The 72,089-nt window shown below is 46.0% G+C and overlaps 1 pseudogene; it reads left to right on the top strand.

The window, feature by feature from the left end:
* The first annotated feature begins 24,279 nt into the window (after positions 1 to 24,279).
* On the top strand, positions 24,280 to 63,247 carry LOC119387816 (calcitonin gene-related peptide type 1 receptor-like; annotated as a pseudogene).
* The last annotated feature ends 8,842 nt before the right edge of the window (positions 63,248 to 72,089 follow it).

The following is a 72,089-nucleotide window of genomic DNA, read 5'->3' as shown; positions in this document are numbered from 1 at the left end:
TGTTTAAATACCACTCAATTTTTCCCACCTCTAAATTTCTCCTTATACCGCATAGGAAAAGGCACTCAGCAACTTATGAGCTATATGGTGAAGCGGAGCATTTTTTAGCCGAGCATGCCAAGCGGACGCCACCTGCTGCGAAACTAGGACATCTCGAGGTTCACGTCGACAGTTGGTAAACACTAACAGTATCAGTTAACAGCGCAAGCGAGAAGTAAAGACAAGACGCAAGGAGGAAGAGAGAACAGTTCCAAGCACCTGAACTGTCTGTATTTCTCAGTAAAGTTGAAAGTTGGGCGACTTGGTGATAGTTCATGTTTACGTGGGAAGCAGCGCACTTAGACAAGGCACGACAAAGAACGAAGAAAGCGGTCGTCCCGTCTTTGTTCGTTCCTTGTCGCGCCTTGTCTAAGTGCGCTGCTTCCCACGTAAACATGTCTGTATTTCTGCATTGAGAGTCTGCAAGTGTGAAACTGTTTTCTTTTCTGAAACAAATGAAATAAATTCAAAAGGAAGTTCGCGTAAACCGGCAACAAATGCAGTACTAGCACTTGCAATTAACAATTGCACTGGTTCCAAAGTGTCAGAAACCACGGAAAGAGTAACAAGTTATTATTGCGACAGCAATGATATGGACAGTCTCGGCTGGTTTTTGACCGTCCCCGTCGTCGCCACCGTCATGCACCGTATATGTTTATGTGTGTGTGTGTGTGTGTGTGTGTGTGTGTGTATATATATATATATATATATATATATATATATATAAGCCCCAGAGAAAAATAATTCAGAGAAATGCTTCCGAAGCACGGAATCGAACCAGGGACCTGTCGCTCGGCAGCGCATGGCGCTAGCCACTACGCCATGAAACACAGATCGTCCGCGTAGCTAACGGCGAGCGTTATATACACACCCTTCACTGCTGGCCGGACTCAGAGACGGCAGGCGCTTATAAGCGTTTCTTCATTACCAGCGAGATGGCGCGAGGAGCGCGCTGGGCTTTAAAGGTCGCCGCCCGGCTCCTGCGAATGCCGATGTTCTTTTGCCCTACAGGGCATGGTCGCCTTCGTGCGCTTATCTCAAGGAAAAAAGGGGGGCGGGCGCTTTCCCCGCGATGTCCGCGCTGCAGTCACAGAGCGTCCCTCTTCGCTCGCTGCAGCGGCCGCGTTTGCGAAAGGAGCGCGCTGTTCAAACAGAAATAAGTAGCAACTGCGACGTTTAGTTCGCGCTCGTCCTGTGTATACCTGTTCGTTCGTTTCGTGCGTCCTGCTTTATGTTTCAGCAGTGCGCTTCAAGTATCGAGCTGTGACGCATGACAGTTCGCGCTCGTCCTGTGTGCGCTCTTTTCGTGCGTCCTTTAAGCTCGAGCGACGCGCTGGCAATTTCGAGCTGCTTTCCGTTCTTCGCGTTACATTCCAATTTGTTGCTATCGGATTCATTGCTTCGCCGTTGCGACAAAACTGTGACTTTTTAGGATCACGGACAAAGTTACAAAGTATGTCATGAATTTCTATAAATAATAATTTAAACGAAAGAGATGGAGAAATAACCAATTCCTTAATGAGACGTATTCCGGGAGTGCGTAAATAGCGTATCCAGGGAGTGCGGAGACAGCTGCAAAGAGACGTGAAAATGAAGGAAAAGTAGGGCGGTGTTGCGACCGGGTATTTGGATCCATCCCACCGCTGCAACCAGTTGTTAGGACCGGTATTTAGATCCGTCCTTCCTCGGCAACCAGGTTGTTGCTACGATAGGGCAGCGTCGTACCCGGACTCCCTTTGGTAGCGTAGTCGAGTCTCCGGGTTGAGGAACTGATGCTAGCAAGATGGGAAAACAATAACAAGTTTACTGGCACTTTTTGTACACTCAATTTATATCGTGACAAGGTCAGAGTTCAGCGATGAGCGAATTGGATGAGCCTGTTACCGAGGGCTCAGAGCCCCATTTCTCACTTAGCACCGTCGTTTTAACCCCTCAGGCTGGCTCCTCCTTCTTGATTACCACCAATCACACACACGACCCCAACCACCATGGCACAGTCCATTTCACTGTCGCTGAGGGGTCGTTGCACTCTTGAAACAGCAAGGGTCAGGTGGTCGACGGCACGCTTGTGGGGGAAGCAAGGCGACAGGTTCCTCAGGCTTGTTCCTAGGACTCTTCCCCGAAGGGCAGAAAAAGGTCTGCGGCGACTCCGGTCAAAACATACAGGTCAGGTCGTTTCGGCAGCACACCAAGCCAAGCCCAGGTGGCCCATTGTCTCCGGCTTTGCCGTCCCCGACTTTGAGGTCGAGACTCTTCCTTTGTCGGTCGCTTCGCGTACAGAGTCCGTTTCTGCGATGGATGCAGGTGTTCTAGCAGTGTGAGAACGCATCGCTCGCCCATTCTCAGGGTCAGCGCGTCGCCACCGACTGCCGGTCATAACAGCGGTCAACCAGAATTGAAACAACCGGTTTGCTACCCTAGGCTAGGGAGATCGGGAAAGGGGAAAAAGATGGAAAGAAAAATATTCACATAGAAAGGCAAAAAAGACAGAATGAACTCCGAAAATGCAGCTGCCCCAAGACATAGTCCTCGCCAATATTAACAATCGTGCACTCATCTTTATGAAACACTTTACCCAAAATGTCGGAGGTGAACTGTTGAGCCCGCAATGGGCCTTTTTCACGGGAGCCTTCTGCGCATGCGCACCGGAAGTGCTACGACGGCGCTACTAGCGGCTAGCGCCCGAAGTATTTTTGGTGACATCCGCCACCGCGAACGGACGTGCGGGCTCTCCGGCTCTCCGTGTTGGCTGTTGCTGATCGTGTCGAGTGCGTAGCTCATTTGTTTTTTTATTTATTTTCTTCGCGATGCCGCAGCGATGTGCTGCCGTAGGCTGCAGCAATAGAAGCGGAAAGCCTGCAAACGTGCGATTTTTTAGATTTCCTGCCGCGACGCGTCAGGTGACGAGACGCAAGAAATGGGTACAAGCAATCCACCGCGTCAACGCCGACGGATCACCTTGGGAACCGACAGATAACTCCCGCGTCTGCAGCAATCACTTCGTAACAGGTAAAGAAACAGTGATTTCATGTTCTTTATTTCTAGACGAACAGGTTGTCTTTTAGACCATAAATGCACGTCTTTCCGAACGGGACAATAACAGAGCGGCAATCTTGCATTTGTTTACGCGCAATGTTGGATGACTTAGCGTCACCTAACCATAACACTAACAGAACTGTTTCAACATCACGTTTCTTCGCAGGAGCCCCATCACGCTTCATCACGCATCCGGATTACGTACCGTCTATTTTCAAGCACACGGTAGCGAGATGCACGGGATCCACCTCACGTTTTGACAGATTGAAGCGACGGCGAGGTATATATATTCTGTTCTTGATGCTCTTTGAGGTTCGACCAGTTCGACACTGTAAACAGCCACAGGCTTGCGTTAATACGTCGTTTTTTGCTTTTGTTTTTTTATCTACCGCGTAGAGCTGAATCAGCCGGCTTTTGTGCGATTGTTTCGTGACGCTTCCTGAACAGTGGCAATTGCTCCCGTTACCGCAAAATAGCTTACGCTTTCGTCTTGGCGACCTTAATTGTTACGATAACGGCGACTAGATACTTCTGTAAACCCCAACCAATTTTAAATGAAATGGTTACGCAGCACTCTAGCATGCGTCATGCTGTTGCCTCAATGGATCAGTTGTTTATTAAAAGTAGAAAGTCCTTTCATATTGCACGTTGCACTCCCTTATTTAGTTTTTCATAAGAATTTATGATACTGAAGTAAAGATATATATTTTTAATTTCATTTATCAGCCTCAAGCCCGACAGGTGCAAGTAGCCAAGCTGGCCGCAGTACAGCTACATCAGCTGTTGCACAGAGGACCACACCGAGCGTAGCAGCAAGCCCGAGTGCAACAACCTCACAACACCAAGGTGGAAAGGGAACGCCTGGACACCCTGTTGGTCAGGGGACGCCACAAAACAGAGGGGAAAGCCAAAGTGACATACAAGATTGCGAACCACTTGTCAGGCCATCTACACCACCTGCGGATCAAGGACCACCATCAAGTGGAGCAGAAAACTCAATGCAGTCGGGTTCTATGATCTGCGAGGATACTACAACACCGTCTAGCATGCCAAGTGATAATGACAAGAGCTGCCAGACTGATGATTTCTCTTTAGAGCGCATTATGCTGCTTCAAAGACAGTTAAACGCAGAGAAGAAAAAAGTTCAGAAGTTGGAAGACCAGCTAAAAGCTGCCGAGGAACAAAAAATTCAGTGGCAGGCACATTACTACGAACTGAAGGCTACAACGCTGTGCCTCGATAACATGAAAGGTGCTGAGGACATGTTATACTACACAGGACTGCCTTCTGTGAAAGTGTTTAATTACATACTTGATTTAGTTATGGAAAGCAACCCTCAGTTCGCGAAAGACGTAAACAGCAGGTCATTCAGTGCTGCCGAGCAGATGTTTGCCGTACTGGTGCGCTTGAGGACAGGTATGGCCACGCGAGAGATTGCTCGTAACTTTTCCATTTCAATGGCATCATTCAGTCGTATATTTTCAAAATGGGTACTGAAATTGCAGGAGGTGCTGACTGAAATAACTAGCTTCCCCACACTTGCTGAAGTACAACAGCAAATGCCACCTCATTTTAGACGGTACCCGAACACACGCATAATACTTGACACGACAGAAATCCGCATACAAAAGCCATCAAGCTTAACTGCCCAGAGAAGAACTTTTTCTCATTACAAGTTTGCAAATACGATGAAATGTCTCGTTGGTGCTACACCAGACTGTTATGTAAGCTTTGTGTCACCATTATATGGGGGAGGAACAAGTGACAGAGCTATTGTCCAACAGTCTGCAGTGCTAGACTTATTTGAATCTGGAGATGGCATTATGGTTGACAAGGGGTTCAAGGTAGACGACCTTCTGCCACTGGGTGTTTCCCTTCATATGCCCCCATTTCGCATTCCTGGGGAAGCACAGATGAGTGCTAAAGATGTTGAAACAACAAAACATGTTGCAAGTTCACGAGTTCACATCGAAAGGGTCATAAGGAGGATAAAGGAGTTTCATATATTGGACAGACCCATGCCTATAAACATGCTAGATATCGCCGTTGCAATTTTCACTACATGCGCTTATCTTTCAAACTTCAGACTACCGCTACTAAATAATGGCAGACAAGTTGACGCAGACACCATGTAAGAGAATGAGAAAGTGGGCAGTATATTTATTCAGTGCACTGGAAAGGAACGTTGGCAATTTTTCTCGTAGTGGCAAAGTAGTCATCCTCGATACCAAAAACACCACGCTGGCTGCGAGACGATGCTTAATAAACGAGAAAACGCGGGTGGCGACGTTGTTTTGAAATTCCCCTACCATTTGCCGTGACATCACATATTTTGACGGCCCACTGGGGCCTACGTAGTTCCTAATCGGTGAAAATGAAGTACAATTTCCTCTGAGGTGGCCATATAGATTTGACAGTCGTTCCCGCGTGTGCTGCACTTTACGCATGATAAAGATGTATCAGGGGCGTAGCCAGAAACTTTTTTTCGGGGGGTGGGGTTCAACCATACTTTATGTACGTTCGTGCGTGCGTTTGTATGTGTGCGTGTATATATACGCAAGCAAAACTGAAAAATTTGGGGAGGGGGGGTGTTGAAACCCCCCAACCCCCCTTGGCTACGCCCCTGAGATGTATCAATTTGCTCAGACTGCCATTTTTATTGTGACATGCATGCATTTATAGCTTTCTGATTTTCATCTTCAAGTTATCCTCATCAAAGACATCAATAACATAAAACCCTTGGGCATGCTTACGGTATGACACATACCCTGCGCCAGTCGTATACAAAAACCCAAGGCGTCTAATACGTCGTGTTAGCAGCTCTGGAATTACTGCTGCCTTGTACACATAAACGAGACCTTTGAGTATGTCTTCCCACACTGCAAGGTCGAAGTATATGCGCTCAACTGATGTGCAGTGTTGGCGCTCACAATGATTAGTCCAAATGACAAAGTCACACCATGGTTTTTTCGTCACACCTAGCTGTCCCTGGATCTGGTAGAAGTAGGCATGATCACGTTTCAATGTCACTTCACCATCTATTAATTCAGAGCAGAATGTTCTGTCACGACAAGCATCGATGATTCTTTCACCGGCTTTTGATGCAGGGCATTTCACTTCGAGGAGCCCTGTCTCGCTTCCTTCAATCACTAGACGGTCAGGTGATGCCGCTATGAAGGAATATAGTTCGTGCACATGGACACCTGTCTCGACAACTTGAATTTCTTTTTCATAAAGCTTCATCAAATGCACGTAAGCATCTACTGCTTTCGCCTCATTCTGTGCCCCATACAACCTTGGGTCGCCCTGGCGCAGTACTTCCTTCCGGGGGTACAGAATTTCTTTCACAAGCCCTTCGGGCTTCTGGCAGTGAAGAGCTCGACGAAAGTTTGACGCAGTCAGCCTGCCCGTTCTTTCAGTTCGCCATGTGGGATTCTGGCTTTGTCCCAGTGTCTTGAGGCGCACTTCCTCCCTCTCAGCGGCTGTTAGGGGCACCAGGTTCCTGAAGTACTCGTGGATAAACTGGAGGCATCTTGGTGAGTGCAGGTCTTCTGTGTCACTGATGGGGCTTGTGTTTCTCAGTGGTGCTGGTTTTCCGGTCGCGTAACGGTTCCAGATGAGTTCAGGTGCATCTGCAGCCATCTTTTCTTGAAATGTTTTAAGACACTGTGGTCCAATCTTCACGACGCTTGATTGAAGTTTGCGTTTGGGCTTCGCCTGCACCGTTTTGTTGACGACGTGCTTCCTGAACGTTATTTCTGCCAGCGGTTTTGGAACCAGCTGGTTTTGACCTGGAAAAAAATATTTTGCAGTACTTGTAAAAAGCTTCACAACTGCTCACATTGCGTGGCTTCTAGCTTAGCTGCTCTGACACATGGTTGAATTATGTTTTTTTTTTAAATAAAGAAGACACACATTGCAAAGCAGTTACATAGGGTCATAAGTGTTTCAGCGGAGCTGCAAAACAACTGCAGAAGGCACACCGATGTTTATTGTTAGTTCATGCATCCGCATTCACCCCATGAGATTTGTGGTGTTTGTTGACCTTTTACTCAATAAACAAAGCTGTACTGTGTTGTTGTAAACAAAGTCAGTGGCTTACCTTGTGTTGGTGCCATCCATCTACATGGAGTGCTTGTGCAGGACGGCGTCTGGATGCTACGGATAGCAAACAGTAGAGCAGCAACATGTTGGCATTTCTGGCTCAGGCTACAGGATATGCAAAGAACAAACAAAAAATATTACTCTGATGCTTGGCGAAACCTATTAAGGTATTTATGTACAGATGGGACCGTTGACAACTTCAAGTTGCCTAAAGCAGCAGCTTTATCTCAGTAAATAAGTTAGTATTTGATGTAACAGTAAGCGCTTTTTACACAGTAAATAGTGCCACACGATGTACTACTGATCGTGACTGAGTCTGCGTAAACGAGCCATTCACGACCAGATCAGACCCAATCACGATTGAAAGTGAACGTGCAAAACCAGCATTAGGTGTTTCCAGCTGCTAGCCGGCGAGATTATCCGTTCGTTACATTATACGACTTGTGCATGACTACAACCCATTTCGTTAAGCAAACTATCCCGCAGAACTACATAAGTTTTTCAAGCGCTTAACGCTGCGAAATCGCACGCAGCTTTTACATCCGCGGCCCACTGGCACTTTCGATCGTTTCTATCTCTTGATTGTGATCGCGCACAAATCATATCTCGATAGCGACCGTAACACGTAGACTGCACTCTGAAGCTCAGCGAGTTCAAACAGCTCAAAAGGGACATGCAACAGCAAAATGTCCGCGCGAAATCGTTCGTAGTGTCGCCATCACCACTGTACGTCTGCTAGCGAAGCTGTAAAAAGGGTCATAAAGGCAAACATACCCAGCAACGCAGTCGCAATGTGCCTGGACAACAGCTGTGGTGCCATCATGATGCAGCGCTGCAACTTGCTTGTAGCACCCCGCTTTCATGGAGCACAAACATGTGCTACGCAGCAAGACGAGGTCGAGGCCGGTAGGTTGGCGTTGTGTCGTACACTCGATGCGGCGGACATACCGTTCCTCTTTAAACATCCAGCCTTTTAGTAGCTGGCGATGCGACTCGCCGAAATGATTGTCTATCACGTCGCTCGTCACCTGCGGCACGGACGACAAATCGCTGATCCACTGACCTCCGGAGTCGCGAAGTTTCTTCATGTGTTCCGCCGAAAACATGATCCGAATGATGCGCGGAAGCACGCGAAATGTTTACGGAAGTCAAGAAGCTCTACGGCTTAGTGGCAAAAGTATTCCAAAAGGCAGACGCGTGAGACACAGCGAGCTAAGCAAAGGCGATACAAGCCGCCGCCGCACCGATCACGAGAGAAAGAACCACTGCCCGATGGGCTCCCTAAGCCACCAGTCGAGCTTTCGCCTCTCGCCGCTAGAGGCGCTCGTCCAACGTGAAAAAGGTCCATTACTCAAGTAGTTCTTAGGCTCCAGTTATTCCCGAGAAAACTCTAGCGAATGCTGTTGCAGCACGTATTATTAGTGAAAAGGCCGACCAATGGCAATAAACACTTATGAACGAACGGAAACCTTCGTGAACATGACTACGGAGTTGTTGCAGTGGGTAACGACGTGACAATGCGGTTTCTGGACGATGAAAGTACACTCCCGTTGTGTCTCTTTTCGTGTACAGGAACACTTTCTTCCAGAATAAAGTAAGGGACGGCGACACGGCAGTTAAGCTGTACTCGCCTTGTTTGAGACCAGGTTGGGTGTTCGCACGATTGCGGTCGTGAGGAAACTTCGTGTTTCTCGAGCATTACAACAGTCTCGGGAAAGAGAAAGTCACTCATTTGTAGAACAAGCACGAGATTCAGACCTGCTCTCCTGTTCTTGTCACGCGGGCGTCTAATCTCTCTAGGCCGCTGCTCCAAGCTTCTTTTCAGTGCGCGTCGCCATCGCACCTCATTGTCGTAACAGCTTTTGTTCCTTCCAGTCTAGCGCCGCAACAAGCTAGGTGGAACAAGCCCGTTGTCTCGTAATCGCCGGCGTACCTGAACCCGGTGTGTAGCTTAGGAGCGCGCCCGTGAAAGACAATCCCTCCGCCGACGCGTCGTTGCGGCTTTGTACTTCGAGACGCCCGAGTCTCGTTAATGACGCCCGCAAGGTGGCGTAAGCGGCGCGCCTGCCTTTGAACGGCCACGAGAGGGCGCAACGATGCGATTTCTCGACGTAAGTGCTTGAAAAGCTGTAGACGAAAAACGCTCATAAAAATGTACATAATGGAATCCGTATATATACGGCAAAGGTAACAAGCAGCTTTCAGGTGATTTTCCTCGGCTTCTGCCTTTGTTCTGGAACGGGCGTTTTGAGAAGTACCGTGTGCCTCTCTTCATGCCGGCGCTTTTAAAGACGTCGGCGTGGCATTCTTCTTGTTCGTGAAATGGTGCAGCTCGACGCATAGTCGTAAGAACGCGAAATCACTTTACTTTTTTTCTATATGCGCGAAGTGTGATACCTTTCTTGGATTTCGCAACACCTCGTTTGTTTCTGCAATGTCGCCGTCCTTGTCTCCTCGGGTACCAAACGACGTCATTCGGAAGGTAGGTAAGCTTTGCGGACACATTCAGCGACGCCGTGTTTCCTTTGCAGTGTAATGATGGTGTGGAAATTTTACTACTGCATGTAAAACAGGAATTACCTCGAGGACTGTAATTGGTGTGGAAAGACAAGGTGAAATTTTGATGAGACCCACCCAGCTGACGACACTGACCTTTACCGTCGAGCGGCGGTTTTTAAGAAGTATTAGTTAGATTTGTTTGTCTTTGAGAACTTGAGAAGATTGCTAATACATGCAAACAGAGCAATATTGTGGGAATGCTGAGCTATACCTTTATGCAATCATCAGATGTAAAGGTGTGCGAACACTGACCTCTTGCTTGTGTATGACTTGGTGCGAGAGTGCTCGTGAACACCTCTACGCGAATCGGCATTTTTAATCTGTCTCGGGTGAGACAACCCCAATTGCTACATGAAACAGTTTGTCACCGAAAGGAATGTACAAAATATCCGTCAAATATAGGATGTTTCTCTTTGTCAAACTCCTCAGTGTCTACCTCTTCGCTCCCATATTTTACCCACGATTTGCTCATTCAGTTGCAATAATGCATGAGGCAATATCTATTTATTATAAATTAACGTTTTCTCATTCATTGCTTCCTTTCTCAGTGCATATGGCAAATATGCCATTTCTTTCCGTCACAGTACAGCAATCACAGTACAGCAATCAGTACAGCTGTACAGCACGACAATGCGCTGCACGTTGATATCCGCTTTCAATCACTGACACTTTTTAATCTACCTGCACAATTATAGCCCAAATGACATAACTTAATATATTGATAAATTCGGTGTATATATTTTCCCGTGAAAGTACTCACACTGGTAACTAAGCAACGAAGGTGTCACGCTATTAGTCTTGACGCAGGCTCGATTCCCGGTCACTGCGACCACGCATTTCAATGAGGGCGAGATGCGAGAACACCCGTGTACTAATATATAGACGCGCGTTAATCAACCTCGGGTGGTCAAAATAAATTCAGAGTTCAACTCTACCGTGCAGCCTCAACTTCTATCGTAGTAGGGGCTTGTAAATCTTCAAGACAGAACAAACGTAAGAGTTGGTGAACTGCGCCATCTATGTACGGGTAACAAAGACCCCCACTCGGGCGCACATTGTTTTCTTTCAATTCATTCTATTCGTTCAAAATACGATAAACTTCAAGCTAAACTTTACACTGATAAACATACGTCATTGGTGATTACAGCAGACAAACCACTAGTTCTGTACCTCTACCTTGTCATCTTGAGCGTTCAGGTTCAAGTTTGCAACTATTCTGTTGTTTCTTTTCCTATAGGTATCCACTGCTATCGTATACATGCTCTGAACGGTTTGTTTGTACAGCCCGCATACTAACACAAGTCTGCTTGATTTGCTTAGAGCTGAACTTTGTTCAAAATGGTTAATCAAAACATGCAGTTATGTCAGCTTATGATTCAACTCGACTGCAATTGACAACCTTCGTGATGCAGCTTCAAACATAGTTACAGAGACATCAACGAAATTGTGATTTAGAGAAAAAAAAATATTCTTATTTTTTATTCCTTCCGCCAAAAGAAATACCTTCTATATTACTTAATGGCGGGAAAAAATTATGGCACCATTACTATTTGTTCTATAAGTGTGCTTGGCATTTTTACTGTTCTAAGCAACGTTTCTCCAAAGAGTCATTCCAGGAATAACGGATGCGAAACCTCTGCGGCACTTCCGCCTCCATTAGTTTTCTGACATAGAGAATGCTTGTCAGCGCTAATTGCCGTGTCACAGACGCCACTTATCAGCGCTGGCTGAAAAGAGTGCAGCAAAACAGGCGGATAATGGCCTTAATTTATAATTCAGACATATTACCCGGGCCACTTAAAGGTTCCCATAAAAAGGAAAAAAAATGTAAATGCAGATCTTTAATGGTAGACTGTACTTTCCCCACTGTCAGTGCCTCCACGTGAGATCAGCACAGTGGTGACTTTGTCGGGCCACATATGTATAAGCTATAATTCACTGAAAGGCTGTGTTCGCCGAATTACGAACACTGCGTGAAATAATAAAAACGCTGTGGAGATGTGTGTTGCTGCTTGGTTTCTTTTAATGGTTTTCACATCCGATTATTCAAGTGCGGCGCAGGAATTTTTTGGCATGCCCTGTTTATTTATTTATTTATTTAGTTCAATACACCACAGGGCTTCCGAAGGAGCATTGAGTGAGGCGAGTACAGGGCAATAAAAAAAAAGAAACTTAGCTGATCCCTCTGTCATAGGAATGGGTATAACACGAAAGTGAAACGTGTCTTCACAGACGTAGTTGAGCGTTTCTTGTGCATTCTTTCACCCCAAGCGTGAAGGAATGAATGCTACAGCAACAAATGGCAATGTGACGCGAAGAATGGCAAGCAGCTCGAAACTTCCAACGCGCTGCTCAAGCAGAAAGGGCTCATGGAAACGAACATACACAGGATGAGCGCGAACTGTCACAGTTGTAACTTATTTTTGTGTGAGCAGCGCGCTCCTTTCGCAAAAGCGGCCGCTGTGGTGAGCGAAGCGACCTTCGGGCTCTCAACGCAAACTTGCGGTGAGAGCGCAAGGCGTACACACCACCGCCATCACAAGATAAGCCCGCAAACGAGCGACCACGCCCCCTGTAGAGACGCGCGCTCATCTGCGTGGGGCGACGACCTTTAAGGCGCGCTCTTCGAGCCCTTCGCGCCATCTCTCCAGTGATAAAAAAAACACGCTGATGTACCACCGATCTCTGAGTACCGCCACCGGCAAATGGTGTATATAAATAGCTCGCCTTTAGCATGGCAAAGAACTTGCCGTCTGTGGTCGAATCGTTTCGCGCTGCGGAGCGAGGGGTCGTAAGTTCGACTCCTGGTGGCGGAACTTTTTCTTCTGGTTTTTTCTTTGCCAACTGTTAGTCTTTATATCTTACATCGGCATATCCGTAAGGGAAATAAGTCAGTAGAGCCGTGGTGGTCCCCGGCATAAAACACTTTCGCGTAAAAAAAACCCGAATAGTGTCAAAAAGTATTACACAGGCCAAAAGAACTAAAGTGGTGTGCAATACAAGAAGGGAAATAGTTATAAAACATTAAAATTCCTGCTTAGTTCTTCACGAAAATGGTTCCCGTAAGTGATTGTGACGAAGGCTCCCCGGGAAAATCATTCTGAAGACACCCATGACCTATTCCAAGCTGAAACTGACAAAGTTCGTCATATATTCCGTGCTATTTAAATATATACTACTAATTTATAGTTACACATATCCCCAGCGGGACATCATTGGAGACAGGTGTTACTGTTACCATAGGAAACGTATATCCTATTCACAGATTACTGCTTTCCTAAGTGAGCCGCCGCGGTGGTATATCAGTTACAGTCCTCAGCTGCTGACCTTTAAGGCGCAGGTTCTGATCCCAGCGGCGGCGGTCGCATTTCGTTGGAGGTGAAATGCTAGAGGCCCATGTACTTAGATTCAGGTGCCCGTTTAAGAACTCCGGGTGGTCGAAATTTCCGAAGCTCTCCACTACGAGGTGCCTCATAATCACGCCGTAGTTCTGGCACATGAAATCCCACAAATTATTATGATTCCTTCGTAATTTCTCTTCGCCACTGGCTGTATTTCTTTGTTAATAATATGTCCGAGATTACGGCTGGCTGGTCTCGGTCAGTCAAACAGTGCTGTCACAAACATTGCCGCTTTTTTGCTAGGTTATAGTCGACCACATGCGCTTCAGACGAAGCACAAAGAAATCTTAATTTGGTGTTCATATATACTTATGACTTTTTCAGCATCTGCGGACTGCAAGCCTGCTGAAACCATGACGGGCCACTGCGGGTGACTTCCAACAGCGGAGGAGGACACAGGCCAACACAACGTGAACCGCGTATCCAGTGAAATATGCCGGCTCTAGATCTTCGGCTCTACTTGTTTGCTTCCTTGGTACGTTATCTATTTTGGGTTTAGAGGGCTCTTATAGGAGTGGCAACATATTTGAGAACCTGCGGTATAACGAAACTGTCCCGCTTGTCGCGGCTGCAACATACGCGTGTACGTAGTCGCATAACCATACAGGCTCCATGCAACCAGCCTTCCGTGTGGAAGGACATCAGGGAATACTTCTGTTGAACGCAGGAGGAGGAGTCATTTTATAATAGTATCTACTTTTACGTTTAGCGCGCATACGCTGCCGCGTGAGCTTTACGTAATTAAAAAGTGAGACAATGATGTGACGCGGCCTTTCGTGTCAAAAGTTGCATGTTTTGTCGCTATTTCAACCTCTAACATAATTTTTTTCGCTAGTCTCTACACATGCAATGTTGATGCTATAGCGCATGCTCGTTCCCATACTCCTTTAAACGTTAGACCGCAGCTCTAAAGGAGTAGCAGCTGCACGAAAAGTATGCGAGCAGTTTTCGCATACACACTCACTCTTGTCGAACGTCACTATATATGGTGGAAATCCGAAGAAGGCAGAAGTTCAGAAGAAGATGAAGGCTTAAAGAGATGAAAGATCCAAGCCAATGTTTCGACAAGTGGTCTTGTCTTCTTGAAGGCAGCAACTGCCTACCTTAACGCGTCTATATATATGTGTGTATGCTTCATACGCTCTCTCTTAAGCAAAGAAAAAGAGGAGGAGAGGGCAAGTGCGTTTTCAGGAAAGTAGAGCACACTCACCATGTTCCGTCGTCTTGCGCCGGTAGAAATGTCTTCTTCAAGGCAGTGGTTACCTTGAAGAAGACAAGGCAACTTGTCGAAACATCGGCTTTAGCGACACCCCGTATTCAAGGATTTCTCGTCACTATACATGGTGACATACAAAATCAACGTTTGTCGATGGCATGATTGAGCAGAAGTAACCGAGCCACTTCCCGCATAACTCACAGCGAATAATTTTGTACATCCTGCTAGAATACCGTTACTGGAGTTAAACGTCGGCTCTTTCGCGTTGCGAGAACGTTCACACGTACAGGAACCTGAGCACAGTCCGTCCCGCGCGTATTGTGGTTCTCCCGAAAACACTTGAATACTTATAGCGCCAAATGTTTCTTATGCAGCATAGGTTGCTACTCAAAGAATACAGCTTGCGTGGACTAAGGCACATCGCCCTTTGCGATCGTCTCGTTGTCCAGCGGACGTGCTTCTCGATACCACTTGTCTCGTCGAGGCCTGCTAAATTTATTTTTTTTTCGCGAAGCTGACTTTGGCTCCTGTATGCAGAGCATTTTTATGCCACTAGTCGAGTGCCCTTAAAATATTTGAATGAGTTCACTGCAAGAGAACACCGTTTCCTTGTGCGTATGTGCCACCAAGATGGCACATACTAACTACGGCAGAACAGTTTTCTTTCACTCTCAAGGCTACCCAAGGAACGCAAAGTTCCCGAAATGCCAGGCCCTAGCGCCGCTAAGTACATTTAAAGGAAACACTATTGTCGTCTAAACCTTTCATTTTCGTCTTTCGACTTTACCTGTGGCTGCGTTCCGTGTCATTTTGTTAATTCGTTCCTCCTCGCGTCCCTTCTTTCTATCTTGATTTCCACTTTCTCTCCTCCCGACTGACACAGTGGGCAAGCGTTGTACCCCTCTCGGGGGCAGTTGTCAGTTCGCTTCCACCCTATATTCTTTTCGCCCAGTGTATATATACTTATGTGTTTATATTGTGCGCATGCACAGTAATAATTCCCAGCTAGAAATTTGATGTCGTTGAAACAATTATTCGCAGCTCGCTGCCAGCAATGTAAAAGTGACGTCGGCACGACAGTCGATGTACGAGAGAGCACCTGGTACTTGCCGCATGGAGAGTCAGCTGTACCTGGAACCGCATCTTTTCAGCCAGCTCACCTGTGCGCGCTGCTACAAGTACATGCCCAATCTGGCCTTCAAGAACTCCTCGAGGCTGACGTACGCACTTTTAATCTTTGGCTACACACGTTGGCTCATTTCTATGTAAGCGACGGTTTGTCGATGGTTTTGCATAGTAAAAACCAGATATTTCCATATTGCTGCGTCTATTAAGTGTAAGACTAGGCTAGTGCCCCTTTGCATGCGTCGTTATCTTATGCAGAAACTTTTTCAGAAGTGGCAGCACTTATTCATACATTCGGCCAATCCTAACTCGCGTTTACAAAAACATTGCGCCATTACAGATCGCAAGTCTGGACTGAAAGAAAATATTATGCATATTATCAGTGAAGGCAGCCGCAAAGGGTACTCTCGTGGCAAGATGCTTGCAAATTCGATACTTTGAGAGCGGATTAGGTTTGCACAACTTTGTCAAAACTCCTTCTTAATTAGAAAGATAGAAAGAATCAATTCAACGTTTTTATAAAACTGGACGAACACTGTGACCTAGAAACCGGGACTTCTGGGACAGCTAATGAACCAGTCAACGAGGAAAGAGCTGTATAACGCCCCACCTAGGCTGTGGGTGTGTCGTCGGTGCGCTTTGCTACCGGGTGCACGCGATGGCGAGAGCGATGTTTTTTTTTTTTTCTTTATAGCGGCCAGCCAATCGGAGAGCTTTTGAAGCGCTGTGGTTCAATATCTGCGCTCTCTCCTTCTTACTCTCCTCATTTCTATCCTTTAACTCCCATACTACATTTTAAGAAAAAAAAAGCATCCTCTGATTTTCTTTTGCCACATACCTCTCACATACGTAACTCTCTTTAAAGAGACACGTTAGCTCTGTTTTGAAGATTTGTGGGACGCACGACTCTCCTAAAGGGAGTTAGGGTGTATCTTTAAAGAGAGTTGTATATATGCAAGAGTTATGTAAGTGGCGAAAAATAGTCACAGGACTTTTTTTTTCTTAGAGAGTAGGAAATGTTTCCTATGTGATACGATCCAAGTTATGCAAATACTGTTGCCATATCAAGATTGAACGAATCACATGGAAAACAGGCAGTTCTGTCACCCATGCCATTCGAGCATTGCGCAGACCGAAATTAAGAGACGGTGGCGTTACGTCGATAATACGCCAGTGAGTTAACGCATACCTCCGGGCCATATCGTATTGTTGGGCTGATTGCCTCCTATCTGCCGGGTTTTAAAAGAGCGCACCTTTTAGGCAGACATACATTCACTGTTCCGGCTGACGTACTCCGATTTTCAAGCTAGTGAATTCTATGTTTTGGTTGTCGCCGGCTAAGCTGACCCACGATCCGCGTTCCGATACAGGTACTGTCACGGTGGCTGGTTGTGTCGCGGAGAGTGTGGTCTCGAGTGTTTCCAACCCTACGGTAATGCAAGTGACGCGAGAATATTGGAAACGTTCAAGAAAAAGTTTTACGCCGACCGATGGGAGACCTGCTGTCACGCTGCCCGGGAATGCTGCCGGGAGATGCTAGAAGACGAGCTAGCTGAGCCAGCCGCTACCAAAGGTAAGGTTGAGCCGTTTACGCGATAAAACTAAGTGTGTGTACTTAATTGTAAAGATAAATTCATTTGTCACTACATCGATCCGTAGCTGTTATGATGGCGTGCGGCTCATCTTTTGTGATGGTGGTGGTGATATCAATACAGCCTGATTCAACACTGAGCTCACTCTTGAAAGCAGCGCCATATACATAATTACAATTTATGAGAAATTGCACAAGTTATTAGACTAGCGAATGCACTAATATGGATATTGATATATTTTATTAGAGACAGAGTAGAACACTTTATGAACGACAATACTGAGTCCTCTGGCATTCTGAACAATTGGAAGCCGGTATATACAACACGCTTTACTATACTCACATTACTTACGCCAGTGGCGTTCAGCAAAAATGACAGGCACAACGTCCCTATACTGGGGAGCTGTTCCATAGTTGGGTGCATTTTGGTAGCTCTTTATGGCTTTACAATTTCTGTTGGAACCAGCGATATAAAAGACTGGAACCAACGATACGAGAATGTTGCCCCAATGAGATATACATTAAAGAATATCGCGCGACTTGTCGCAGCACGAGACGCCGGCGCGCTTCGAGCTTGTGAGGCTCACGCGTACGTGGGAAAATAGAAACACGCCAAGCGCCCGGGCGTTCCTTGACTGCTTTCCCACTGTTTGGGTGTAGTTATATCAGATGCGAAGCATCTTATGGCAGAGTTCAAACCGGTGGTGTGCGGCGTGACCAACCTTTCTGCGCATGCGCGAACCCTCTCCACACACCTCCTCTCCCCTTCCCATCTCCTCCCCCTCTCCTCTCTCTCTATTCTCTTGCCTCTCTCCACTTCCTCTCCCCTCACCTTTCCCATCTCCACTCCCCCTCTGAGACGCGGGCTCGACATGCCGAAGCGCTCCTTTAGCGGGAGATGGTGTGATTTTAAGTTTATCTTGGTTTATACAGTACGTCCAAGCTTGAATAATGTCAACCACCATTTCGTAAGCGCACGAAACTCTCGTGCAATATTTTGTTACGAAAACCACGGGCTTCTTCACACACACATACGAGAGTATAGCTAGCTACATTCGTCAAACAGGAAGGTGCACCTGACGAGATATTTCGGGACAGAAAACATGCTGTCTATTTAAAGAAAGTGTGCTCCTAATGGCGTACGTTTTGTGGGATAAATGGTCAGACCCGATTTTTCTTTTACTATGTAGCTGCACAGAGAAGACAGTGAGCAACGAGTGGAACTTCCGAGGTACCCTATTGCAAAACCCAGCGCCACTGGGTACCAGCGTCCAGTGCCATGCCTGATTATGGGCCCAGCGTCGCGCTGGATACTGGGCCGCTGGAGCGGTGTTTTACTGGGAGGCGCTGGGTACTCAAGCGCAAAACGGCTCTAGAGCGTAAAAACGGCGGTGCTTACGTGCCCTACATAAATGTATTACTAAAGAAAGTCATATAGAAAGCATTAGTGCAATAAAAAAAAAGCCGTATAAAAAAAAAAACTCCACCACCAGGATTCGAACTCGCCACCTCTCAATCTCCAAGCGAGTGCTCTACCACTGCGCCACGCTGAAACACGTCAACATCGCTGTAAAAGGGCTAGTCAATACAGTAAGACAGCGTTTCGTTTCATATTTCCGTGTCGCGTATACAAGGAAGACGCGATCTTCCTTTCCAAATCACGCTTGCTTCTTTATTAGACACAAACAAAGGGTCGCCGGAAACGAATGAAATGCCCAAAATGGGAAGAGCGCTAGGTTTCTTTAAGAATTCCCGTTTTAACTCCGAAAAATATCAAATGAATCGAGGACCAGCGTACAGTTTGACGGCTGTTACTGCCGATTTTAACAGCCGTTTCTCGCCCTTGCTAATGATGAACATGCACAGAAGCTTTATAATGACTCGTTCGATAAACACGCACCTGCATGAATTCATACTGAGTATTTCTCGCGCGAGCGACGATATCACTGCGGGTGGGCGTGTCTGTATTCTGACTTGCAGTTCTATCGATAACTACAACTATAAAACCGCTACGCAAAAACAAATACAATTAGTTGAAAAAAGATGCCAGTGTGTTAGTTCACTAACGCGTACCAGCTGACACGTATGTGTTCTGACGTATGAGTCAGAGAAGTACCGGCGAGTGCGGCCGGCTGCTTTCGGTGAGCCTGCGTTCGTTGCTGAAAGCGCGTCGCATCGATGGTCATCGCTCCTTGTGCGGACACAGTACACAAGAAAAAATGGTTAATTTAGGTTAACGGATGTCCAGACTATACTTTACAGTAAATCTTACACGTTGGAATTGCGTGTACTTAAACGAAGAAGCGCCGGTGGCATGTAGACGGACTCGGCCGGTACGCTAGGCCTAACACTCGCTGGGAGCCGCACTGGGTTGGACCGATCTCGGCGCAAATGAGTTGCTATGGTTGAAGTTTCTGCATTTTAGCCTCGAAACCTTTTTACCTGTTACCTAACGTATTGCTGAAATAAGTGGAAGTGCGAGAATTGCCCGAGATGCGTTTCCGGTGTGGCGATATCGAACGACGGCTGTTTTTCTGGCCTCCGTTCGGAGGGGTCGCGAAGCCAGAGCTCATTTACTTCTTGCCAACTGCACGGCGATGTAACAATTTGCTCTGTTTGTTCAGACCAATGCCTCCAGACTTATAAACATTAAAATATGAAGTCATTACCGCAACACATCACGGATGCAAAACTGATATATATGAGCAGCATGCACGAAATGTGTATTCACTGCTGCTGCTCTGCAAAAATTAACGACTGAATTGGCACTGCATGAATAAAAAAAAGCGTGGTAGAAAGCAATATTATTAGTGTTGGCTGCTTTGGGTTATTAACATATTTTGCTCCACATTCGACAGGGAAACAATAAACGTGACCGTGATTTCACATATATATCACGTATATTATGAAAATAGTGCGCATCTCCTCGTCTTTCTCTGCAAAGCTAGAATTTGTGACACATGTTTGGGACCCGTTAGGATAGCATCTATCGGTACCATCGAATCAGACATTCGATATTCAACGATACCAAAGCATTACCAAAGCGCTCGGCACTGGCAACGATACCAAAGCGCTCGGCACTGGCAGAACAGTGCGGGCTCCAGTATGTGCCAGCGCACGCCAGTGAGAATTCCAGCGTCTCCAGCGCTTCCTAGTGAGCGCCAGCGTCACAGCGGCAAAGCCAGTGGCTCTACCAGTGCGACCCAGCTCTCTCCCAGTGCTTTCACCGACGTCCCAGTGAATTCGAGCGTATACCAGTGTTCCCAGTGCGGTCCAGCGCCAAAAAACGTACTGGTATCACGCTGGGGGTACTGGAAGGGCGCTGGTTTTTGCAATAGGGTAGTTTCTTGCTATACTAAATGCTGAACTTAACTTGTGGGAATTGTCGTGCAATGCGTTTTGTTTCCTTTCGTGGACATCGGGAATCTTAGGCCAGCTGCGCGCAGGTCGCATACAGTAGAGAACTTGGTACTTTATATATAGGGCTCCGTGCTTTCGGTTTTATCCGAAAAAATCCGATAAACATTCGCCGGCAAAATTTTGGACAATTCGGATTTATCCGATGAACTCCGATTTCAAGGGCTAATGTGACCTGGTCCAACACCAACTCGCCGAACTTTTTAAGGGCGAAGCTCCTCAGGGTGTGGGTCTTTTCCTCCTCTGTAGTAGTATGTATGTAGCCAGCTCTAGTTTAATGAATTGGTCATTAGATGGCATTTCATGTATTTCTTAGAGCTCCAGTTAATGAATTGCTCACTAGATGGCGTTTCTTGTATTTCTTAGAGTTGCTGTTTAATGATGACAGATGGCGCTTGTATAATACAAATGGCGCATGTCATCGGATGCCTGCGATCGTAAAAGGCGCTCGCTCTTGGCGCGCTTTCTCTTTCGCTCGGGAGCGGACACTTTCCCTGCACCAGTCACAAAGCGGTGATAATGAAGGGACCACGTAAACCAACAGTACAATAAAACTTTGATGTTTAATATATACACGGTATTTCACACTCTTTATATGATGTACTGGGCGAATTTCACGGAAGAGTGAAAACTTGAAAAGCGCGAACGACGAAGACGAACTGGCGTTTATTGGAAACGAACATCGTGATATACCCCCGCATCAAGCTCATGCATATGCACTCGTCATCCCACAAAAGATAGCGTGGGTTTATTTTGAAAACATGATATTTGAAAACAAATCTACGGTGTATCAATGTACGTCGAAAGAAAAGCCACTTCATTTTCTTTTAACAGCAAAGAGGGGCTGCTGACACACTTATCACCTGCTTTCCTTATCAAGTAAGCCTCGACGATTTCGCGTTTTGTTTTTGAACTGCCTTTTTTTAGAAAAGTGGTGTTGCAAAATAAAGGAGTACAAGCACATTGTTTGCAATGTTCTGCCAAGTGGCTACCGAATCCCTTTCTGACATCGTTATTGCGCTGTCTCGCCCTGTCACTGAAGCATTGACTAGTCTTTCCAAGTCCTGTTGTATTTATTTCGTCTTCGTCGTTCGCGCTTTTCAAGTTTTCACTAAGGATGGACCAACGCGCCCAAACCAAGGTATTGTTGTTCACGGAAGAGTTTCACAGTTTACCGATGATTCCCTCCGGAGCTTCGCCCCATTCATCACCATTCACTCCGTGGATATGCTGTGAATTTTTATTTTACTGGTTCAGTTCTTTATCGAACGGGCAAGTTCTAAGCGCTCATTGATACATCTTCTGGTTTGGCCAACTTAAAATTTACCGCGCGTAGCTGTATTAGGCGACGTAGCTGTATTGTGCTTCGACTCAGCTTCCTGCATGCAGAAGCTTCACAAGGACTTGTAAATCTCCAACACCGAATTCAAGGCGCTTCACTTCAAAGATCCGTGCCACCCACTCAACAACGTTCTTGAGAATAGAATCAGGACGAGCTCGTTTAACGTAGTTCAAGATTTTGTTGCGCACTTTCCTGCCCTGTTGAGGTTGTCGCGAGAGCTGCGCCGTAAGTTTGGTCTTGTGTGAGTGGCCATGGGCATGTCCTTGAAGTCGCTGAAAACCCTTTATGTCCGTCGAGGTGGTCCTCTTTTTATGAAGCTCTAGAAGATAGTTTGGACTACTGGCGCACCACTATGTCTTTCTTGGGAAGCGACAAAGCCAAGGGAATGAAGTGTGAGAAGCTCAGTAGTCTTATGTCATCGCCTGAAGCTGTACGGGAGTTGCTCGTTAAGATGAGGTTTCTGAAGACCAATTCGTGTGCCGTGCTCTCAATCATTGAGGAACTTGAGGCAGAGAGTACCCTGGCACACCATGTTCATCCAATACTGGGGGTTCGTTTGCACGTACCCCCAGTATTGGATGAACTTGGTGTGCCAGGTTGGAGTCAACGGCGTGATCCAACCGAGGTCTTCGCATCGGATGTAACAAGTCTGTTCTACCTCCTTGACGAGAATGACCACTTAACAACAGTCGCAGACATTCACGATACTACGCTGCTGTCGCTAAAAAGTGGAGACAGACATCTGAGAGGAACCTGTGCGATCAACTCCAGTGCAGCAAAGTGTCGTTTTGGTAGTTTGTTCAAATTGTGAATCCAAATGTGAAGCATGAGCTGCCCTGCGCGTTCCAAACCTATGCGCTTATTTTTCAATTAGTGCTTTTTGAATCTGACGACATGAGCCAGCTTTTGAGTGTTTTTGCGAACTATCAGTGCTATGAAATATGTAACATTGTTGAACCCCTGTCGTTTTGGAGACTTCACAATGCCCAGTGGCCAGTGCTTTCTCGCTGCGCGCTGCGTCTTCTAGCTGGCGCTTCCTGTTTCTAGCGAACGTTGAAAAGACATTTTCAAAGCCGAGAGTCGTCAGCGCGCTTCGATCACTGACATCAACCTCGTAAAGTATGCTTGCGTGTTTTACAATAAGCTTTAACCTAAGGTTGGTATACGCACAAATATAGGTGTTTTGTGTTCAAGTATTTCGCTTGTGCATATACGTTTTGGTGCATTCAAACCTTCTATAAAAATAAAACGTGTCATGTGTTTTGATGGTGTAGTATTCAGATATGAATTGATCTAAAATTTTGGGATTCTGATAATGCAAAACTGCGAATTTCGGAGTATTGGGGATTTACAAGGAATAAACTCCGATACACACCCGCCTATTTTCAAGGAATATAAACACCTAAAACAGGGAGCCCTATCTATATAGCTCACAGTTCGTTCTAGGCACATATATCTATAAATCGTCGAAGCTGTATTCTAAACGCAGTATATTGCAATAGAGGAGGAGGAGAAGAAAAAAGTCACATCATATCCACGGGGTGAATGATGATGAGTGGGGCGAAGCTCCGCAGGGAATCATAGGTAAACCGTGAAACTATTCCGTGAAATTCGCCCAGTACATCATATAAGGAGTGTGAAACACCGTGTATATATTAAACATCAAACTTTTATTGTACTGTTGGTTTACGTGGTCCCTTCATTATCACCGCTTTGTGATCGGTGAAATGCAGGGAAAGTGTCCGCTCCCGAGCGAAAGAGAAAGCGCGCCAAGAGCTAGCGCCTTTTACGATCGCAGGCATCCGATGACATGCGCCATTCGCATCATACAAGCGCCATCTGTCATCTTTAAACAGCAACTCTAAGAAACACATGAAACGCCATCTAGTGAGCAACTCATTAAACTAGAGCTGGCTACATACATACTACTACAGTGGAGGGAACGAACCACACCCTAAGGAGTTTCGCCCCGAAAACGGAAAGACAGGGAGGTTGGCCAGTTCTCAGACCGGCTGGCTGTTTAGGAGATGACCTACATACCAGAGATCGTCCGAACTATTATCCTTGGAATGACCCTCTAATTACAGAAGTGTCGTTCGTTGGGCTAGTTGGTCACGCATTTGTAGAACGTAAAAACCGCGCGAAGGAACACACAGGACGAACGGTCCTCTAATAATAGCAGCATACAGAACAGAAAATTAACGTGCGTAAAAAGAAACAAAATTAGGCCTTAGCTTTCGCTAAAAGATAAAAAAAGGAACATGAAACGCTCTGTGAACTTCTGAACTGAAGTTGAAGCATCTTTTTTTGCATATTGGTAGGTAGCCACGCTTAACGGCTGGCACGAAACATCCCGCATACAGTTTCTTTGTTCTACAGGCCAAGTACACCACGGAACAAGAATGTTAAAATGTTCACAGTGTCCACACCCTTCCTTCAATAGGGGAACATGGCAGCGGGTGAGAGAGAGAGAATTTATTTAGAGAAAAGCAGAGAGATCGACCTGAGGGTCGATCGCGGTGTTCAATAACATAAAATCAACCATCTATAGACAAGAAATGAGATGAAACCCCACATTCATATTTAAATTTCATACGGGAATGTCAGTTTGTATTTCATCCTGTTGTGTTAATATGACATTACAGAAGTTTTACGTACTAGTACGTTCAGACATCGATATTGATCCCACGCATGATCGCACAGAGGCGATAAAGAGGAATTACATGCGCATGATGAAGAAGCGAGATAAGGTAGTGTGTATATTAAAGGGGTCATGAAACACCCCTTGGGCTTGTTGAAAAAACACAACCTGCGGAAAGCAGACACGGCTATGAACTGCTCTGCAAAATGTTACAGTCGTGCGCGCCGCGTAAAGGCCACAAGCGGAGCGCGAAGTTGCCGTTTCCTCAGGCGCCCTCTTTCAAACAGAGGCCGGTTCTCACTCTCGTCGGTGGGCGGGACGTCTGCACGTTGACGTCGCGGAGACATAGCATGCTTATTGGCCGATAGCCGGATGAGATGCGCTTCTTGCCACGGAGTGCCGCCACTTGCCCGCGCCACACTCCTCAGTCTGCTAACTTTACACGGTAGCCGCACTCGCGTGTGCGAATCACAGCGGGAGAGCGATTGCGTTTCATGAGCGTTTCATGACGCGCGCTGACGTAACTTTTTACCCCCGTGCCATCCCTCCCTGTCTACTTTCCTGTGCGCTCGTCGGCACGAGAAAAGAGAGAAAGCAATCAGAGCGTGCGCCAAGCCCCCGTAACTCCGCTTATTCTCGACGGATTCGTGAAATTTTTGCGGCAATCGATTCGGGAGGCAGTAAACTCCGATACTAAGGTCATTAGATCATTACTTGGAATAGTGGTTCATGACCCCTTTAAGGAGTCACGCTTGTTTTCTTCCGAAGAACGTGTTACTGCGCAAGTTGGTGCTTGCTAATGGACATACTGTAGCGCTGAAGCACACTCGCAAAAGAAGAAACACAAAAGAATACGGAACAGCCCCTGTCCCGTCTTCTCTTGTGAGCATGCTTCGGCACTACAACATGTCACTTTTCTGCCCATGGGAGCGATTATTGTGGCAGCAGCTACAGCGAAAGGAGTGCCATACCTCGTGACGAGCTTCATTCGGGAAGCTTTACGACCTTTGTGCCATGGTAGCGGTGGTCAGTGGGGCCAGTAATTGCGGCCAAGCGGAAATCGAAAGGAGAATCTCACTCCAGGGCTATGGTCTGGTGGACAAAGAGAGGGATAAAACTTGTCATACAAGCTTGTAGAGTTAACTCGTATCCAGGGCAGCACATCGTCACCAGGGCAAGGGTATAAGACACGGTGTCAATGTGCCGTGAATGGTCTTGCGATCCAGTTATATGGCTTCAGCGTTCATTTGAGCACGTTGACAATATTGGGCGATATTGGGTACATATCCATCACAGGAACAGTGAAACATGAACAGTGTAGCAGAGAAGGCGAAGGAAAAGCGTCGAGGGAGAAAGTGAGCTAGGGGCCGTAAATGAGATCAAAACGTGCCCCATTATCTGTGGTGTGGTTGAATAAGCACACTTGTTATTTTAGCATTAGTTCGATGAAATCGCTTAATCAGGTCGTTAGTTCGAGGGTGGCTTCTATATATAGTAGGTTTATCAAGTGTGGGAGGTGCGTGAGGCTCGCATCGCATCGTACATAACGCTTGTGAAAGGAACGTCTTTCAACACTCGCTCTGTAGGGCCCGAAGAGTGGTATGATGCAGAATTACGGTTTCAAAAACAACGGCAGAAACTTGCGAAGATCTATAAATGGAAAAGGCTATGTTAGCGTTCCCCATAAGGTGGTCGACCGTAGTCATTGTCCAAGGACTGCCCAGTGGGAGTGATGGAAAGTGGCCCACCAACGTCGGCAAGCGCAATTCCGAACGGTGTAGTGTACAGATGTATTGCACGCAGAACAATGAAAACTAAAGCCTCGAAAAGAAAATGTTCAAATTAGGCGTCTGTGTTAAACCGCTGTTATACCCAACTGCAGTTAGCGGACGTTACAACAATTACCGTAAAGCAGACAGAGGCGCTGTCACACGTTTGCAGCGCTTCCAAGCGTTCTTTAGTTGATACATGGCTGCGTTCGTGCAACTCCGCTTGTACAGGGCTTCACGCTCAATTATAGACGCTTCAGCAGCGTGTTTTGATGCGCGTCTATCAAACAGCGTGAAGCCCTGTTCAACGAACGCAGCCGTGTATCAATCTCGTCAAGTGCACACGAGATTTTTGCAGCACGGGCAAACTTGCACCCCAAAGCCGGTAATTTATCTTCCCAAACGCGTATCAACGCCTCCGTCGTCGCAATGGTCCAGTTGAACCGCTTTTGGCTCGATATTTCACCTCCTTGGATATTTCGCTTGGAGCCGAGCTGCCCGCGTCCGACGTGGGGGCCGCCATGTTGTCAGTTTACGGCGATAACAGGAGTTGCCTACCTCCGTTTACGAAAACGGTCGTTAGCGGATTAACGGCGGTTAGGGTTGTTGTGTGACAAGGTACTTACTCAATGTACAAGTGATAATGAGCCTGAAAGAACTGCCTAGTGCTTAGTGAATATCGGCATGCTGTGTTTGTACTCGTAGTAAAATCTAACACCCTTGTTATGATTATCTGCTTTTCCAGACGGGCCACATTGCCCTGCGACATGGGATGGCTGGACGTGCTACAAAAACACGCCTGCTGGGACAACTGTGCATAAGCCGTGCCCCGCGCACGCGTACTTTATCACCGAGCAACCGCAGTGCATCAGTAAGTCGCGGTCGTTGTGTCGCACATGTGACCTTTGCGAATGAGTGCATATTTGCGACTATAGAGGTCTATACGCTTACAATAATGGATCGGCATTGACACGTGTACCGCCAGCTTTAGCGTTGCTTCGTAAAAGTGCTCTCATTTATTAATCACTGCGGAGTTGGTATAGCGTATTACGAAGATAGAACAAAAATGAACAACGGCACCTATGCTGTTCGGAAACTAGGTCAGTAAATGAGAGGAACATTACAAAAACTTTAACATATCGGCATTCGGCGTATTGATGGCAGTGGAGCTTTCAGTTAAATGCATGCAGGTCTCCGTTACTCCTCTTTGCTACGTCGCTTCTACTTTTGTTTTTCGATGCACTCCGACTATTCAGAACCTTTCAATAGTATAAATGTAAGCAGGTGAAACTCTCGGGAAACTGTCTTAAGTGTTTCAAAGGCGAAGTTTTGAATTTGGGGTTTGGCAGTTTAAAAGAATAACTGAATCATAGGATCCTTTGGTTGTAACTTATTTCCATGCCGAGATATTTCTGCCAGCTTCATTTTTTTAAAGTTGCAATGGATTACAGCAACCAGTGCTTGGAAATGAAAGCTTCATCTAAGCAGTCCCGAGTTCAGGTTCCTCCGTTAGCTCGAGCGGCGTCTTTACTGACGCGTCTCACTTGGCTCGATTCTGATATGCGGAATTCAATTAACTTTGAGCTTCTGATTTATAAACGATGCATAGATATTGTTACAATTACCCCTTCTCAAAGCGCCCGGTGTTAGAAATTAGGGATGCTAGTAGAACCCGTTATAGTAAGAAAAAGAAGTTTCAGTTCGTACTATCATTATTCTGTTAAAGCGTATACATAACAAAAATCCGCGAGAAATTGCAACACGAGTTTCTTTACATGTTGCGAGCGCTTCTAAAATATGCCAATTTCTTATGACTTTAGGCAATGTTTGACTTGTCTTAAAGGAAATGATGCTGTTCAGGAAGCGAGATATGAACGATGAAGTGTAAACGCATTTATTAACCCGCCTGCTCTATAACTTGCGGATGAGAGAGGGACAGCTTTTGAGTAGAAGCCATTTTGTTGAACAGTGCACGATTTTATAAGTGAAATCCCTCACGCGTTTCTGGTGTTTAGACAGCATCTTTCGCTTCTTCCGGAAGCGGAAATGTGGACATTGTCATAAAGAAAAAAATATCCATTGACAACTACGACAGCATAGGTCGTCATGCGCAAGTGTTTGTGCGGCTTTTCGTCTGTTCATATATTGGCTGCCTCCCTCTGTCGAGAATCTGTTCGAGACTGCCGTTCAAGGATGGGCACTTCATTTAAAAAAATAATAATTTTAATATCACGAAGTGTAAAAATAGAACATGTATATACGCACCCACCCTGACCAGAAAACAGTTCGATTTTCCTCCGCCAATGTATTCAAATATTATATTTGCTAAAGACATCTCAGTTTGACTATGCTTAAAAAATGTAAGTAACGTTGTAATTTATTCATTACAACGAGGAAAATGAGTAATTCTAATGAGCTAATGACGTTAATCGTCAAAAGCTGCATGACCTTGAATATTTGTAACCGATAAATGAGGAGTCTTTTTTCTTGTAAAGATCGGTGTATGATATTTGAGAGACCCTGTATGACGCGTCTCACACTGTTCTTATTTCACTGGGCCTTTCGACGCAGAAATGTCGAAGAAAACCTGCTGGGAGAACGGTACGTGGTTCTACAGCCAGGAGTACGGCAAGGAGTACACTTTCTACGACTGTGGCTCACTGGAGGTATGTTTCAATATAACGTGTATACAATATGGGGCATACGGGACGCATTAAGTGCAGTGTTTACGATGCTTCGCACAAACGAAAAGTCTTTTCGATCACTGAAGATTTATGGTCAGCACAACTCACCTCCCCCCCCCCCCCGCCCTATAAAGCTGATAAATTTGTCCTTCACAAAGATTGAAATACTTAACAAATGTGTTGCCCCTACCTCTGTTCTTCACGCTCTTGACATTGTCACAGACATTATTATTGCGTAGCGCAGCCAATATATTCAATATAAGTTTTCTCTGCTACCTAGACAACGGCTCTTACAGCTTTCCTCTGCCTCTTCTGACGCCAAGAAGTGCGCCACATGGCTGAAGAAACACAACCAAGAGCTGCCTACATGTAGCTAAGTTGTAATGTCACACACTGAATGCCAACATAATAGACTTGCACAGTTTCACCTAAAGCTCGCAGAATTCTCGCATAATTGCGGTATTTGTCAACCAGTGAAAAACGTTTAATTGGTTTTAAGAAGTGTTCACCTTTACTGCACGTACAAACAGCTTTAATATGATTCATACTATCTAGGTTTTCTGGCTCGGTGTGAGCCATACGCGAAAGTCGAGAGCAAATAAGCAGGAACATTATGCACCAAATCTGAAGAAATTTTGGGTCAGAATTGTAGTGACTGAAGTACCAGGACGATCACACAGCAGGAGTAAATTGTTAACACCGCAGTATTGCCTGAAGTCGCCGCAGTTACAGAATTTGCCACGAGCATGACATCAGCACTCGTTTCTTATTGTTATTGTTTGCAATGGTGTAGACATCTGAATTACGATTTGAATTACTGTACTATTTTTCACTAAAATGTCATTACATTATGGAAATTACCGACCACTCATATGTGTATTCGAAGCGTAAGTAGGGAGGAGCTTCAGAGCCATCACATAATTTAGAGGGCTCGCTCATTGAACGCGTGTTCAAACCTGAACGTGTCAAGCATTCCGCTTTCAAAAGATTGGTTTTGTGGAACGCCATGATACCGCTACTCAATATAGCTTCACGTGTAAAAACTTGTGTTGCATTCATGCGCTACATTACACCGCCTAAAAGGCGCGTCATGAACTACATATAAGTCTTAAATAACAGCATGATTGCGCAAACTTGGTCTCTTAAGCGGTTTCATCAGTTCCTGAAATAGGCTCTACTTGCAGCACGTTCATTACCTACCTACCTACCTACCTACCTACCTACCTACCTACCTACCTACCTACCTACCTACCTACCCACCCACCCACCCACCCACCCACCCACCCACCCACCCACCTACCTACCCACCCACCCACCCACCCACCCACCCACCTACCTACCAACCCACCCACCCATCCATCCATCTATCTATCTATCTATCTATCTATCTATCTATCTATCTATCTATCTATCTATCTATCTATCTATCTATCTATCTATCTATCTATCTATCTATCTATCTATCTATCTATCTATCTATCTATCTAGCTAGCTAGCTAGCTAGCTAGCTAGCTAGCTAGCTAATGGTTTGGATGGTGCTAGAAACTCTAGGCGGTATTCCTTTTGTTACGACGAGTTACACAGGCGTGTTTGGTGCGAATACGCACAGGACTCAATCAATACGGCCATAGGTCAAGAGCTTCACGTGACTGACAATGATTGGAGTCAAGCTGCTGTTCGTGATCACCTCCCCCTCAGCGATGTGTTGGGTGCGTAGCGCAAGCCGCACTGTGGCAATATTTTGCCGCCTGTCATTCACCGAAACAATGGCAACAGGATGCATTCGTGTAGGACGGAAGGCTCATCGCCAACGTGTGCTGATATAGCGAAGGCAATGCATGTGTGTGCAGAACTGTCCACGAATAGAGGCGTCCGAGAACAACTCGATTAGTCGAGCAGCAATAAGCGTGCCCCTTTGTGAGGCTGTCAGTTTCAATTTCCAAATATGACACGGGTCATCGCTTCGAACACTTTCATATATACGTGATCGTCAGCCGCAGCGTTGTTGTCTGCAATGCTCGGGGCTAAATGCATGGCTTAATAAATGCGCAATGATTTTCTCGTTAAAAGTATCTACTTTAGACAAATCCAACAAGTTAAAATGCTCAGCAGAAGGGAGCTGCAGTCTCGAACATAAACTCACGTTTATAACGGATGGTCAGTAGCCTAGCAGCGTTCTATACAGACAATATGCGTTTTCAACGAAGGCAGATTATCTTTAAAAATTAAATTAAACAAGCATTTTATGTCGACACTCTTAGAATCTAATTCATACGTGTTTGATCTCGTTACTTCGTGGGGACGTCTAGGATGCCGTAAATAAACGTATTTTCAAAGAACAGGCAAGGAAACATAAATGCGCGAGTCTCTTAATATCCTGCCGGCTTCATTTTGTGGAAACTTGCTTGTATTGTTGCGTGTGCCAGTGCCCTATTGATCACATAGTGTCATAATTGTATTGATGGACTTATCCTTTCATTGCTATACTTTTTTGCATGTCACATGGTGTCGGCACACCTTCAGTACCATCGTTCTATGACCATCTTTTCCATCGTTTTGCACTCACTGTCGGTCGTCGTCCTGGTGCCTGCCATCATCATATTCTCTGTGTACAAGTAAGTTCCTTCTTCATGCTTTTATAAGCGTTGACGCCCTAGGGACAGAGAGAGTTGACATAACTAATGCTTGCGAGCATATGCATATTGCCTTCTGCCCTTTAACCCTGAATGTGCTGTTAACTGAGATGGAAGAAACTGCTTTGCAGGTATGTTTACCGACAGCGTTATGTCTGTATTTACAGCACTGTATACTACCCAGAGTAGGAGGCCACGTCACGCCGGTGCAGTGTCAAAGCCATTGGTCTTGTTAAAGCGAAGCATTGCGCTTGTCTGGACATTATGAAATGCCTACATTTACTCAGGTCATGACTGATACAGCATGATGCTTTATGGATCTGCTACAGGATGCCGACGTCGATAAGTGCTTCCGTCCGGGGCTCAACAGAAAATTATAGAATTCAATTCACGTGAGAGGACAAATATGTAATGCACTGTGTGGTGCAGCCACGTGGTAAACTCATTGTCTGTGGTGACTGAAGCCTCATGCAGACGTGAATTTTTATTTTACTGCTATCTTGCCATGAAACACTTGTCATGGGTGACACTGTTGTTTATATTCTCGTAACCGCCTTTGCTCCTCTTTCGCTGTCGCAAATTGTAATCAATAAACTTAATTAAAATACCAGACACTCGCAGAGATCACCAGCCAGGATTAACGATGTTATTGCTTTGGTGTTCTCTTTCTCTGTTTTCATTTCTTCTCTTGTGTAGACTACCCTGTGTTAAATAAGTTAAAGATATATGTATTAAAAGTAGAACGATCACTATCTGTTTTATGGACATAGAGCATATCACAACACGCGGCTACAATCAGTGCCTATTTTTTACTAGAAAGTTGCTTTTAATGCGCATCCTGGTTACCAATTATACTCACACAATTTAATCTTGGCTAGATTTCTCCTTTTTCATTTGCTTCATATTTGATGTGACTGTACAGCGAAAATTCTGACCCTATGAAGACAATGTTACAGATTATTTGTATAGGATTTAAAGGTAAACTCAAGCGTTGCCTCTTTTTGTATGTGTACGACTCACCCTTAAACAAACAAACAAAATTTTCTTCGCCTAGTGAGCCTCAAATGGGGTTGATCAAACGCGTTCGCCTGGACTATGGCTTGTCTATCCTTCTTTCGAGTCAATGCACTGTACAAGTCTCAAGATAAAATGAAACGTCAGAACCATCAAATAGACCCATCAAATATGAATATAAGTATTCTATATGCTGTTGTATGACAAACACAGACAGCTCTGTTGTACAGCGAATGTACTGTGAACGTGGTCGCAGGAGCTATTCTCCCTGCATCGGGACGCATTGGAACTTACAAGACAGACATACAGGCAGGGTAAAGGGCTTCTATAGCCTCAAGCAGCAGCAAAGGGCAACAAGAGCAAGTCTCTGTACACGTAGGGCGGAATTTAGCATTACTTCATTAAGAAAACAAAAGAGTTAGCATGCATGGTTCTGGATATATGCAAGGTTCGTTGTTCTGAATGTATGCAACGTAACCGTATACAATACGGTTGCCTTGCATATATTCAGAACAACGATCTATGCTATGAAAACTTCATCAGACAAGGAATGTCTTAAATAAAAAAAGCGTATGCTTTACTGATAGCACTGATGTATGGTACCTTGTAAAATATAAAGTGTACTCGGCGCTTTTATTCGCCGATTTATAAGGTAGTTCTTATGATTTTAACGGTCCACCTAATGGCTTTGAACTCCAGCACATTAATTAAAATGCACTTTCACTGTGCAGATAATGGGAACATTTTGTAGTGAGGCACAGACTGAAAATTAAAGCACCCACGGCGCAAGGTGTTTCAAGATGTTTCCTTGAAACAAATATTTGATTTTGTCAAGAACAAGCGGCCACTGAATTGCCGAAACTAATATCGCTGCCCGTTTTACGAGTACTTATTGCTAATAGTTTGGCGCCGGTGAATTAAAGTGCGGCTTTGTTCTATATTTCTCCGCAGTTTACCTTAGTTTCGGTTACGTAGGCGCAGAATTTGTCCCTGCTCTATTGGATCTCAGTTAATGGCACTATTATCCCAAGAAGGTTTTCGTACCTACAGTTTGCACCTGTAGGTACGAAACAGTTTACAGTTTCTCACCTCCTTACAGTTTCTCACCTTCATTGGCAGGCAGCTGCAGGTTCACCGCATCGCTCTACACAAGAACTTCTGCGTTGCCATGGTGCTGTACGACATCAGCGTCATCCTCGTAGACTCGGTCTTCATCCTGGACCACGTCAACGAGGAGAAGAACATACGCGTCAACGAGAACCCGGTATTTTCAACATTTTACCATCACCAGATACGATGGGTAGTTCTGACGTCTTTAATAACTACCTTTAATAACTAAGGAAATACCTCATATTTTAGCCCTACACTTTGAAACAAAAAGAAAGCGGTAACAATCTCTCCTGATTTTTCGAAAACATTGAGCTCATTACTTTGAGATAAAAGACGTATACGGTAGTTCTAGTCCCACGTTGATGATAAGATTATCTCGAGTGCATTACATCTCCTGTGCATCGGTACAGCGTTCATTTTTTAGTGTAGATTTTTTTTTTGCATAACCTCTCTGCGTCAGTGACCTTTCACGCACACTTCTCAAAGCTGAAGCATTCCAGCATGAGAAGAGAGTACTGATGATTGTTACAGGCCATGTACTCACCCAGCATCAAACATGATTCGTGTGTTGACAACTTGATATCAAGGTATTTTTCATATTGTTATGTTATACAAAATATGATGGCGGTATTTATGGGCCCCAGATACTTCGCATAGCATCACAAAAAACTCACAAAAGATATTGATAAGATGGAACAGCATACGAAACATGGGAATGTTACACATTTTTGATAAGTTCCGTAGATGAATAAAAGAAAGCATTGAAGAAGTGAAGGTGCACGAAGGGCCTCGCAAACTTCTGTAAACGTGTCAATGTGTTCAAAACATTAAAAGATAACAAACACGTTTCAAAGTTGTTAGTGTTCAGTTTATATGTAACTATTTTTATTACGGTTAGTTAACTCTTTGTAAACGCGATGCCTTTCGATTTTCTCTATTTTTATATGCTGTTTTCTCAGGAAGTGCATTCCTGAGTACAATTTTGGAACATCGTGATCCACAGAAGAAAATTGTACCGTACTGTCGCAATTAACGAGACACACAAAAAGAAGTTACTCATTTCAACTTTCTTTCTTCGTCGCATGCTTTCTGGAGCAGAACTTATGCAAGGTGCTGTACACCCTTTCACGCTATTTCCGGTTGTGCCAGTACGCTTGGATGTTCTGCGAAGGCTTCTACCTGCATAGGCTCATCACATCGGCCTTCGCTGAGCAAAAATCACTGCTCGTCTTTTATGTCATCGGTTGGGGTAAGAAACTATTCAACATTTACTTTGATTCCTTGCGTTCGCCAAGACTTCAAAGCGTTTAAAGATAACAGGTTCTACTTGTTCAGAAAAGATATGCCGCATATATTGGGAAGATGCTAAGCTATTGCCTTTCGTTCGGTAGAGTGCAGTAGGAATATCTGCTAGTAAGCAGTCTTATACTGGACATATGCGAAACTATGCAGGAGTTCGTTCTCGAAGACTTAATGTTGAGGAAGACGAGGTAGCACCATTGCGTTTATCATTAACTTCAGTTCCAGATCATCGTAGGCGTATCAAATTGTTCTATAATGTTCTGTTTAGCAGAAAGTGTAAGCAAACTCACGTTCTGGCTGACAAAAAAATTCTCAGAGCACTCTTACTTCCTTCTTTTATTGCAAATAATAATAGAACTCCCTTCATCAAACGCTTTATTGTGCTGTTATGAAAAATTAACTTATACAAGAGTCTGTTCTTTCGAACCTTTGCATGTACAGTCTTTCTAACCTTGACTTTGTGACTTGAATTGGTAACCTATTTAGACGTTTGTGTGCTACTTCGTCACCTTTACTTTAAATTCAGCTGTCTCTATCCACTTTCTTTTATCTTAGAGTTGCTGCGGTATTAGTTTTTAACGCCGCATCTAGCATGCGCATTGTTTTACTTGTAGGGAAAAAAACGCTGCCACTCGCAAGCTGCAACGTCTTCGACCACAGGTCATTTTTTAGGTGATTTGTCACAAACAAAATCTGTTGACTGCTACATCCGCCATTGTGAAACAGCCCTTTTTTTAAATAAACGAATGTATCGCTGTGTTGTAAGTTCATCGGCAAATTCTGCCTTCTTGCCATGTTCGCGGTATTCGTGTAAATGCTTCAGACGGGCTCCGGGAAATGTATTCCGTGCTTTCTCCATGGGGTCTGGGGACTCCAAGCGCTTGCTCCACTTGCATCTATTACGCCAGCGGCACGGGCTTTATTAGACGGGTAACAATGATTTAGTTCTTGTGCGCCAGCTGTTGGCTCGGCAACCCGCGTGTAGTCACTGAAAAGGCGCGCCAAATGAATTCTTTCTTTGCATTCAGGTTGCCCCGCAATATTCGTCGCCATGAGCGCAGCACTACGGGCCCTACGGACCGGCCACCCGTAAGTTAATCACGTAACGTTGCAGCTCTGTGCCGCTGTTATATGCCTCGCTCATTGTTATGCATACTGGATGCAGTACATGTATGTATAGTTACGTAAATACTGTCTGTATATACGTATGTCGTTACGTGTATGTAGAAACCAATCTCGTTAGAGAAGCTCACGTTAACTGGGGGAAGGTACGTAAGAAAGAGAGAAAAACACCTAGACAGGTACGTTGCAGAAGATGAAGTTTCTAAATGCCGAGGTGGAGCATCAAAATAATTATTAAAGTATTTGCAAAATGGTAAACGGCCGGTTGGCATCAACAAAAGTGCGCAATCGACGAGCAGCGACGGGTCGCGTCGACTGTCTAGCCTCCTTCACTGCAAAAGTGATTGCTTGCTTTATGATTGAATGTCCAACAATTTTAAGGGAGTCTGAACCGTCATCCAATCACTCCAAGATAATGCGAACACGTGCTGAGCACCACACCGGCTCAGGAGCTTAGGTGCATCGAATTTTGCGCTACGTGAAACGTAGAAGTCCCTTTTCAAAAACATTAACAAAGTATAGGGTCATCACGAGTAAATAAGGTATGCGTCTGTTTCGTGCGACGCATTTGCCTAATATGTTCGTCTGTATATTGGTATTGCGGAATTACGTAAATAACATGTAACCGGTCCATCCTGCGTGGCATGCATATCGCCAATACTAGGTTATATATCTCGTGGTGAACATATATCGTTGATCTCATTTAGGGACATAGATTGCCTGTGTATAGCTTCGTCACAAAGCTATAGCGGATCAACAATAAAGAGCTCGTCGTAAGAGGCCAAATCTCATTCGTAATCAAAATCGTTACATAAGTACGATTGTGCTATACAAGTACATACGAGTAATCTAGGAGCATTAATTGAGGAACACCGAATGAAGCAGCGTCAACAAAAATATTACGCGAAAGACATGACGAGCTGCGTCTTTTTTTTCTTTTTTGTTATTTCCTTCCACCAGCAGGAGAACGCTTATATTTTTTATGCTATCATACTGAGTTGGTATTGGTAATATGGGCAAAGCAATTCAATGTGGCCTGCAGCATAGTATAATTTATATTTTACGCACGTACTAAAAGCCGGATACGACCTTGAGATTAGCCGTGGTGGGGGACTTCGGGCTCATTTTAACCATCTGGGGTTCTTTAGCGCCCACACAGTGCCAGGCGCACGGTTGGTTGTGCCTTTCGGTGGCCCGGATGTGGTCGCGCAGACTCCTTTGTTGCAGCTCAAAGTCACTGACGCTAAGCCACCACGATAAGTTCTCGATAGCCAACGTAATGAAGCGCTACCGCGTGACAGGTTTACTTGACAGATCAAGACACGACAAGTTGATTCTGTAATAGATGCCGTGGTGTTTTTGCTTCAGCCGTTTGTGGACGAAATGATCATCGAAAAAAGTTCGGCCTGCAGTATACATAAATGCCATGTTTCCCTACGCTAGTGTCCATGCCGGCATCAAACTTCTTCCATAACAAATTCCTTCCAACTAGAGCTCCACTTTCTCTTATTCTGTGTGTACCATTGCGTCAGTGTTATTCAAAGGAATTGTAGATACAAAAATCCCTGTATTTCATAACGTAAAACGACTATGGGGTTTCTAATGTGCGTTCCTATCAATATTTACGTGGGCCATGAACATGCATATTCCTTCTCTTTCAAAACTCGTGTACTTACGTAAACTGTGCATGTGATTGAGCGGAGTTGCTTCGAGGCAGCCTTCATATATTCATGTGATATGGTCTATACCTTCATCTTTTTAAATAACTGTGTTGTGTCCGTTTCGCATCCGTACAGAAAATCGTCGAGGTAAGTACCCAGAGACAAAAATTTCAGCGTATATGGTCTGGCTTCTTCACTGTGCTGTGCTCTATCTGCTTGTTGCTGCGCTTGTGCTCGTGTTGCTGGTGTTTGTGAAATGGACGTTGGACGATGCATTTAGTCATGCAGCTTGCAGCTAAGCCAACGTTCATGCATTCAGCTAAGCCAACGTTCATGCATTCCGGTAATACCTAGCTTAATCCTCAGAATTAAGCTCAATAAAAACTTGTGGCCTTATTTGACTCAATTCATTGCTTTAAGGACACTCAAGACACGCTTCTGATGTATTGTAGATGCCTAACACTTTCAGTCTAAGATTTTTTTGAGTGCCCACTGCTAACACTCTTTTGTTTCAATGTACTTCGTGGATTATTTGCAATAATAAAACTATAATGTTCATCAATTACTATAATTATGAACAAATATTAACAATGCAACTTGTTTAGTTCACAAGGCAAACTGGGAAAGCTTACTACGCATCTCGTATAACGCATCAAACAAGGAAAGTTCCGCAATTATTGGCGATGCTTCTTTTAAGGCAGGAAATGTGAGAGTATGGCAAGCTGCTGTAGGTCTGAGAACGCGTGCATATGCTTGATTTTTAAAGGTACTTAGGCAGCCTGGTAAAGAATGCCAGACGTTCGAATTATTCCAGAATCCCTCTACTCTATGGCGTCCTTCGTACGTCCAGCGTTTGAATTTGTGTGTTCGCGTGTGCGTGTGTGTATATGTGTGTGTGTGTGTGTTCCAGATCAATTAGGAAATTAATCTCGAATCTACCCATCTTTTGGAATATGTTTCTTGCTACACACCTGTTACGATTATTCTATTAATCTGCTTTGAGAAATTGGTATTCCAGGCGCAGTATTCAGTAACGATTTAGTTTCCGCGGAGCTTGCTTTGCTAGCACGTGATTGTCCGCCGCTGGTGTGATGCCATCGTCATGCCCAATACACCACTTTGAGCACAAATTCATCAGTAAGCAACCTATAACCTTCCATGGAACCAAACTGATTTCTCTACAGAGCTTCTTTTTGCGGGAATGCTTGTACTGCGTGCCCTTGACTGGCTACCGGCTGGCTTTTCTATGCGCTGGCATTAGCCTTGCATCTCTGCTATCTATATCACCCGTTGTAGGCCGGCTTTGTAGATGCATTGATGTACTATAGAAGCTGTCTCAGCACATCGAGCTTACTTTCTGTTCTTGTTGCAGTTGCTGGATGGACAACATAGAGGGATACAACTGGATTACGCTGGCTCCGGGTCTTTTCTGTCTATTTGTAAGTCCTGTTTTGGCATTTCACCCCTCAGTGATCCGTGCCAACTGCGTACGAGATGATTTAAAAGGCGTCTCTCACATCAGTACTATCGGCCTTTGCAAAAGGAAAAAAAGAAGAAAAAAAAACGAAAGTGAGCGAAATCTGGAACTGCCCTTGATACATCTTAAGTACAGTTTTCAAAAGCTTCAGAATGGTCATTCGCTTTTTCCGTAGAATATGTGTTGCCCGCTGTTCGTCTATAGTGCAGGTGTCTCACACACGTGGACCGCACATACTGTCGTCGTCCTATACATTTTTTTCTTTTTTAGGAGCGAAGCTCCTTAGGCTCGCACCCCGCCGTCACCGTCGAAGCTCCCTTCTCTTAAGCATCGCTTTAGGTTGCAGTGGCCGGTGATTTAAGAGGAAATGTTTAGGCCTTGAGTGGTTCGGTTCTAGAGCACCAGAAATTCGAGGTTAAAAGAAATTAGCTCTGTCCACAACTGGTTATACTGGCCGTCACTTTCTGGTTACTGGTCTTCACTTTCACCACTTATATCGTGGGTTGTGAAATGACAACCATCATTCTAGCGCACTACGGGCGCTTTGCCGAAGGCAGTAGCTGACTCTCTCTCCACCCGGCGCCGGCGCAAGAGGACAATGAAACGCTGCGCGCGGCGTTCCGTCGCCGCCGTCGAAGCTCCCCGCCGCATCACCGCTCGCACCCCTCTCCCTGCGCTATGCGCGCCACACACTCACTCGCTCAGTCCTTCCCGCTACCGAGCGCAGCAGACGTTCTCCCCACCCCACCACCTTCATGAAAGCCAGCAGCGAGATCAGGGGCGTAGTCGTGTGTGTCCCATTTCTAAGGACCTTCGCTCATCGGTTGTATTCGTACACAGAAAAACTGCTAGCTTTTAACATGAAAGTGTTTTATGCCGGGGTCCACCAAGAATTCAGTGACGTATTTCCGTCACGGAAATAAAGTCGAAAATGCACACAATCAGACGGCAAAGAAAAAGTTCCATCAACGGGAGTCGAACCCAAGACCTCTCGGTCGCGACAACAGATTCCAGGCATGCTATCCACTGCGCCTGTGTCACACACTCTGGTGTCCTTACAAACGCGCCTTTTATACCTCACACTATCCTCTCCGGTGCTCTTGGTCGGCGGGGCGGTGTCACCGTCTGGGAACGGTAAAATGAGGTAATGCATTATGACCGCAGCCTCCGCGATCAGCCCCTGCAACGCGTCGTTGCTGCGCGTGCGTCCCATTTGGCGCGTTTCCGATAGGAGAAGTGCAATTTTGTGAGCGCCTTAACACACCACGAGGTGGCGACCTTAGCCAAAGCCTCGGCCTCGCCACATAGCATCCATCCATATTAAAAATATCTCTGCGACGCGCGCCTGCGTCGCGTGGCTTCGCCCCGCGAAAAATCGCTACCGGAGAGGGTCGACCCCACGCGCGTTGCGTCTCCCTCTAGTCCCGCCTTGCCGTATTCCCAAATTCTGCGTCCAGTCAGCGACGCTGTTCTGGCTGTCACACCGCTTCCTCTGATTACGCTCCCACCCTTAACTACTACAGCTACCACAAAGGTTTGCTTAATCGTTGATTATGGGCGTTAGTCATCTGGTTGCAGATGTGCCACCAAGCGTCAACATGGGTGCATCCACGTTAAACGGCGCTATAGCTGCCAAACACCAATAGGCATTGTGAAAGCTCTCTTATATCAATTTACTGTAAACATTCAACTAATTTTGTGAATGCATGGATGAAAGAACTTTATTGTTTGTCCGGCAGATTAACGGCGAGACCCGTTTTACTTTCGTGTTATACCAATTCCTATGACGGAGGGATCAACCATGTCTTTTTGTTTTTCTTTTTAGTATGTAGGTTCATCAGCGTTCAACTTTGCTAAATAGTAGTCGCACTATTTTCTCGCCTATCGCGACTATAATAACGCTTTGTTAGGGTAAGCTACACAGACATGACTGGTCTCAAGGATTTTTTCGTGAGGCACTACATACGGCCATGCGTTGAAACATAAGCGTGGAACGAAAACTATATTTCAGAATTCCCGTCCAGATTATCGCCATTCTGAAGGTCCGCATCGATATGTTTCTCGAACCCTGACGTCAAATCACCTTCAGAAAAATCCCGTATGTAAGTTATGGGCTATGTGAGATATGGCAGATATTAGATATGTGGATATGTGAGATACGGGATTCTTTGAAATGGCGACGTTAGCTGGTATTTTGTCCAACCCCCAAGCCCCCTGTTGCGGCATTAAATTTCGTGACTGCGGCCCGCTAGCTGAGGTGAGTGACACCCCTGGTCTAGTGGCACAAAAGCATTTATGCGGACGCTGATCCGGATACCAGCATATTCTAGATATTTGCGTTATCAAAAAACTATGGGAAGCTTTCAATATCGTCTATACTCTAAAGAAATTTCTCGCTGTTTGTAATCCCGTGTTTTAACTGCCTCACATACAATTCCACTCGAAGAGGTAGCAAGAACTTGCGCGTAACATGATGACAGTGCAGTTTGGAAGTGTTTGAAGCTTAATTTCCATAAACTCGGGTTACAAATGAAAGACTTATCTTGCACACTCACTCAAACTCGGTGATGAGACTCAAAGAGTTGCTTTTACCAAACGAAGCCGAACAGATTTTATTTTCTTTTAAAATTGACACCCACTGGAATAGCCTTCAGTGCTTCAGAGAAGATTCCTACTTATCAAATGCACACCGTTCACAGTTTATGCGGCCTAGCGTGTTTCAGTGACGCGACGGACAGACTAGAAAATTATGCACTAGCGCTTTTGCGGTGAAGTGTTTGTGAAGAGTGACAGGAAAGTCTGTAAGGGTTTTACAGCGAAAGCTGTTATGAGATCACAACAAGGACCGCTTTTGGCGCCGTAGTTGTCAGCCGCCGCCGGTGTCCGTAACCACTATCGCTCGAAATAAGGAAAAAAAAACGAAATAAGAAAAGAATTCCACGATGGAACAACGTTCAAACCTGAGCCCTCTGCGTGCGAGCCAAGTATTCAACCCCAGAGCCATGCCGGTGCTTGAAAGTGCTTTGCAAAAAGACCGCATACAGGCTTCATGTCGGGAAGGAACCACATTACCATATGTAGTGTAGCGTGGTAGAAGAGTAAAACAGCAACCGAGCGTCACACAACACGAATTCTCTGAGCAGGCTTCATACAATGCGAATTGCGCAGCCAGTGGGTTGTTGAATGCTTCCAACCCATTACAAAGGGCTCTGCCATAATTCTTCATCGTCATCAGCCACAGCATCAACAAAGTGCACATAATGCCTTACAGGTGTTTAGCAGGTACCACGGTTCTCCGCAGAATGGCGAAAAATTGCATAGTGGATGCTTCGCTACTTCACAAAAATTATGACGATTTATAGCGTAGTGGGTTCCTCGCAAGTGCACTGCTATAGGTTACCAAGGAAGCCCATAAGGCTCCCATGATCCATTTCCTCAGGGTCTCAATAAAGTTAATTCCCTCTCTCTCGCTATCTCTTTCTCACGTTAGCGTATGTTATAGAGCGTGGTGGGAGAGTGAAATAACGACTGGGCGTCACACAATGCGAATTACGAAACTAGTGGGTCCTTTAAAACTTCCAACCCATTACAAAAGGTTCCGTCATAATTCTTCATCGTCATCAGCTGTCGCATCAAGAAACTGTACATAATGCCTTACAGACGGTACCTCGCTTCTCCGCAGAATGACGAGTAATGGCATGGTGGGTGCTTCCCAACTACACAAAAATTATGATTTGTGGCGTAGTGGGTACGTTGCTAGTGTACTTGTATTAGTACCCACAAGTTAGTTTATAACGGAGTCCAGAAATGCCGCTCGTCAAGCTTTCGCTGTGACTGTGCTGCGGTTTCAGCGCAGGCCTGGCGTTTTTTCTTCAAACCATTGCGTACAAGCCTTCTTCACAAAGAAGTGGTTTAAGTGCACATCCACAAAGAGAGAGATAGAGAAGCAAGGAAAGACAAGGAGCTTAACCAGACGCTCGTCCGGTTTGCTACCCTGCACTGGGCGAAGGGATAAGGGGGCCAATAGAGAGACAGAAAAAAAAGACAGAGTGACCGAATCACAAGCACACATGGGGGAGCACACGAAACTGCCAATAATCAATCTTGAACATTTTCAGAAGCATCGCTGTACGCGTTTCTTTTCTCGTCCGATGGAATCTGATATCTTCCTTGCGTTATAAGTGTTGAGAACTCGTTAAACAGTCAATATTGCTTGAGGCTACGTTCCGACAAGCGGACTTGTCTTTGCCGAGCCGTAACTGAAGAGGAAAAGCCATCTCGTCGAAACGATTGCTCCAGCGACGTTCCTTGTTCAATGATTTCTCAGACTTTCAAGCCTCTATATTTCCCTAAACTTTTGTCCTTCTTGGATTCCTTGAGTTAAAGTCATTATCAAGGTGCATATAATACATTGTTCTCACATCTTTACGCTGCAAAACTGCCTGTAAATATAGCAGGTTATTGGTTTCGGCGAGGCGGCAGTCACAGTAATGTGTGCCTGCAAAGACACGCCATATTTTTTGTTTTTTTAAGTAAGCATTTGTTGTTTACAGTAAGGGAATAGTTCCACTGAGGGCTGAGCAACTTGAAAAATCACGAAATATAGGAGGTAAAAAATGGCTGCAGAGTCCGCAAGCACACGCGCAATAAAGGGTGCAGATGTATGAAATTAAAAGGATAAGGTGGGATCATTTATTACCCTAAGGGGCGTAAAATACTCTGGTTCCTGACACTATAAGTGCGTCGTAAAGAAAGTGGCCTGGGCTGCACGCAGTTTATTATTCATCTCTGAACGCAAGGTCGCAGTGTCGACGGCCTTCACGAACAACACCCACTGAACCAACCTCGCGCATATTGACCGTCTCCTCGTCAACAATTCATCATATAGAGAATGGAGTTTTTCGCGCGCCGCTGAATCACCACTAAGGTCAATTACAAAGTGAAGCCTCCTTCCGTAGCGCCAGTAATAATGAACTGTATACGGGGAACCAGATATGAACCACGCCGTTATATTGGGTGGTCTTTAAGGGGTTATTCGTGACTGTCATGTGAAAGAATCACGAATATTATTCACGCAGTATCTTTTTCATTCCACCGGGCACTTCGCAAAAATACAGATTCACATGTACGGAATATTAGAAAAAACAATCTTCAAAATATAAGCCAATCTTAGCGAATGATTCATCAAATACAGCGAATGTGTATCAGGCAGTTGTCACATTTTTCGTAAAAGTGTAATAGGTGGGTCAAAAATATTAAAGGACCCTGGTAATGAGGGCACAGAAGTACTGTGGGTTTCTCCGATAGCATTACTATGTTTAGAGCATATACTCTACTATGACAGTAATTATGAACGGAAGTCTCAATGTAAAAGTGACCTGTTGTATGTAACGTCAAGAATAGCAACGACTATACAAACACAGTATGTAAGTTTCGCAATTCCGTACTAACACATTGTAATATATCACACTGTTCGTCCATAAGCATACGCATTTTAAAGGCAACACGAGAAGTAACAGGTCTGTTCACATACTTGAAATCGTCGCATATACGCACACAAGTGTGGGAAAGTGTTGGCGCGGGATCACTGGGAACTACAGCTGACCGTTTCGTATTTAAATACCCATAAAGGGCAAGCTTTATTGTACACGTAACTTGTACACAAACAAAGAAAAGAAGCAGAAACAGTATATGCGTTTCACATATGAACGCTAAAACTCTTAATTTATCTCTATGAAAAAGCACACAAATTAAAGAAACAATAACCTGAATCAAATTGTTCACATATTGAATAATGTCACGTATAACACATGCAACAGTGGGAGGTCTGTTACTGCGGGACCACTGAAAACTCCAGCTGTCCCGTCCCTAGTTCAAAGAAACGTGTGTGTCATCGTCGAAAAAAAAAAAAAAGCTTCTCCAGTGTTTTTCCAGCTACTCATCGAGGTAATTCAACGAAAAAAGGTCATCTAGCTATTCGTTCCATTACAAAGAGTTGCGTGGCTCAATCTCGGCGTTAATATTGATAGTCGCGGTACTCTAAAGTTGAACTGGTACGACGCGTCGCGAGCAAGAACATTCTGGCTTGCCGGTAAAAAAAACCCGCATAGAGAGCTTATGGAATGCATGAGCGTTGTGTGCGCGCCGTAACCTTTGTTCAATGATTATCGTTTCAGGGACGAAGCTCCTTAAAGCGGCACCCGTTCGTCCCCGTCGTAGTGCGTAACCAGTCTTAACGCTAGTACCAGATCTTGACCTCCAAGGTGGTGCCGGTGGGAGATTTCTCCTGTGCGTTGTTGAACAATAAAAATTCGCAGCGTGCGCGTTAACTAAAAGCCGAATTCTTCTGTCTCTCATTCCCCATTAGCAGCCATTGGCATGTTCCAGTAGGAAACGTTAGTAAAAGTAGAAGTGTAAGTCTTAGCTAAAAGCCGACTTCTTCTGTCTCTCATTAGCATTAGCAGCCATTGTTTACCTCCAAGGTAGTGCCTGCTGAGATTTCTCCTGTGCGTGATTAAACAATAAAAATTTTGTTCAAAACGCCGTTGATTGATGAAATAAACCAACGAAAGACGCCAGATGTTTTCTAAAAGCAAAACGAAAAGACGCCAGATGTTTCTAAAGCAAAACGAAAAGACGCCAGCTGCTTAACGAAAGACGCCAGATGTTTCTCCTCTCCTGCGGTCCCCCCCCCCCCCCCCTTATCTTGCCTCGCGGCGCAGCGGCGCCGACGCGGGCAGCGTCGCGAGGCAGCGTCTTGATTGAAAAAACCGACCACTCGCGCTTTTTCTTTCTTTATTGCCTATGTACACACGTACAGCAGTCAAAACAAATGTATACCGTACAAAGAACAAAAAAGTAAAAATAAAAAAATATAATAAAATATACAGTTTGCAAGCTTCTTAAAAACCGACCGCTCGCGCTGCACAACCGTTCACTGACCACCCCGTATATATAGGCACTGGATTTTGACCTCCAAGGTAGTGCGTGTGTGCGATTTCTCCTGTGCGTGATTAAACAATGAAAATTCACAGCGTACATGTAAAATTAAAGTGAGCTGCAAGTCGTCATAACTCTCATCGAGCCTTTAGTATAAACGCGCCCGATCTCACGTCGGTGATTATGTACTGGGCAGAATTCACGGAAGATTCACCTCCGCAGCTTCGCCCACCCATCATCATTCACTCCGTGAATATGCTGCGATTTTTTTTTTATGTAAGCTAAGTTTCTACCGGCAAGTACTTGTTGCGCTTTAACTGTTTTCTCTATTTTCTTGCAGGCAAACTTCGTCTTCCTCTGCAACATCATTCGCGTCCTCGTCACCAAGCTCAGAAGCACTCACGCCAGCGAACCTAGCCAGTTTCGGTAAGTAATTCTAAAGCGCTCACAACGCGGTTGAACACTTAGAAATAAGGAAATACAAAACGCTATATGGAAATGATTAACAAGAACTTCCTGTTACGAAGTGTGCGCAACGGAACAGTTATAAGTTCACTGGGGAAAAGAAGTAATGGAAGACTTTTCCGAGAACCTGTACTCACAGAAAAATTCACTGTAGAAGTGCAAACGCAGAAAAAAATGCTAACAATGCGTTCCATTTATTAATCGATGCGTATCCAGTGCGGTTGCTTTCCCCAGGAAGTACTTAGTTGCGAGTAACTTTGTTTACATCGGTAAGTACTCACTTAGCCTAGCTGACTATACTTTTCCTATAGTAAACTCGCACAACGTCTTCCGCGAGCCTAATTTCGTTTTGTTTTCTTTCCCAGTAAGGTACCACAAACCCAGGGCTCTTCCTCAACGCCTACATCTAAATTTACTTACTTCTCGGGGAATTAACACTTTGTTCTTACACTGCCAAGACGCGAAAGCTCTTTGATTCTGAATAAACAGCGAGTGGGTACTGAGACGTCATCTCAGACCGGACACTTATTTGCATACGCATCGAAGACGACGGCTAAGGTTTACGTTCATGTGGGACCGCGGACCCCTACGCGCAGGAAGTAACCGTACACCCAAAAAGTACAGCGAACCGGCATCTTAGTTCCGGCTCGCGGAATCATAACCAGTACTTTTATGAAACTTAATAGCGTGGACTCGCCCCCGCTTGAGCAGTTTCAGTGGTCCGTTTGTACGCAAATATGCAGCGAATATCTCGCTCCTACCAGTGCACGCATAGGTGCCCCTTGAAATACCGCGTATAACTAGCGTAGCTCTCTGCGTAGTGCGGTGATTACATTCGTCGCACATGCTTAGTAAAGCTCGTAGAGGAGAGCCACTGAAACGATAACATGTGCTACATGCCGCACTAATCCAAACAAGGCAGATGTTTCGGAGAAGGTACAGGCCTGAAGAGATAAATCCTTGAGCAGGGGGTAACGCTGTAGCCAACGTTTAGAGAAGTGGCTATGTTGTTACCCTGAAGAAGACAAAGACCACTTGTCGAAAGGTGGACTCCAGCGACATACCCTGCTAAGGAATTTCTCATGCCGCACTTAATAACTCAGATTAAATTAAAGGTTATATGTCTCGTAACTAAACGTGTTTGCTTGACAAATAATTAAGGGGACTCCTAAATAATCAGCTTTACCAGATGAAAAAATTACACCATTTCCCGCTAAAGGGGACCATGAGGCGATGCGAAGTCGGAGCACTTGCACGATCGCGTTCCATTGGCGCTCGTGGGGCATGCTACCGTCCTCGCGTCATGGAACGCGAAGAAGAACGCTACGCGCGTCTTGTCTTCCCTCTAGCATGGCCGAGAGAGAGAGTGGTTCGAGAAAGAAGAAATGAAAAGGGGCGCTATTTTCTGCGTCCCGTCGTGGGGGCACGGCTCAGCGCCCGAGCCTGGCCGTTAATTCTCACAGGGCGAGCGGGGAACGCGGTCGACAGGCGTGCGAGAGGGGGGCAGCGTAGGAGAGGAGAGAGAGGGGGAGGGGACGCGCACGCGCTGGTGCTCATCGCGGCGTATCGCAGGAGAAAATTCCGGCATGTCTAGCCGTTGGTCTAGCCCGCGTTTCAGAGGAAGAGTGGAAAGGGGGAGGGGAGAGGGAAAGTGGAGAGGGCTATGGGAGAGGGAAAGTGGAGAGAGTGAAAGTGGGGAGGGGAATGGGGAGAGGGGAAGGGGAATGGGTGAGTGGAGAGGGGGGTGGGAGTGGGGTAGATTACAGGAGGAATGGTGAGGGTGAGTGGAGAGGAGGTGTGTGGAGAGGGTGTGCGCATGCGCAGTAAAGGTGGTCACGCCGCACACCACCACCGCCACCACCACCGGACTGAACTCCGCCATAAGATACTCGCATCTAAATGTGCGTTAGTAAGGAAGCTTTACGGGACTTAGGTTTCGACCAGGGCGCTGGCGTAGTCATGGGGCGTTGGGAGGGTTCAACCCCCATCCCACTCCAAAATTTTTCAATTTTACATGTGTGTATATACACGCACACGTACAAACGCACGCATTAACGCACATAAAATGTCATTGACCCCACCCCTCCCCTAAAAACGTTTCTGGCTACTCCCAGGCTACTTGCCTCAGGGCAGTCCCCATGTCAAAGCGTTGGCTCCAGCGACATATGTTGTTCAACCACTTCTCATCAATACCAAAGTCATTTTCGTTTCGTATAGGGCTGCTACACTGTGCACTCGCTACACTGTGCAGAGACGATCACTCGCAATTGCTCTCGCTCGCCTTGACAACAGACCGATGTCGCTAGCAACTATTCTCCGATGTCACCCGGAAAAGTAATCGAGAATGAAATCAACCAAGGCATTGTTAAAATTTCTAAGGCCAACAGACTTGCGCGAGCGGCTGTTGACTCATAATGATACCGGTTACCGCACAAGACTGCCGCTCTGCTCTGTGACATTATGTGTGTGTGTACTCTCCCTCTCTTCCTCTCTTTCTCTATTCTTCTTTAAATCTCCCCCATACCTTTCCTCTGTGCTGGGTAGCATACCGGTTATGCTAAACTGGTTATAACATCCCTGCCTTTCCTCTCTCTCTATGTTTTCCTTTCTTCTCATCAACACAACCGCCCATCTTCCTCTGAACTTCGTTTGGAAAGCTGTGCCTGGGTCTGTTAGTGGAACTGTAGTTAAAGACGTGACGGCACACTGGCTTCGGCAGCACTCGGAGATATCTGTATAACAAGCATGATTTCACTGTTTCCCGTTGTCAGCGCCGCCACGTTCCCGAGTTGAATCCGCTATATAATGATACATATTATATGACACCACACAGACAACACGGCACAACATAACGCGTTTTAATTCTAAGCATAACGCTTGCTAACCGACCACGTCAGGTCTGAGCTTAATGTCTATGCTGTCTTATTTCCTTACGTATCTCTGGAGCACATCAATGAAGCCGTATGCCATTGATGGGAAGCATTTTCCGAAACAAACAGGCGTCTTTTCGGTCGTTGTATCTGGCAAGATGCGTACGAGGTAAATTAGAAATATGCTTTTCACTGAGAACATTCTGAGATGGCAGCAATGTAACCCAGTTAAAAGTGCTTCATGGGACAGGAAATAAGAAAATGTAGCCAGGCCGCCCCCAGCGATTCCTGCGACTGGCCCGCGAAGTTACGCCGAAGCCGTCGTCAGACCCCAGGCCTTCGACGCGGCTGTGCCTCCTACATACGTCGACGTAGTCCCCAGGCCCCGACTGCTGCCCACAATGCACCCATATCAGCAGCCGCCTCGTCCATCCCGTTCTGCGACATGGATGGGACCCGCGAACCGCTGGCGCACTTCCGACAACCGCCCCATCTGTTTTGCGTGCGGTTGCGCCGGTCACGTCGCACGCTACTGCAGTCGCGTACAGCCGCCTCAGGTCGCGTCAACGCTCACCAGCCCATCAAGCCACCCTTATTATGACCAAGCGCCGCCTATGTCGCCGACGTCCCGCCCTGCACCATCTACCCGCCGTTCACCGTCTCCACGACGTCGCTCACTGTCGCCGATGCGGCCACGTCCGGTCTCACGCGACCAGGAAAACTAGTCGTCGCAGTCCACGAGGCAAGGGCTGCGACGCTATCGAACTGCGAAAGCCCTCAGCGAAGCCCCTCGAACGTGATAGACGTGTTTGTGGACGGTGTTCGCGCATCTGCCCTGATCGACACTGGAGCCGCCGTATCCGTTATGGACGCCAAATTTAGCCGATTACTGCGGAAAGTGACGACGCCGCTTTCTGGGCTCTCCCTCCGTACAGCCAACGCCCAAAGTATTAACCCTACAGCGGTGTGCACAGCCCGCGTCATTATTCAAGATGCTCTGTACGCCGTCGAATTGATCATAATTCCTGCCTGCTCTCACGACGTCATCCTAGGATGGGATTTTCTCTCCCGCCACGACGCCGTCATTCATTGCGCACCAGCCGAAATAGAGCTCTCATCATTCGCGGATTTGACGCCGGCAGACGGTCCGTCGGCTGCGCGCAAGGTCCTTGTCAAAGACGACACCAAGGTGCCTGCAAACTCGTCAACGGCGGTGTCAGTGTACTGCGCCAGTCTCTCCGACGCCGTTGCACTTCTCTCACCATCTGACCGTGTTTGCACGAGAAAAGGCTTGCTGGTGCCTTTCGCGACCGTGCAAGTCACTCAGGGCAGCACGTCAATTTTTGTTATCAACCCATCTCAGTACAGTGTTATGTTGCTGCGAGGGGAATGTCTCGGCAGCCTGGAACCCCTCGAAGACGCACAAGTCATGGACGAACCAGAAGAAATGCACTGCCACAGTTCCAGTACGCTCGGCGCTGTTTCGACGTCTGGTTCATCACCCGCTGATGTATTTGGTTCCTCCATTGCTGACGACCTTACGCCGGTCCAGCGTTCCCAGCTTCTGGGCCTGTTGGAAGAATTTCGCTCTTCTTTCGATGTCGCTCAAACTTCTCTCGGCCGCACGTCCGCCGTTACGCATCGCATCGACACTGGCGCCCAGCCGCCACTGCGGCAACGTCCATATCGCGTATCTCCCACAGAACGCCGTGTAATCAACGAGCAAGTTGACGACATGCTTCGACGCGACGTTATTCGACCTTCTAACAGCCCCTGGGCGTCTCCTGTCGTTCTTGTTGCGAAGAAGGACGGTTCCGTGCGGTTCTGTGTGGACTACCGACGACTCAACAAGATCACTCGTAAGGACGTGTATCCACTACCGCGAATAGACGACGCGATTGACAGCCTGCAAGGAGCCGAATTCTTTTCATCTCTCGATTTGCGCTCAGGGTACTGGCAAGTACCTATGGCTGACGACGCTCGACCGAAGACCGCCTTTGTCACGCCCGACGGCTTGTACGAATTCAACGTCATGCCATTTGGGCTGTGTAATGCGCCCGCGACCTTTGAGCGCATGATGGATACCGTTCTGCGCAACCTGAAATGGCACACATGTTTGTGCTACCTCGACGACGTCGTTGTTTTCGCTCCGGACTTCTCCACGCATCTTCAACGCCTGCGGCATGTTTTGACACGTTTGAGCGACGCCGGTCTACAACTGAATCTAAAAAAGTGCCGGTTTGCAGCACGGCAGCTGACCATACTCGGTTACGTCGTGTCCAAGGACGGCATTCTCCCTGATCCAGCCAAGCTTCGGGCCGTGACCGAGTTCCCCAAACCTACGTCCGTCAAAGAACTGCGCAGTTTCGTAGGATTGTGTTCCTACTTTCGGCGCTTCATTCGAAATTTTGCGACTATCATATCACCGCTGTCGAAGCTTCTCGGAAGTAACGGGCCCCTCAATTCGTGGTCGTCAGAGTGCGACGACGCTTTCGCGAAGCTCCGTCGTTTGTTGACGTCGCCTCCCATACTACGCCACTACGACCCTACGGCCCCTACAGAGGTACACACAGACGCCAGCGGTGTTGGCCTTGGCGCTGTCCTTGCGCAGCGCAAACCAGGGTTCCCTGAATATGTCGTGGCATATGCAAGTCGTACGCTCACCAAAGCCGAGACCAATTACACCGTCACCGAAAAGGAATGCCTGGCGATCATCTGGGCCCTTACGAAGTTCCGACCTTATTTGTATGGTCGCCCATTTGATGTCATCACCGACCACCATGCACTCTGCTGGTTGTCATCATTGAAGGATCCATCAGGCCGCCTCGCCCGCTGGGCACTTCGCCTGCAGGACTACGATATCCGCGTGCTGTACCGCAACGGACGCCAGCATGCTGACGCCGACGCACTCTCGCGCTCCCCCTTGCCTGACGACAATACCCAAAGCTCAATGTCTCACAATGCCGTTTCTTCCATCGACATTCACACTATTGCTACCGAACAGCGGAAGGATGAATGGATCGCTTCACTGATAGACTTGCTCACTGATCCATCGGCAACACCATCCACTCGCGCGTTGCGTCGTCAAGCCCACCATTTCGCCATTCGCGACGACCTCCTTCACCGACGCAATTACAACGCCGACGGCCGCCAGTGGCTACTAGTAATTCCCCGCAGTCTGCGTTCTGACATATGCGAATCGTTCCACGCTGATCCGCAGTGTGCGCACTCTGGTGTATCGAAAACATACCACCGCATTCGCCAACGGTACTTTTGGCGAGGCATGTACCGCTACGTGCAGAAGTTCGTTCGCTCCTGCATCGATTGTCAGCGCCGCAAAACTTCAACGCACCTGTCGCCGGTGGGTCTGCAACCTCTACCTTGCCCTGACCGACCGTTTGGGCGCGTTGGCATCGATTTGTATGGGCCACTTCCTCTGACGTCGGCTGGTAACCGCTGGGCTATCGTCGCTGTAGACCACCTTACGCGATACGCCGAAACTGCCGCCCTCCCAGCGGCTACAGCGCGCGATGTAGCCTCCTTCCTGCTCCGCCGGTTCATGCTGCGCCACGGTCCACCCCAGGAGCTGCTGAGCGATCGAGGCCGTGTCTTCCTGTCGGAAGTCGTCGAAGCCATCCTCAAAGAGTGCAACGTTGTTCACCGCAAAACTACTGCTTACCACCCGCAGACGAATGGGCTCACGGAACGCTTTAACCGCACGCTCGGCGACATGCTCTCGATGTACGTCGCCGCCGATCACACAAATTGGGATTCCATTCTGCCTTTCGTCACCTACGCCTACAATACCGCACCTCAAAGCACCACTGGTTTCTCACCATTTTTCTTATTGTATGGCAGGCACCCGTCGCACACCATCGACACAATCCTTCCATACAAGCCGGATCGATCTGAGTGTGCGCCTATTTCTGCCACAGCCAGACTTGCTGAGGAGTGTCGCGAGCTTGCCAGAACCTTTACTACGCATGACCAAGAGCGGCAGAAGAGCATCCGTGGTGAGACCAACACTTCTGCACCCACGTTCCTACCTGGAGCGCTCGTATGGCTCTCGGTCCCTACCATTGCAACTGGCCTCTCTTCCAAACTACAGCCCAAATACGAAGGCCCCTACCGTGTCGTCGAACGCACATCCCCGGTCAACTACCTGATTGAACCCATTGAACCATCTTCGGACATGCGCCGTCGAGGGCGCGACATTGTCAACGTGGAGCGCCTCAAGCCCTACCCATGACCCGCTCATAGTGACCAGCTGTTAGGTCGCCAGAGGACTCCCTTTTCGTACCCGGGGTAATTGTAGAGAAGCATTGGAACACTGTAATGGGCCGTCCTCTCGAGCACCTTCAAGTGGGTCGCCCTCTTCGCCTCTTCTCGGGGAGCACGCCCCTCGTGCTCGTGCTCGAGAGAGTCTGCGAGGTTGCGCTCCGTCGTGACTGTCGTCGCTGTGCATCGTCGCCGTCAATCGCGCCGTCAATAAACACCTTTACACAAGGAACACTTAACCATCTCACCCACCATTTCAAGCTAGCGCATTCATTCGGAGTTTAGGAGCAATCTTAAATTACTCCATCAATTCCCAGCATTCTCTTGTTTGAGTCGTGTAGTAGCTCAAACATGTGCATCGAAGGTTCTTAGGCCTTTTGCTTTCTTTGCGCAGAAAAGCCGTACGAGCGGTGCTGGTCTTGTTCCCGCTCTTTGGAATGCACTTCTAATGACGGTGTACAGAAGCCCAGCAAACTGTGGAGCCTGGGAGGTATATCAGTACATCAGCAAAGCATCGGATGGCCTACAGGTGAGACTTCATGTGTCTGTTTTTAGGCTACTTACAAAGCACCAAGTTCCTACTTGCCCACTTACAACTAACCAATGGCAATTTAAGCAATTATTCTTCAAACAGCTGCGAATTCTTCGCATTATCCCGCTGATCCTGTTCTGTGCGTCTTTTCGTATCACTATGTAAGCATCATGCTATAACCTAATCTTTTGTTCTAAATTTTTCTGCACTTTTTTCTTTCTCCAGTGCAGAGTGTAGCTAACCTTTCCATGCTTGATTACATGATTTAGGGACATTTAAAATGTAAGAAACATTTCTTTCTCGGTGTAGTTTGCAGCACTGTGTGGCGTTACGTTTTACACAAGGTTTACATTAAAAGAGCAGTGGCAACAAAAGTAACAAACTCTTTTCGCATATCTTGTCCCCGACAGCTAGCTTTATGATATACAATAATATTTTATCCGATTGTCCTTAGTTTAAGTTTTGGAATTGACTAAAGCTGCCATCGCCAGGCGTGAGCATGAGGCCTAACAAAGAAACAAATGATTGTAAGGTAGTTATTAATAAAGCAGTTACTTAGCTGAGCGAGGCACGTCCTTTTGTCGATATAATCCAACTCCAGAGAAAACCTTTGTTCTGCCACTTTCAATCCCTTCCTGTGCACTTATGTGTAAGAGTGAGCCTCTTATTAGTGCGTTTCAAAAAAGTGAAAACTTCAGTTTTTACCTGAGTGTACAGCAGAAAGTTACCAACGAGTTTACTTATTATGCAGACTTCTATATGACAAAGGTAGCAAAAAGACTCGATGTCTTCATCTCCTTGTGAGTTCGTGTGTTTCGTTCTGCTGCTACTGAGCTTTGTCTTCTGCGGTGATTACATGATAGAGGATATACATGATGGTACAGAGTGCGTTATTAATATAATATGCGAAACTTCCCCATCGTATCGCACTTCTCGTCTCATTATATAATCACAGAACGAATGAATACGTTGTCAAAACACCAAGGGATTTAGAAAGTTGTTAACGGCTTATCACAAAGCTGCATGTTAACGGCTTTGTGATAAGCAGTCTGACTCTCTATCGTGTACTTTGCACAAAGCTCATCCAAACTTCTGTGGTTTCTAGTTGCGAGAATTTCTTCTGACCGTCACATCCGTGAAGGACGTTAATCTGAACCCTCTATGCTCCGACGTAACTCAGTGACACCGGTCCGCAAATAATGCCTCTTGGCAACGATACAGCTGGAATTTAATAGGTGAATGTGGTTGACTGCCCGCTAAGCCTAATTGCTAACCCAAGTACAATGTACGCGGCTCTTACAGCACCACCTACATAGAGATGGACCTGCGTCAGCGTCATTGCGTAAGGCAATAGGGCAGACTGAGATTACCTAACGGGTGTCTGCGAGAAAGATGGTTGGAGCACCGAAGTAATTCCTTTTGTGAGGTGCCGCATTCTGTGCGGATGGTGCGTCAGTGCTCATTATATGCAACATCCGTTGTCAGCTGTCACATTGCCTTCAGCCACTTATCTGTAATTCTCGCGAAGGTTTAGGCGTTCGGCCTGCGCTAATACGGCAATAGGTAGTCATTCCGACAACCGGAAACCTTGGTATGACCATGAAGCGTGCTGCTTCATTAGAAATTCCACTTGTCCGTCATAAATATCGGATATATGTAATAGGATATGACAACTAACCGGACGGGGTATGAAAAAACAATTTCAATTTACGCACCAAGGGTATATTGGTTTGTGAGAGAAACTTCTGAAAATTCATGTCAACAAGTAAGCCAGACTTAACAATTGAGTTACGTGTAACGCATGTTAAGCGCGAAGGGCGTTAGTTAAGGCAGGTTCTGTCGAACAAAGAAACGAGCGCCTCGATCAGTCCCCTTTTTGCGTAATCACTATGAAGCGTAGACAGCTAGATTAAAGAGCGTATGCTTGGGCATGTTGGTAATTCATGTTTCAGTTTTTGAGCGCACAAAGGAACAAGGACGAAAAACGACGCTGATTAGAGCACTGTGTCCGCGTCGTTTTTCGTCCTTGTTCTTTTGTGCTCTCAAAAAGTGAAACAGCTAGATTACTCTTTTATAGAAATGAACATGCGTGTTCAATTTTTACGATGAAGTTATCTTGAATTCAGGTCTATACTGTCGCAGAGTTTGAAAGTGCTGATCACTAATCATGCGCGGAAAGCGTTGCACTTATGAAACCTGCAGTCTTTCAGTCGATACCCATAGCTGTGAAAATGAGGATTACTTCGCTACCATACGTGTGAATGCGTCGCTGTGAATGTGTCAAAGAGTAATGAATGAAGGACACGGCCCCGCAAGTGGCAGCCTACAGACAAAGATTGGATTGGATTTGATCTTATTGGATTTACAGCAAACGACAGAACTTGTCATTCGACGTAAATTCTTCGGCACTCATAATATATGGCAGGTGTTGTTCTTTCGGAACTAGGTACACACCATCATTAAGGAAGCAAAAGAAATCTCCATACATTCGATTGCACTGTGGAGCCACAAAATAATTCCCTATGTAAGTTCGTAGAGAGTGAGAGAGATAATCTTTAATGAAATTCCCGGGGATGTTAGCCTGGTTTACCGCCTTCCTTGCTATTCCAGGTGTCGGGTAATGATATATGATATACGTATACCATGATCACATACACACACAACTAGTGCATACAGTCACAAACACACATATATACACAGAAGAGTCATTCACAAACTCGTTAACTCGAGTGGTGTTAAAAAAAAACCAACTGCGCGTTTGTGCTGCGCATCGCACAACCGTTGTCTTGCCACGGGCCGAGAAGGTGCCGCAGCTCCAAGCTCAAGCCGCGTTGCAAATTAAGGGCTGTCTTCAGAACCTGTCATTCTGCGTCGTAACAGGAACAGTCGCAGACGACGTGTTTTAGGCTTTCCCGAGTATTACATTTAGTGCACGTGGGCGAGTCCGACTGCTTAATATTGCACTTGAAATATTTCGTATAGGCAACGTCGAGTCTCAGCCGGTAAATGCACGTTTCATCTTACCTGGTTAGTCCTTGTGGCATATAAAAGCACACGTCGGGTCTATTCTGTGCAGTGGTCCGTACTGGTTACTTACATCGCACCATATCGTTCGCTGCAGATTCCGCGCGAACGCAGGTACCAAAGTCTTTGAGTCTTTTCTTTAAAAAAGGACGTTGATTTTTTTCAGATGTCGCGTCATGTGCAGCTCTGGCAGCGGAGTCAGCACGAGCATTCCCTTCTGCGCCCAGTGAGCTGGTAGCCACTGCAGTACAACATCGTGGTGCAGTTCATGAGTATTATTGCCTAGGCGCCTGATGTCCAGGACTAGTTGATCTGACGTGCGCGGTGATTTCAGGCACTGCGGTGCGGCTCGTGAGTCGGATAACATCACCCAAGAATCGGGTCTCTTATCTTTGATATATACAAGCACTCTCCGCAGTGCGGCCAGCTCAGTGACAGCAGCGGAAGTACGTTGAGTGAGAGTGGCGGCGATGCTGACATTCGCCGACGGCATCCACACACCTACAGCAGATGATTCGTAGAGATTTCTGTCGTTGCTTACGGCTATAAACATGAGGATGAGGCTTCTTCCGTTTTAGAAAACGGTCGTCTAACTTGCAGGACACCGATTAATGGATTTGCCGAGCCACCCTTTAGCAGATATACTGATTAAAGAGAGAGGGGAGTGGGTCAGAGAGAGATAAAAAAAACAGAAGAGAATGTTTGATACAGAACGTCACTGATAAACTTTTGTCATATTGCTCAATCTGACTTTAAACCAACAGTGCGTAAGTTGTATTTGAACTTTTGAGACAGTTCTTTTATATTTTCTTATTGACAACCAATGCGACGATAACACATTGCCGATCCAATCTGCAGAGGGAGAACAGCATCGTGACAATATTGAGGGAATAAAAGTTTTTAGCAAAACTGCGATTCGGCCTAGTTGGAACAAGTTCATTTTGAAATACTTGCGCAGGCACACAAGGACAAAGAAGAGAGACACACTCTTCTTTGTCTCTCTTCTTTGTCCTTGTGTGCCTGCGCAAGTATTTCAAAATAAAAGTTTTTATAAGCAGCTGATAGTAATCATTCCGAATACAATAGTACATAACCAACTAATTTATCCAATTAAAGCTTTTCAACAAGCACTGTCGCGATCTGTACAGACGAACTGCCACTTTGGTACAAGCGTGCAATACAAACCATTTATCAAAGACGGCATTTACCAAGGACGACAGAAAAAATATTGAAGTTAAATCGAACGTCGTCGTTTTCTCTCTCTGTGAATAACAATATCAACGAACAACCCGTTCGTTGATGTTGTTATTCGTAAAGCTGCACATATTTCATCCTAGATATGTCGATGATTATCGTGCTTTCCCGCCTCTAAATTTCCGTGTTTTCTACATCATCAGATATTAGTAACGAGCACACAATTTATGCGTTATATGAGAGCAAAAATGTGAAAACTGCATCTGCACAAACCAACACACTGTGTTTGCAATGACTTCGGTTTGATCTCGACTCGTTCTTTTCTTTAAAATCTTTGCTGTGAGGCGTTAATCTGCAAGAAATCCGGCGAAGCTCTTTATTTCTACTTTTGAAATTTTAACATTAACTTGTTTCTTCATGTAATTATGAGTACGTAACACTGACATCTATCGTAGTGAGCTAAAGTGATCTTTCAGGTTGCTAGCATGCCTGTCAGCGTTGTACATAGCTTCTGGTTCTTGATAAACATAGGCTGTCATCGTGCAATCGTTTTCTTTGCTATGCAAGTTTAGTTAAACGTATTGAGCAATTCAGTTGTTTGAAGAACCTCCACGATACACGATTCGTAATAGAAATTTTGTACCAACTTTACATATTGTGTTTTATTATTGTTAAAGTAAAATACCATTTGTTGCGAAATTATAAGATCTCACTGCTATGACATAAAGAGCTGATTCTTAATTGTTCTAAACATAAAACTTAAGCTTATTTTGGGGAGCGGTGCACAGACAGCTTTAGCACATTTAAAAATCGCGGTCATCAGCGCTGTACCTTCTTCAAATGTTTCCTGGTCCCTCTGGTGCTCTTTGTAGACATTTATGTTGTCATAATTTCGCCTATAGGAGCACGTTATATATACGCTAACTCTTCTGTTTGAACATCCTTTGCTTTTTTTGTTTTTTTGCGCAGGGATTCTTTGTGGCGGTCATATTCTGCTACTTCAACGGAGAGGTGAGGCGCTTTTCCTGCCGCTCCCTGAACACTTTTTTTTTCTTAATTTTACTTTACATTCCTAAGCTAAATGTACTTCATCTAGAGGGAGTTTGATGTTATTTATTTCATATGTCGTCGAGAACGCATTAATGAACTATTGTGTTCTCTCTAAAATCACGTTTATTCGCTATACATTCAGGTATGACGAAATCGAAAAGTGAAGTATGAAAGGTGAAATAAAGCTAAAATTCTTGAAGTACGTATTACACAAGCATCGATTCCCTAATAACGTGACACTAAATGTTGTATATATATATATATATTATATATATATATATATATATATATATATATATATATATATATATATATATATATATATATATATATATATATATATATATATATATATATATATAGAGAGAGAGAGAGAGAGAGAGAGAGAGAGAGGGAGGGAGGGAGGGAGAGAGAGAGAGCTTCATAGATTTCATGTTTCAAACCGGGCTTCCCATGTATTGGCGTTGATTTGTTCGGTCTGTATAGTTTATTTTTTTTTTCAGCTTTTGTTCAAATCGCACCAAACAAGCAGCACAGTAGCTGTGCATTCTTTGTAAAACATATTATATATATCTGTATATATATATATATATATATATATATATATATATATATATATATATATATATATATATATATATATATATATATATATATATCTGTATATATATATATATATACACGAACACATACATACGTAGGCATACGCCCGTCAATTTATGCTACATCCATCTCGAAGGCATTTTTCCCCGGGATCAGTAAATTTTCTTGTGTAATCTGCTGCTCAGAGAAGAATGGCCGCAAATTCTAAACAACACAAACGTCGTACAAGCTGTGCAACTTCTTGCTTTACACCCCACCGGCATTTTTAAAAGAGTCGACCGCATATACTGTCCTAAATGAATGTGGGAAGGCGTGCACTGTGCAATCAGTTAAAGCGTTTTCGCGTCCTCTACAGGTTCAGGGCCAAATCACGCGGTCCATCGAGCTCGTCAAGCTGGAGTCGTCGCTGGCGAGGGCAGGCGACCGAAGACGCTCTACGCGAACCCAGGTCCTAGCTTGCTGACGACGCGAGCAACCCCCAACGCTTACACTCCGACCCGTGGCTCGTCGGCCGCCGGTGCAGTCGAAGCAGCTTCATGCGTTCGGCCCCAGTCACTGTCTTGCTGCACCACAACGTAAGTGTCGTAATCCAACCTACATTTTCCTGCGATAGCAACTACATGGACATTCTCGGCGGGTTTTTGCCATCGCTGTCGTCGTCATGTTTCGTATAAAGTCCAAATCGACAATATCGCCCCGCGTATCAATGTGCTACGCGCTAGCGAAAGCGCGCGAGCGCTGGGCACGAACGTGGCTGAAGCATAGAAGAAACGAGCCGGCCTTCTCCGTCGCACGAAGGGCGCATTCGATAAGGTCGCCCCGCGTGTAAGGCCTGCGACCGGTGGCTCCTCAAGCAGAGAGGAAACGCCCCACCCGTCTGGGGCGTTTCCTCTCGACGCCCAAAAGGCTCCCTTTCATGCTTCTTCCACCAACGTTGGTGGAAGAAGCATGAAAGGGAGCGTTTTGGTCGTCGCTCGAGCAACAAATGCGAGCTTTGATCGTAAGGCCGCGGTCGCGAGAGCTGGCGCGCGCGCTATCTCGACAGCCATCAGTAGACGGCTCATATACGTGCTGTGCATTCACCGCTTCGCGTTGCGACGAAGACAGCTCGAAAATCGATTCGCTCCATGGAGCAGCCGTATTCCCTTAAAGCAACGTTTTGTACAGTTACGTGAGATCGGATCCAAAAGAGTCAACTGCTAGCCTTACTTCGTATAACACTCCAATTTATTGCTATCGCAATACTTGGTTTGCCCTTGGGGCGAAACTGTGATTTTTTCTTAAAGGACCCGTGACGCCAGATTTTCGAAATCGAGATGTTTGTCTTTTTCAATCCTCCCGCAGACAAGTTATTATTATTATTATTATTATTATTATTATTATTATTATTATTATTATTATTATTATTATTATTATTATTATTTATTATTATTTTTTTTGCACACTTATTAAACATAGCGACAAGAAACATTTTCTAATTAGAGAAACAACGATGTCACTGACTATTCGTTTATTCATTGTATTTGCAGAGAGGCTCTTTATTTTTTTCACGTGTCGACGCATACTTATGTTTGCCTAGCCGTTAGTACAGTGAGAAAGAGAGGGAAAGGCAAAGGAAAGGCATATAGGTTGACCTGGTTGCACTCGCTTTAGTACAGTGAGGTATCCAATCACCACTGGCGCCATCTTGACTGGTCCTAACATTTCTCCGAAGCTGATCAATGAGCCATGGGTTAGGACAGGCATATTGCACAACTATAATGTCTGCCGTCGGCTACAATCGAGGCCTATATACGTACCTATATATGTGCGTGTTTGCGCGCACAGATGTTCGGTTTAAAAAAAAAAGTGACAACCTAACTATAACGTATAGGTGACCGTGCGAAATCCCATATTTTAGTCACGCCTTACCACTGAGTAATGGTAAGGAGTCACTAAAATATGGGATTTCGCGTGGTCACATATACGTTATAGTTAAGTTTGACTTGCGGTAAGCCTGAGGTATAATACGAAAAAAATAAATAAAGCTTGAAGCCCGCGCGTTGTTGCTGATATATTTGCTTGCAGTGTGATGCCCTACACCCTAGCGCGTTTAAGTTTGCTTAGAATTAAGCTTTTGTGTACAGTTCAGAGCTACTTGAAACCTGTTTTTTTTTAAGCGTAGATGTGGTTTTCTTTAGCTAGCACAGTTGCCTGGCAATTTCGCATGCTTGATCTCTGTGGCTAAAGTGATGGGAAGTCGCTGCATGAGAAACATCCTTGTGGAGCCAATGTTTCGCCAAAGGGACTTGTCATCGGCAGGGCCGCAACCTTAGCGGTGTTTTTATGTAGATCTAGATCACCCATACACCCCTCCCCCATCCAGTGGTGCATGCTACGCTGGTATTTTAGGTTCATCAACGTAGCTCTGCGGTGTATAACCTTTCGTCTTTCTTCCTGTCCCGTTTGCAGGTGCGGTGCCTGTCGCGGCGTTCGCGCGGCCGCTATCTACTTCGGCGGGGATAGTGTAATAACAAAGACACCGGAGCCCTGCAATGACCCACAAGTCCTTCTCCACACGTGTCTCGTCGGTCGACATGTCACTCAGTCCGAACGTGTTCATCATGAAGAAGCCACGTGTTTTGAACGCAGTCAACCATCGTGGAAATCAAGATCTGTAAATGAATTTCCAGGTACCTGCGAGGAGCAGCAGTGATCATCCTCGTAACCCCCTCACCCTGCATCCACCTGTCAGTGTCACAGCTATATCAGACCTTCGTCCGAAGCAATGTGAACTGCATGGCATAGCGCCAGCCGGATGTGTTCGAAACCGTACTGTGAAATGTTCTACATAACGAGAACTACGTATAACGATCACGTGCAGCGCCTGATACATGAACCCTCCACATGTGTGACAGCTGTGAAAGAGACGTGGACGAATCACACCTCTAGGCATTGCCGTCGACACCCCAAAACGACTGTTCCTCTTTCCTTATGCAAGCACGTGTAAACGTTACACTAAAGTATTTGTGACATCGCCGCGTTGACGTCTCAAACCGTGCATTCGCCTGATTTGGTGTTTCCATGTCGGTCGAGCTTGTGAATGGTCTACTGTTAGGAACTTGATGCTGGTAAAGCACAGTGAACACACTAACGAAGCTAGGTGACAGCAGTACGTCGTACCAACAAGGCCGAGTTTACCCGCCACTGTATAAACGTTGCATTGCATTATACTGCAGTTGAGACTTGAGCGATTAAACACCCTAATGTTTCATCACAGCGGCACAACAAATCAGAGCCCGACACAGCAAAGTGCGATGTTGAGCTAATTATTTCATTGCTTTAAGATTAGGTTCTGGCGTAAAAGAGAGAAAAAAAATTGCCACGATTAAGATACACCCTGAGTTGCGCATTTGTCTTCCAAACGCCGCTAGCATTCATGCATTGAGGAGAAGCTGACGCTCGGGCCAATTTTTGTATTTTTGGACGCCGCCGCTGTAGCGAACTGAATTAACACTAGTCATCGATAATCAATGTTTATCGCCGGTCTTCGACACGCCGGACATGTTAATTGCCGACACGATAGGCATGTCACCTGCACAAACGGAGTGCTACTTCACCGCATAGCTGTGGTTGCTAGCCGGACCTATGCGCAACTCTGCTACCTAAAGGTAGCATATACAGTAACTTTACCTCAAACGAAATGGGAGCGCCGCTGTGCGCTCGTTTACATTTCGCTGGTCGCTTGGCGGCGGTGGCGATAGGCTTCTTCGGCCTCGACGGCGTGAATGGCAGGATCTTATTTATCAGCGACAGTACTCAGCTATTGTTTCAGCGGCGCGAACTGCTGGGGATCTTGGCGGTGGCGAGGATAGCAAACACTACGGCGCCATCTCGTAGTCTCGTGTGGCAATCAGCTTTCCTCTTCACAATTTCGCCATACTCTCCGCGCTCCGCGTTCACCTTTCGCTGTGCTCGTTCGCTCGGTTACGACGAGGGACGACGCTCAACGCAGGAACGGGTGAGAGCCGCGCTCTAAAAAAATTCCCTTTTAGAGCCAAGCTGTCTACGGCCATGATCCAGGATTTCGCGGCATCCGCTTGGAAAACCCCCTAAGGCTTTCTAGCGAACAGTGGAAGAACCAATGTGTATTGAAGCTTTCGGTACATATCGGTACTTCTCTTAAGAATTACTCAAATCTGAACGACGATTCTGAAATATAGAGGTTATGTTCCGCGGTCATGTTTCAACACGTGGTGACTGCAGGGGGGCCTCACCAAAAAAAATGCTTGAGACCAGTCCCGTAACTGTAGCTCACCCGCGCAAACCGTTATTAATCGCAATAGGCGAGTAAGCAATGCAAGTACTACATTTACAAAAGTCACAAACATGTTATTCCTTGTGAAGCAGCGGGCCGCTAGCGAAACATCCGTGGGCCGCATGCGGCCTGCGGTCCGCGTGTTTGACACCCCTGAATTAGAGTGAAAAAATAAAATAAAAACATTGTTACCGGTGCTGAAGTTTGAACCCAGGCCCCTACGTTCCAAAGGCAGGTGTCTTAAGCACTGGGCTGCATATCCACGTTTGTAAAATGTGAACATATCTAACTATTCAATGCCTTGTATTTTCTACTACCGTGGTAAGTACTCTCGCAGAGTAACGAGCCTACGAGGAAAGGCGAAGGTACGATCAATGTGAATGTCAACGGCGCCAGTGGGCGCGTGAGGGGCACAGTACACAATTGATGTAACGATAAAGAAAAATTCTAGGGTCTCGATATTTTCATACAATACCGCTTATATTGCCTCTAGAAAGATGTCTTCTCAGCAAAGCACTCCTGTTTATAAGTGGAGCCAATTTTAAGGAAATGGGCTTAAGTTTGGTATTTGCCAAGAAGAACACGGATACACACACGTGTGTGTGTCTCCGTGTTCTTCTTGTGTCCCGTTACCTTGTGCTACCATAGTTATTCAAAAAACGTCCGGTTGAGACGCTCGGCCAATGCGTTCGTCTGGGGATGATAAGCTGTGGTAAGTAGGGGAGCGCGAATATTCGAGTTTCGAATTCGAATCGAATAATGCCTAATCGAATAATTCTATTCGACGTTGTAATAGCTGTATTCGAAGATTTGAATAATTCGACAGAACAAAGATCTAAACTGCGACAATTTCCAATGGTGCTACTTGGTTAGGGTGGGGTGGCTAAAACTAACGCTAACGTCGTTACAGTAGGCCTTTTTGTTAACACTTTTACGGATATACTGGTTCAAAAGCGAGCGCATGTTTATTTTGAAGGAGATTATGCCATTTCAGCACGTAAAAAAAAAAAAAAGCAGACCTGCGCGGAAAGAGCAGCACAGTCACAGCGAAAGCTGGAAGAGCGGCATTTCTGGAGTCCGTTGTAAACTCTCCTGTGGCTACTAATACAAGTACACAAGCAAGGTACCCACTACGCCATAAATGATAATTTTTGTGAAGTTGGGAAGCACCTACCACAACATTATTCGTCAATCTGCGAAGAAGCGAGGTACCATCTGTAAGGTATTATGTGCACTTTGTTGATGCGGCGGTTGATGACGATGAAGAATTATGGCTGAGCTCCTTGTAAAGGGTTGGAAGCTTTAAACAACCCACTAGTTAAGCAAATCGCATTGTGTGACTCCCGGTCGTTATTTAACTCTCCCACTACGCTTTATAACATACATACACGTGAGAAAGAGAGACATCGAATTAACTTTATTGAGACTCTGAGGAAGTGGATCATGGGAGCCTCATGGGCTTCCTTGGTAACCCATAGAAGTGCACGAGCGAGGAAACTACTACGCTATAAATCATCATAATCTTTGTAAAGTAGGGAAGCAGCCACTATGCAATTTTTCGTCATTCTGCGGAGAGCCGTGGTACCCGCTAAACACCTGTAAGGCATTATGTGCACTTTGTTGATGCTGTGGCTGATGACGATGAGGAATTATGGCAGATGCCTTTGTAATGGGTTGGACGCTTTCAACAACCCACTCCTTGCGCAATTCACATTCTGTGTCGCCTGGTTACAGAATTCGCGTTGTGTGACGCCTGGTTGCTATTTTACCCTTCTACCACACTAAATTACATATGTTAATGCGGTTCCTTCCCGACATAAAGCCTGTATAGGGTCTTCTTGCAAAGTAATTTCAAGCACCGGCATGGCTCTGAGGTAGAATACTGGGCTCCCACGCAGCGGGCGCAGCTTCAAACCTCGTTCTATCGCGTGTATTTTTTATTATTTCGATTTTTTTTCGCGCGATAGCAGCTACGGACACCGGCGGCGGCGGCGGCGGACAACTATGGCGCCAAAAACGGCCCTTGTTGTGATCTCATAAAAGCTTTCGCTGTAAAAAAGAGATGAGAAGACTGTCAAGCCCTTCATAACTTCGCTTCCGAAAAGAAGGCCCGGACTTCTTGCGTAGTTCGGTCGCGTATGTCGCATGCGCCGTAAAACGTCCCGACTTTGGCCGGCGAAACCCTCGATGATTGGCTTCACATGTCAAAATTTGACCACGCTGTGCAGTCACCACAGCTGTGCCGCGCCACTCGTTCAGAAACTTCTATTTGTGCTTAGCGCTGTTTTCGTTCTTCGTCTACCATGCAGCACCAACCAGCCCAATCAAGCACTTTGTTAAACTTCTATCCCTTGGGCGCGTGTTTTCAACCGCAGGAAACACCGTAACATCACGGCGAGAAACCGAAGCCAGGTCACGTGGAGCAGCTTGTGTTCCTGCATGACAATTTGTAGTCTTACGGCAGCAGTCACTCACCGCGTTATGTGCTCGAGGACATGAGCAGACTTCGTTTCTTTCCTTCTCTCAACTTTCAATAAAATATTTTTCATTCGATATTCGATATTTTTTTACAGTATTCAGCAATAGAGCACTGCACGGGCCCGGGCCGATCCGAAAGCCCGGGCCGGGCCGTCCTAAACGTTTTCCGGCGGGCCCGGGCTGGGCTCGGGCTTGAAAGTGCAGGCCCGGGCAGGGCCCGGGCTTGAAGCCACGGGCCTAGGCGGGGCCCGGGCTTGAGGCTGCGGGCCGGGCCAAACTCGGCGCCACTCATAAGGCTTAGGTCGTTCCTTCGAACACGCGCGAACGTTGTGCATTGCATGGTCTAAGGCATTCTCTGCCATGCTGAAGTGACACGTGCAAAGAGCTGGCTCTTAGTAGAGCTTAGAAGGGGGAAACCCTTCATCTGGAATAGCATCAAGTGCGGTGTGTACCAGCTTGATTATATAATTATGTTGTACATGGCGATTACGTTTCCATGACGACGTTAGAATATGAACGATTTACATTTCATCTGCATTTGGTGGCTGTTCACCATATATAAAGTTAAAGTTTTATATCCTGCTGCAACAAATTATTCATCAGGAGGCTCTTTTAAAAAATGTGTGAACAATGCTTCCAACGAGAACGTAGAAAAGGGCATTAAAGAAAATGTCCCGGGTTTGCTTCTATCCGCTTCTTCGTGTTAGTTGTATACTTCTTTTAAATAAGTTTTGTGGCTATGTTTTATTTTCAGTATACTGTTATTGTAATGACTTTCCATGTGTCATATAGGCAACAGTGCATTTATATGCCTTGGTATTACGTGCCAAAACCACGATATGATTACGAGGCACGCCGTAATGGGGACCGGATTAATTTAGAACTCCTGGAGTTCATTAACGTGCACCTAAAGATAAGTAGACGGGTGTTCTTGCATTTCGCATGCATCAAAATGCAGCCGCCATGGCTGCGGGAATCGCAACCACGTCCTAGGACTTAACAGCGAAACACCTTAACCGCTGAGCTACCACAGCGGGCAGAGCAAAATTTCGATGCATGTACACACCGAATTTTCCGTCCGATCGCCCGCTACATGCGCAAGGCATCATTAATAATCATCATCAACTAATATCCTCTAGCGGGCCCGGGCCGGGCCTGGTCATGAACACGGGCGCCCTGGATAAGTTTAGTAATAAACACCCGGGCTCGGGCCAGGCTCGGGCTGGGTTCGGTTGTGTACGCCCGGGCTCGGGCCGGGGCCGGGCTTGGAACCACGGGCCCGGGCTGGGCTCGGGCTTCATAAAGTGGGCCCGGGCCGGGCCCTGGCCGAAAGATCAGGCCCGTGCAGTGCTCTATTCGGCACTATTCGATTAAATTCTATTCGAGAAGAAATTTCACTATTCGCGCACCCCTTGTAGAAACCGAAGAATCAGTCATCAAAACAACGGCAGTGCTTTTTTTTCTCTGCTATTTGCCCTTATATGCATTGTGTGTGCGCGCTACCTTTGTCAAGGTGATTATTCGGCTTCGCCCATCGTCATTTGTGTTCATTCTCGGGTAACTTAACCCCTCTTGCTGGGACCGCTTCTTTTGCGTTATACTGACGACAGCAGTCGTAGCATTCAGGAAATCAACTCGCAGGCGCTGATTAACCCAATTTCCCGTTCGCTCTTTTGGGTTCTTGTACCGTCCCCACACAAATTAGTGTCCCAACCAATACCCACAAACGCTAAGCAAACGCCACAGGGGAAGACGAACAGAAAATGAGATAGGCGTCGGCCTCACAGTGGACACTTGGCAAACAAGGGTAAGCATTATCAGCTCCCGAAATGGCGCTTCGACAAGGAGTCCGTGACAGGCAGCAATCAGCGGACATCTCTTCCTTGCATTCTGTTACCGCCTCTGCGCTGACGTCACAAGTACTTTAGGACAAGCGTATGTGTGCCGGTGCGCAATTATACACGTCGCAGTTCTAGTACTGCTCGCGTGTCAACGCCGGCCACCCAGACATTTACCTGGCCACTGCCCAGATTACGAGGTTAACTTGCCGTCTTCTCTTCGCAACTGCGAATCCACGTTTCCGCCCCTCTTTATGCGGTAGTCTTACTTCGCGTTGCTCGCCCTATAGAGTACATCCTTTAGGAGAAGTCACAATTCGAGTCACTTGTAGAATAGCCTGTCTCATGCAAGTAGACAAATTTTCATGCCATGGTAGTTCAACAATATCCGATGAGTATCATATGAACGAAAGAAGGGGAATACAGCAAGGGCTCGTTTCTTTGTTAGACACAACCAAAGAAAACCAACCCAGTGATACCAACAATCACTGTGTGTTGGCTTCATTGGGTTGAATGAATATAATCGGTCACTTTCGAATTTTGGGTCTTTCTTCTTTTTTTTTGTTCATTGTGTAACAAAGGTGCACCCTTGCTAAAGCCAATAGCTGTTCATGGGCATTTCAAAAAATACTAGCAGTTGTTCCGTGCACAAATACAAGCGATGAGCGAAGCTCCTTATAAATGGGACGCAAACGGCTATGCGCCTGATCTCGCTGCTGGTTTTCATGAAGGCGGTAGAGTGGGGAGCGGGTGGGGAGAGCAACTGGTGCGCTCAGTGGCGGGAACGACTGAGCGAGCGAGTGTGCGGCGCGTGCAGCGTAGGGAGAGGGAGACGGGTGGGAGAGGAGTGCGAGCGGTGATGCGTCGGGGACCTTCGACGGCAGCGACGGAACGCCGCGCGTGGCGTTCGGCACGCGCAGCGTTTCATTGTGTTTTAGCGCCGGCGCCGGATGGGAAGACCGCCTGCTACTACCTTCGACAAAGCGCCCGTAGTGGGCTGGAATGATGGTCGTCATTTCACAATCCACGACAAAGGTGGTGAAAGTGAAAACGACCATTATAACCAGTTGTGCAGACAGCTTATTTCTTTTAACCTCAAATTTCTGGTCAAGGCCTAAACCGCTCAAGGCGTAGACCGCCCAAGGCCTAAACATTTCCTCTTAAATCACCGGCCACTGCAACCCAAAGCAATGCTTAAAAAGAAGGGAGCTTCGACGGCGCGGAGAAGTGCGGGCCTAAGGAGCTTCGCTCCAAAAAAATGCATCAAGGAATGAAAGAGTTGTTCGCAGATATCGCAGTTTTAACACCTCCCATGTCGTGGACGAGGTGGCACGTCCGCACGTTTCTATAGTCGGTGACAGCCTAAGAATAAATATAAGCTCCGCCCACGAGGCCGCATTGCTCATATTTTGCATGCCTCCGCGCTACAAAGAAAGTAGTTCCTAAACAATGTCAATGATTTTCACGCATATAAACCTTATTTTGAAATACTGCACCGATATGAAATAAAGAAAGCAAAGCTAGATAAAATAAATTGCGAAGGCACAGAGTTCAGCGTCAGCTGCAGCATAACAATATATGTGTTGTTTAAATCGCACCTCCCGCAGCGTTCATCTCGGGGTCTATACGAGGAAGTAATGTACATCTCGAAGGCGATGTTTGTGAGCAGTATCTATTATGGTATTAAAACAAAGAATGCCAGATTTCGCATAAAACTTAAGATAAAGGAATCGTTATTTTATGGTTTCACAGAACAAAACAAGGACATTCATCACAGTCATTATGCTCGCTTGTAATTTTTTGCGAAACTCTCGCCGCCAGTTTTCTTCACTGTCTGCTGTAACTATGGCAACGAAATAAAAGCGTGTTGCACACATGGCGTTTAACTGTGGGGGCAATTGCATGCGCGGCCGTTACGTTCACGCCAAAGAGGTGTACACGGCTAAATTGGCATTGACTAAAAGATTTACGTGGGATTGTTTCTTGCTTCGACAACTTGCACTGGCACTGCCATTACCCCTTAAACCCTTGAACGTTCAAGTTTTTCGTTAATTTATTTATTACATACCTGCGTCGCCCCAGTGGGCATTACAGCAGGGGGGCCCACTTTTGCAAGAAGAGGGGCCCCTACCTTCTATATACGTGTATGTCTGTGCGAAAGTACATATATCTATACGTAGATTGTGAAGAGGCTGTCGTCGGTTGCCGTAAGACAAATAGGAAAAGGATACACGCTTCTCAAAAGACAGTTTATTTGTCAACGTTTGGATCGGAGATCGATCTTTATCACTGGAAAATTTACGAGGCTTTGATGCGCTTTGATAGCATCATCCTCCGTGCAGGTAGGGCGACAAAAATAATAATAATAAATGTAGAAATGCAAACATCCGTAGCCAAAAGACCACAAATATACACTCGGACATAGAAAAAGCACGTGCATCCTCGAAAAAAACTAAGGAAAACATATACATGTCTATATAGATAATCTCGGTGGGCACAATCAGTAAGTAGATTCATTTCGTGTATTGTCAAGCCCAAGGAGGTTTTTAAACCTCCTTGGTCAAGCCCCACCTCTCCGGCTCCCCCCTCCTCATTTGCTCGTGAAGCATAGTGAGGGGGTGAGGCTTCACAAGAAGGTATAAGAGCTTAAAAAAGGGGTATATGCACTATAAGCTTCACGAGTTTAATATATATCACTGCGTAATACACGCACACAATACACGCGAAATCCTAAAAAAACGCACGTTTGAGAAAACCGAGAATTCCAAATATGATATCGTGAAGTATGATACAACGCCATTAAAAACAAAAGCTTTTTTTTTTTTCACTCAATAATTGTTCTAGCGGCATCACTTCGGATACGATCACGATCCATGAAATGGACGTGTCACAGCCAGTGCATCATTTCACGGTTTGTAGACAACGATTACCTCGCACGGCGTTTCTCATTGCAAGGCGTTCCTGCATCGAGCGCGATACTTACGCGACGGGCATTTCAACCTAGCACATCATTCTGGGCTGGCGGAACTAAATTCCGTTGAGACGACGCAACTGCGCCAATAGGCACACGTCACATAATCACAAACGCACCAGATGACCACAATTATCTTATAATGCACACTCCACTGCATATTCTCATTACCTGGTTTGTTTACTTTCGCATTGTGTTGCGCTAACGGGCTATATTGGTGGCTTTCTTTCTCTCACGCTTCGTCCGCACATACGTCACTTATATAGGCGCACAGCGCGGCGCATATCACAATAGATCACCGAGATTT

Source organism: Rhipicephalus sanguineus, chromosome 3 (assembly GCF_013339695.2).
Source record: "Rhipicephalus sanguineus isolate Rsan-2018 chromosome 3, BIME_Rsan_1.4, whole genome shotgun sequence".
NCBI classification, from domain to species: Eukaryota; Metazoa; Arthropoda; class Arachnida; order Ixodida; family Ixodidae; genus Rhipicephalus; species Rhipicephalus sanguineus.
This window is presented reverse-complemented; position numbering and strand designations above follow the sequence as displayed.